Source organism: Physcomitrium patens, chromosome 24 (assembly GCF_059467195.1).
Source record: "Physcomitrium patens ecotype Gransden chromosome 24, ASM5946719v1, whole genome shotgun sequence".
Classification (NCBI taxonomy): Eukaryota; Viridiplantae; Streptophyta; class Bryopsida; order Funariales; family Funariaceae; genus Physcomitrium; species Physcomitrium patens.
The window spans coordinates 3,576,674-3,648,762 of NC_143433.1; the positions used below are offsets into that span (position 1 = coordinate 3,576,674).

At 29.2% G+C, this 72,089-nt stretch overlaps 3 protein-coding genes across 5 annotated transcripts; all 3 read right to left on the reverse strand.

Annotated features, from left to right (window-relative positions):
- Positions 1-15,016: 15,016 nt before the first annotated feature.
- On the reverse strand, positions 15,017-19,404 carry LOC112276318 (uncharacterized). 2 transcript variants are annotated; one of them, XR_016500579.1, is made up of 4 exons: positions 18,865-19,404; positions 17,315-17,422; positions 16,375-17,025; positions 15,017-16,175 (listed from the first exon to the last, which is right to left on the reverse strand). XR_016500579.1 is itself a non-coding variant. In XM_024507504.3 (3 exons), the coding sequence occupies exons 1-3, from the start codon at positions 19,219-19,221 to the stop codon at positions 16,549-16,551; spliced, it is 942 nt and encodes a 313-aa protein (XP_024363272.1). In that variant the 5' UTR covers positions 19,222-19,404; the 3' UTR covers positions 15,017-16,548. The 2 variants fall into 2 exon arrangements, 1 of the variants encoding a protein (XP_024363272.1); XM_024507504.3 differs by having other exon boundaries at positions 15,017-17,025.
- A 7,550-nt stretch (positions 19,405-26,954) lies between these two features.
- Positions 26,955-31,679, reverse strand: LOC112276915 (protein POLLENLESS 3-LIKE 2). Of its 2 annotated transcripts, none has more exons than XM_024508730.3 (6): positions 31,462-31,679; positions 30,362-31,029; positions 29,710-29,922; positions 29,351-29,506; positions 29,079-29,140; positions 26,955-28,852 (listed from the first exon to the last, which is right to left on the reverse strand). In XM_024508730.3, the coding sequence occupies exons 2-6, from the start codon at positions 30,557-30,559 to the stop codon at positions 27,724-27,726; spliced, it is 1,758 nt and encodes a 585-aa protein (XP_024364498.1). In that variant the 5' UTR covers positions 30,560-31,029; positions 31,462-31,679; the 3' UTR covers positions 26,955-27,723. The 2 variants fall into 2 exon arrangements, with proteins under 2 accessions (XP_024364498.1, XP_024364499.1); XM_024508731.3 differs by having other exon boundaries at positions 29,710-29,864; positions 31,462-31,670.
- Positions 31,680-34,292: 2,613 nt separating this feature from the next.
- On the reverse strand, positions 34,293-38,846 carry LOC112277023 (coatomer subunit delta-1). Its single transcript, XM_024508970.3, has 11 exons — positions 38,493-38,846; positions 38,309-38,348; positions 37,536-37,759; positions 37,154-37,396; positions 36,518-36,683; positions 36,096-36,397; positions 35,765-35,948; positions 35,320-35,473; positions 35,074-35,136; positions 34,823-34,919; positions 34,293-34,693 (listed from the first exon to the last, which is right to left on the reverse strand). Exons 1-11 carry the CDS (start codon positions 38,493-38,495, stop codon positions 34,604-34,606), a joined length of 1,566 nt encoding a protein of 521 aa, XP_024364738.1. The 5' UTR covers positions 38,496-38,846; the 3' UTR covers positions 34,293-34,603.
- Between the last annotated feature and the right edge of the window lie 33,243 nt (positions 38,847-72,089).

The following is a 72,089-nucleotide window of genomic DNA, read 5'->3' on the forward strand; positions in this document are numbered from 1 at the left end:
AGGATCCATCATAAGTCCATCATTTGAAATGATGTAACCTAAGAAATCAACTTGAGTAGTGTGGAATACACACTTTTCTATCTTGGCATAGAGTCCTACATCTCTTAATTTTTGTAACACACGACGAACATGAAGTTCATGTTCTTCTGGATTCTTAGAATAGATCAAGATGTCATTTAGATAACATACCACAAAATCGTCCAAAAACTCTCGAAAAACATCATTCATTAGATGTTGAAAAGTTGCTGGTGCATTTGTAAGTCCAAAAGGCATGATGTTGTATTCAAAATGTCCATACCTAGTTCGAAACGCAGTCTTCCATTCATCTCCTTCTTTGATGCGTACTAGATTGTATGTTCCCCGAAGATCTATTTTTGTATAGATCTTAGCTTGATTCAGCTGATCAAGAAGTCCAGATATTAAAGGTAGTGGATATCTATTTTTGATGGTACTCTTTTTGAGTCCTCGATAATGAACACACATTTGCAATGATCCATCTTTTTTCTTCACAAATAGAATTGGAGCTCTTGCTGGGGATTTAGAATGGCGTATGAAATTCTTGGCTAGATTTTCTTCAATATACTCCTTGAGTTCAGCCAACTCATTTTGTGATAAACTATAGATTGGTCCGAATAGCGGTTGTGCTCCTTCTTGAAGGTCAATTGAGCAATCTTAGGGACGATGTTTCGGGAGTGTATCCGCATTCTTTTTTTCAAATACATCTTGAAATTCTTGATATTGGCTTGGAATGCCACTTGAAGTCTTTTCACCAGTAGAAACGAGTGTAGCATAAATAATGTATGGTGATTCTTTCATAGCAGCATGCAAGAAAGCTTTTGCACCTATAAATACGAGTTTAATTGAACTGGATTTATGACTCTCTACTTGCTTAACTACACTGTTAGTTATACTTTTAGAGAAAATAAGAGTTCAGAAAATCCAGTCTATTTGAGGGTTGTATTTTTCTAACCACGATAAACCTAAAATAATTGGATTAGAGGGAGATCTAATGATATTAAATACTACAAAACTATTATGACTATTGATTATTACTTCTATAGGAAGGGTTTCTTGAGTAATATCTCCAGAAGACAATGGACGACCATCTATGACTTCTACATGAACAAGTTTGGTTTTCTTTACTAAAGATATGCTATGTCTTTTAGTAAATTCTTCATCTAAAAAATACGCTGAGGCTCCTGAATCTAACAAGGCAAAGACTTGGTAATGTTTAGGTCCTAAAATAACATTTAATGTAAAACAAGAAGAGGGCTCTGAGGAGAGAATAGGACCTTTACTAGAAGTTGTGCAAGGTTCCAGCTGCACGGTCCCTATTGTAGCTGGACAAATTCGTTTTTTGACTATTTATCTTCTTTCACAGCCATACTCCTCATTTTGTGATTGCGTCGTTTCTTTGGACAATGTTGAGCAGTGTGCTTTGGTTCTCTACAATATAAACATAATCCTTCTTCACGACGACGAGTCTTTTCTTGCTCACTAAGAGGTTTGAAATGTACTGCATCAATTTGCATATCCTCTACTTCCGAATGTATGTGTTGAAGAGGTGTTGTTGTTGCCATTGAATTATAGTAATGATGAGGTCCACTTGTACGGTTCTCAAATCGAAATTCAAAAAGGCGATTATCGCACTTCACAGCAAAGTCAATTGCTTGATTTAATGTTTGAGGATCAGATAAGTTGAGCATTAATTTTTTTACGTCATATTGTAATCCATAGAGAAATTGGCTAATAAGTGCAGCATCATCCCACTTGATATCAGTTGCAAGTTGTCGAAATTGTGAAGCATATAACGTTACTGATTGATTGCCTTGTCGTAAAATATGGATCTTATTGGTTGCAACATGAATTGCATCATGTTCTCCATACACGAATCAAAACTCTATCAGAAAAGCCTCTAGATTATCCAATATTGGATCTCATCGTTTAAGAAAAGATGAAAACCACGATAGTGCTGAATCTGAAAGAAGCGTACCAATGAATCTAACTTACGATCCTGGAATTGGATAGCTTTGGGGTTGAAGTTCAATCACAAGTTGTACTTGATTGATAAATCCTCGAAACTTGGATCTGGTGCCATCAAACTTCTTGGATAGGGTAATTCTTGGTTCTCTAACATTTGAAGGGCGTTCCACCATAGGAGAAAGGACATGGTTTGGTGCAGATGTTGAAGCAGCTCCAACCATTTCTATATCTTCACTTTCTGCCAATCTTGTTGTTCCTTGTGGTGGTAAATTGAGTTGATGCATTGCAAGCATTAATTCCCTCAATTGCTCTTGCATTTGTGCCATTGCACTCTTCATTTCAAGAAGTTGTGCCATGATAACACTTAGAAGAGAGAAGATGTCTAATATCGCTCAAGACAAATAGAAGAGAGGACTTGCGGACAAAGAAAATACTAAGGACAATATCAGTTTAAAAGAGGGTAATCCGCAACTTCTAATACGTTTATATCTTATCAAAAAAAAGGGGTAATCCACTCTTAATCAAGATTAGACAAAGCTCTAATATTGTAGGTGTACTCTTGTCAATCTGTCAAGGTCAAGAACTTGATGAAAAAATAATTCAGACAAGTGAGCCTTCACTCAAAGAGAGGTAACAAAATATATATAAATAAGTATATATATTGAAAGAGAAACTGGAATGGCTATTGCCAAAAGACAAGAAAACTAGAGACCCTTGAAACTAGACTAGAAGCAAGAAAGGAGTTGACAAGAGTGAAGAAGCCTTCACTCTTGTCTCTATATATGCTCTCTAAGTAGGGGCTACATGGCGACGTTCTATAGGACCTCCAATATGTGTTGACTTTGTAGGACACATGCCTTGACTTACAAGGCAAGTTTTTCTACGTGTGGGCCACATAGTTAGATGGATCTTCAAGCTAATAACATGTGTGGCACATGGCCAACTTGTTGACCACGTTTCTAATCCAAAAAGTCAATTAAAGACATCTATGAAGTCAAAGCAGCGTCTAGGAAGTTTTTAGGAAGCTTCCATATTAAATATTATAGAATTAACTTACTTTTACATACTTTTACTTACTTCTACCTATTTCTATAAGTAATTATTATCTTACATGATTATGGCCATGACACTATGATATTATCTCTCTTTACTTTTCTGAAAATGAGTTTCACAAAGAGTAATGATCTTATATAAAAGAAGTCTAAGATATGATAAATTATATTTGTTACACACTTTCATTTATATTCTCTTCAAAGGTCTTTAATAGGTCTTTAATAGGTCTTTTTAGTCATTGGTAGTATTCCACATTCTGATAAAAAGATAGCCTTGATATTTGATCATTGTTGAGACTTGTGATAGATTTTATATATAATACAAAATAAACCATTTTTATGAACCAATCTACTATCTTAAATATAGAGTTTATAAACTTAAGATTAGAAGATTTGTAATAAAATCCATAGGAATAAAAGACCATGGTTCTTTTAATATATGTAATAGTTGGAAAAGTTTGTAAGATTGACAACTATGAGTTTTTGATCTTGAACTAACATGACATGATTGTACAAAGTCTTTAATTTCCTTCTACATTTGAAATTACAAAAAATCTCTCAAGTTTAATTTTAAGGTCTTATTATATTCAAAATGTCTTACAATTGGAAAGTTGTGATAAGCTTGAAGAATTTGATATTATACTTTATACTTTTAAATATATAAGTATTTTTAAAAAATAAATTAGATTATTTTAAATTTTAAATTTAGAAGTATCATAATATTTAAAAGAATTTTTCTTAATACCATAAATAAGAAATTTTGAGAACATACTTGATTCAACTTGGTAAAAAAAAAGTTGAATCAATAATCAACATTAATTTGATTATTTAAAAATAAGATTATTTTGATTTCAAAAAAAATAACTTATTGTTTATTCAAAGTTATATTTTATTCTTTAGGCACAAAATAAGAACGTCTAGAGAGGACATCTAATAAATCTTCTTGTTTTCTTGATCAATAAATAACATTGAATATAAATCTAGATAAGAACATGCTTCAACAATCTTATTAATAATTCAACTATATGTTGCCACAAAATACTTGAGGTTCTTATGATCTATATAAACAATCACTAGATTAGAAGCACCTTCTAAATAATAATATTGTTCTCAAAACAAATCTACAATTGCAAGAACTTCTTTGTTGTAGATTTTATAATTGATCTTGATTTCTAAAAATTTGCTTGAATAAAAAGCTACTGAGTGAATGTCAAAGATATGAACTAAAAAAAGATGTATAAACATGTGAAATTTATGTCAAAAGAAAAGTGACAAAATAAAATAAGGAAGTATATATATTAAAAAGAAAACTAGAATGAATATTGCTAAAAGACAAAGAAACTAGACACTCTTAAATCTAGACTAGAAGCAAGAAAGGAGCTGACAAAAGTGAAGAAGGCTTCACTCTTGCCTCAATATATACTATCTATCTAGGATCTAAATAGCAACGTTCTATAGAACCTCCAAAAATATGTTGACTTTATATGATACGTAACTTGACTTCCGAGGCAAGGTTTCTATATGGATGCCATATAGCTAGCTTGTTCTGCGAGCTATCAATACATATGACATGTGGTTAGCTTATTGATCAAGTTTCTAACCTATCAATCAACTGTAAACACATGTAAAGTCAAAATAGCATCTAGTAAGCTTCTACAAAGCTTTTTTGGAAGGTATTATGAAATTAATCTATTTTTACCTACTTCTACCTATTCATATTATCTAAGTAATAATTACAATAGATATATATCTATAATAGTGAAGTTTGTCATTTTATTTCATTTGATGTAATACCATGCCCAAGGCAAAGTCTAATATGTCTATTTTCATAAAAAATGCTTTAAAAAGGTCAATGCAATCAAAGTTTGGTGAAAGAATAAAAATTATAAATAAATAAATAAATAATATTTTAATTTTTTAATTCTATTTAAGTTTATTTTTACAAGTTATACATGTAAGTTGAGCTCCAATTTAAGAAAATTTCTTAATAAAAATCTAATAGTAATTGATAAATTTCAAAAAGCATTGAATATCTCTCATTGTTTTTAGAATCTTTCAATCTATAATAGTCAATATATTTTTAAGATCCATCATAAGACTATCATTTAAAATAATGTGTATTAAGTAGTCAATTCAAGTTGTATAAAATATAGAATTTTTTATTTTGGTATAAAATCTTATATTTTTAAGTTTTTGAAACACATGACAAAGATGAAGTTCATGTTGTTATGTCTTCTCAGAGTAGATTAAAATGTCATTTATATAAAAAATTATAAAATCATCTAAAATTCTTAAAAAATATCATTTATTAAATATTAAAAAATAACAAATGTATTTGTGATTTTAAAAGGTATGACATTATATTCAAAATGTTCATACTTGCTTTAAAATACAATCTTCTATTCAAATTATTCTTTTATGTATATCAAATTATATACTCCTCGTAGGTCTATTCTAATATAAAAAGCAATTTAGAAACTTTTTATTATTACAAATAATTGTAGTATAAATAACAAAAGATAATTCTTCTTTTGTAACATACATAAAAGCTTTTGTATTTATAAATAAAGATTTTGTCACACTAGACCTATGGCTTTTTACTTAATTAACTAAACTCTTAGTTATTCTCTAAAACTAATCAATACTATAAAAAATCCAATCTAAGAGTTATTTTAAGTTATTTTAATTCAAAAAAATAGCTAATTATATTAAATATCACAAAGCTAATATAATCATTTATTGCTACATTTATATAAAAGATTTTATAAATAACATTTCTACAACATAACAAACAATCATTTCTTACTTTTACATATACAAATTTAGTTTTTTACTAAAAATATTCTATATTTTTTGTAATAAATCTTTATTTAAAAAACAAACTAAGGCTATTGAATTTAGCAAGATACAAACTTTGTAATACTTAGGTCCTAATAAAAAATCTATTGTAAAACAGCAAGAGGATGTTGATGAAAGACTATGATCTTTACTCAATGTTGTATAAGACTTTAGCCACACAATCTCTATTGTAGGTAGACAAACTTATTTTTTAACATATTGTTTTTTTTAACAATGATACTCTTTATTTTGTGGTTGCGTTACTTTTTTGAATAATATTAACCATTGTGCTTAGATTCTTTATAATATAAATACAAACCTTCTTGATGACAATAAGTTTTACTTTGCATGGTAAGAAGTTTAAAATGTACCATGTCTATTTGCATATCTTCTATCAAGAGGATAAAATTCACTACTTATCTCAAATTATAAAATGACATCAAGTAAGAGTTGCTTTGATTAGTCATGTAAAATAAAATAAAATAAAAATAAAAATAAAAGAAGAAATTATATATAATAAGTAAAAAAAAATATATTCAATATACACTCTAAAATTTAACTATAATTTTTTTAGTAGATTATTATTTAATAAAAATAAAAAATAAAAATAAAATTTAAATTTAAAAGCTATATTTTTTAATAGATTATTTTATTATCTTTCTAATAAAAATTATATTAAATATTATATTAGAAAGATATTAAAATAAAATATTATTTTATTATAATATTTATTATAAATAAGTTGAGAAGGTTTAAAGATGGAAAATATATAATTAAAAAATTAAGTAAAAATATTTTATGTCAAAGATAACTTGCTTATAGATTAACGATTTGAACCTCACTAATGTTCAAATTTAATTTATAAAGGTATTTTAAAGAAGAAAGAAGGCCTTTGTCTTATCTTCTTAACTGCATACAAGGTGCTACAATCCATATAGGACTTGTATATATCTCTTTTGATAAAGACTAGCATAGCTGCTAGTTCTCCTATTTTTCACTAGTAAATTCAATAATTTTGTATTTTTGACTTCACCATGGTGTTTAAAAATACCCAATTAGTTCTAGAAACATGTATGGCCTGTAAATCTTGCTCAATTTCTTCATAATAGCTTCCAAGGTAAAAAAACTGATTTTTACCAAAATCTTGAAAATTACTCTAAAAATTCCTTAAATATTCTAATAAATTCTATATACATTTTGAGTTTTTTTTTTTTTTTTTTTTTTTTTTTTTTTGTAATTTGAATAACAATTTAAGGCTATATTTTCTTATTTTGGCGATTTTTAACATTAATAAATCTAATTTAAATTAATTATTTTTTTATAATTTTATATAAATAATTAAAAAAAATATGAAGTTATTTTTTATATTTTTTTAACCACTAAATAAAATTAATAGATTATTATTAATAATAAATTTAGATAGAAAGCAAATATAAATATTGATTTTAATTTTCTATCTATTAATACTAAATAATAAGTAATAATATCAAACTAATTCAAATAATTACCTCTAAGACTTATTAATATTTTGTTTTAATAACTATCTTTTTAATAAGACTCTTGTAATTTACAACCAATATTAAATTCAAATAAATAATTTAATAATCTAATAAAATTTATAATCTTAATATTTTTATATCTAAATGACTTAAAATTATGCTTTTTATCAATCCACTAATTAAGGTTCAATGGTAAGATTCACATTTATTTTTAAATGTATGTATTAAAAATATGTTAGTATTACTATTGAAATATAAAAATATTGAAGCCCAATTTTGCAACTCTCAAATCAAAATTTAAAAAGAAAATTGTCATACACTCACAACAAAGTTTATTGTTTGACTCAATGTTTGAGAGTCAAATAAGTTGAGCATCATTTTTTTACCTCATATTATAATTCATATAAAAATTGATTAATAAATGGAGCATCATTCTACTTGATATCAATTGCAAGTTATTGAAATTATAAAGCAAATATTATTAATCAATTGTCTTTTAATAAAATATGAATCTTATTGGTTGCAATAAAAATTAAATTATTTTTTTTATATATGGATCAAAACTTTGTCAAAAAGGCCTCTAAATTATATAATATTAAATAATATTATTTAAAAAAAGATAAAAATCATAATAAAACTGAACTTAAAAGTAATGTTTTAATAAACTTAACTTGTGATCCTTAAATTAAATAGCATTAAGGTTGAAGTCTATTCACTATTTATATTTGATTGATGAATCTTTAAAACTTTGATCTTGTACCATCAAACTTCTCTAGTAAGATAACTCTTAATTTTTTAATGCTTGAATAATGTTCTATGATAAGAGAAATAATATGATTTGATATAAATGTTAAAAAAACTCCAATTATCTCCATATCTTCACTTCATGCCAATCTTGTTGTTCATTATGGTGGTAAATTGAGTTGATACATTGGAAGCATTAATTTTGCCATTTGTACTAGCATATGTACCATTGCATTTTTAATTTTAACAAACTCTACCATGATAAAATGAATAAATAAATAAATAAATCAATCAAATCTAATATCACTTAAGATAAGTAGAAGAAAGAACTTAAGAATAAAGAAAATTTTAAGAATAATATCAATTTAGAAGTGAATAATTTATAACTTCTAATATGCTTATATCTTATCAAAAAAATATTAGAGACATACATATTTATTCCAATAATTACCTATATGATTAAGTAGAAGTAAATAAAAATAAATTAATTTCATAATAACTTCAAAAGAAGTTTTTTAGAAGCTTCATAGAGATTGCTTTGACTTTACACATGTTTATAATTAATTGATAGGCTAGAAACTTAGTTAATAAGTTAGCCACGTATCATATGCATTAGTAACTTGTAGAACAAGCTAACTATGTGGTATATATATAGATAACTTGTCTTGTAAGTTAAGATATGTATGTAGCAAAGTCAACACATGTTGGAAGTCCTATAGAATATTGCCTTGTAGCTCTTAGTTAGATAGTATATATCGAGGTAAGAGTGAAGCTTTTTTTACTCTTATCAATATCTTTTTAGTCTTTAGTCTTACTTCAAGACTTTTTAATTTTTTTGTCTTTGGCAATAGTCATTCTAATTTAATATTATATCATCTTTGAGTGATTATCTAATCTTTTTGAGTGACATAAGAGTGTCTTGATCTTTCAATTCTTTAAGATTCATGTCCTTGATATGAAAAAATGTTATGCACTTTTAATCAAGGAAAGATAAAGGTTTTATATTGTGAGTGTACTCTTGTTAATTTGTCAAAAATAAGAACATGAAGAATGTAATTAATTAAAAGAAATATTTTCTAGAGAGAAATTAAATACATATATATATATATATATATATATATATATTTACGTAGAAATGGATATTGCCAAAGTTTAAAAAACTAAAAATTCTTTAAATTAGACTAAATTAAGAATATCCTTGTAAATAAAAGAAGAAATTTGGCCAAATCAAGTTTTATTAAAATACAGCAAGGACATCGAAGAACAAAAGTATAACAATACTAAAATATTTGTATTAATAAAAAATGGGCATTGTATAAAAAAATTATTTAATTAAGAACAAAAGAACACAATTTAGAAAGAGTCTAAAAGCAACTTTAAAGAAGTTGTATATTATCATAGATTTTACAGTTTATAAGAAAGTTTTGAAAGTTTCTAAATTGGTACTTGAGCTTATTACATAAAATAAATCTTAAAATAGAAGGTAGATAAATATAATACAAGAAGGATTTGCATAAAAAAGAATCTTGTCAATTTCTATAGAAAGTAGAATAAAATATATAAGAATCTTCCAAAAATCTAAGATATTGTCTTTCAATTCTTCTACAATTTAATCCTGATTTTTAAATTAATCCTAAATCAATCTTCTTAATTATTTTTTAAAATCTCTCAATTAAGTAGAAAGACTTTTAATTTGCTCCTACATTGGCAACAATTATTTTGGATTGTCATAATTTGATGTCTCTCTAAATTATTTTATAGTAATCATTTTTCATCTAGATACATATTTGGCAATAAAATTTAATAATAATATTCTTAAAGATTATGATTTTTATTATTTTTAGATATTAAAAAAGTTCTAATATATAATTGGTATATTTTTATTCTTAAAAGATAATTTTTACTGAAATCATACTCAATTATAAATTAATTTTCATTTTTTTCATTTAAATAATGAATTTAAAAAAAATCCTTAAATTAAAAAATACAAGAATTTTAACAATATTTACTAAAAAATATGTATTTTATTTCTTTTTTTGGTAAAATTATAATATTAATATAATAGAAAGAGCTTAAAAATTAATAAAAAATTAAGTATATATTTTAATTTAAAAAAAATTAATTACAAAAAACACTATAATTTTCTTATATTGCCTAAAGTTATAATTATTTTTTTGGATTTAGAATAGAATTTGAAAATAGAAAAACTACAAAATCAAATAGTATTATAAAATTATTGTAATTTTCTTGTAAATAAATATAATTTTTTTACTTTTTTATTGTATTTTTATTCTTTTAAACAAAGAATTAGAAGAATACAATTGATTAATGCCTATATAATTATATAATTAAAATAATTATCAATGTAGAGTAAAAAGGATTTTTTCATTAACTAATTTTTTAAATATAGAATATTTGTTTTTTTTCGAGGTTTACAAAAGTACATCAGATTAAATTATTTATAGATTTGTATTATAGAATAAGAGATACAACTTTAAAAAAAAATCAAAAATTTAAATTACACCTTAAAATACAAATTTTTTATTTTTAAAAGAAACAAAAAAAAATTTAGAAGGATGTAAATTTTTTTTAATATTATTTAGGATTTAATCAAACTTACTTAATTTTTTTCTATATTTATATATTCTAAAAATTAATAGTAAATTCCAAATGATCAATAAAATTATGATTGTGATTTATAGCTATTTTTTGCAAGAATATTTAAATCAAAGTATTGTATATTAATTGATGGTATATTAAAGTATGATTTCTTAAAATATACTCTTACACAAGTCTATACTATTAGAATTAAAAATATAAAATTCCACAAAGGTATTTTAAAAAGAATATTTAAAAAGATAGAAAATCAAATAAACATTGGAATATGATAATATGGTATATAGATATTTTTAATTAAACATTGATTGAATTAAATGAAGAAATTTAATATTTTCTATAGTCAATAAATCATATATAAAATGAATTTTAAAAAAAAAACATACATAGCATATAGACGTTATTAAAAAAATTCAAAATATTACTTAAGAGTAATTTTAATTGATTAAGATGGTTAATTTAATTTATTGCATGAAATAATAATTAATAAAACATTTAATTGTATTAATAAAATAACAGATAATTAGATTATTTTTTATTATCTAAATTTAGTATTAAATTTTTATTTAGACATTTATATTAAGATTTTTCCTTTTTTATTTATGTATATATTTATTAATATGAAATATTGAATATAATTTAATATAAAAAAGGAAAAAATAGCTATAAATTTAATAAATATATACATGAATATAATTTAATATGAAATTTTCAAAATAGATTCAAGTTTAATAGGATTTCTAATTGTATTTAGAGAGGCCTTTAATAGGATAAATCCTTCTAAATAAAATACCTTCATATTATATAAATTGCCAATAGATGTCGAAAGTTCTTCTATTTTTAATGCATTTATTCATCACAATTTCTTGTTGTGATTTCAATTCACTAATTGATGATAGAAGTCTCTCCAATGATTTAGAGTTGCTTAAATATAATAATTAAATATATTTGAGGTTTTCAATTATATCTGTTAAGATCTATAAATTTATATGAAAGTGCAAGCATATCAAGCTTCTTCAAATTATGTAAATTTCTTAGAGCTTTTGAATTTTTTTTTATTTTGATGCACTCATTCATCTTAATTTTCTATAGTAATTTTAAGTAACTAATTGATAATAATTTTTATAATTAAATTAAATTACTTTATATTAAAATTTGAAGACATGAAATTTTTAATTATATTTGGTAAGAACTTTAAATTATTACAAGAATCCAATTAAAGCTTCTTCAAATTACATAAATTTTTTATAGATATTAAAAGTTCTTCTATTTTAATACACCCATCTATTACTATTTCTTGTAGTGATTTCAACTCACCAATTGATGGTAGAAGACTTTCCAATAAATCACATCTGCTCAAATCTAATAATTCAAGATATTTGAAGTTTTCAATTGTATCTAATAAGATCTTAAAGATTTTACAAGAATAAAAATAAAGCTTTATTTGAATTACATAAATTATCCATAGATGTTGGAAGTCTTTATATTTTAATTCATCCCTCCATCACAATTTCTTGTAGTGATTTCAATTCATCAATTACTGGTGGAAGTCTCTTCAACAAAATATAATGGCTCAAATTTAAAAATTGAAGACATTTGAGGTTTCTAATAGTATTTGGTAAGGTCTTTAAGTTAATGCAAGTTTGCAAATGAAGCTCCTTCAATTTTAATAAATTTTTCTATAAAGAATGGTAGTTTTTCTAAATCTTTGCAAGAGTCCAATTCTAATTCTTGTAATTTTGTAGGTAATCTCCACCATTTTATATTTAAATTTTTAATATTTATATGAGCTACATAAAACCAATTCAACTTAAGAAAACTTAATTGTATATATTGGTCTAAAACTTCATCATTATTTGTACTCAAATAAATCATCTTCAACTTATTAAAATAATTTACTTCGTTTTAAATACATTTTTTTTTCTTTGATCATTTTTATTTTTTATTTTTATCAAATTAAGTTTTTTTAATTGCAAACAACACCAAACTTTCTACTTTTTATGATTCTATAAAAATCAAAGGTTTTGGTTTAAAAAATTATATTCTTTACATTTACAACTATACTAATATTTAAATAGTTTAATAAAAAAAATTGATTTGGTAATTTTGACTTAATTAGATCTATGATTTTCTTAGGTATTATACACATCTTACATTTTTAATAAGTATGCTCAAGTTATTTTGTGACAAAAATTTAATATTTTTTCATAGTCAACGTTTGTCTTTTCTTATAATTACCCAATCCATGTCTTATAGTTGATCATGTATTATACAACCTTCAATTTTATTATTTTTTTTTATTAGAAACATGTTTATAAGGTTTTCAATCTTTATAGTTGAATTCTAAATTCGTGCAAGCCAATCCTTGCGTATAGATTTAATGACCAAATTATAAGTTTAAAGTTATATGAAGTACTTCATATATATATATATATATATAATGACCAAACAAACAATAGAATTTATTTCCAAATTCTTCCAAATTTCTTGTATGTTTTTTTCCTCACATCAAAGAACTTAGAAGATTCAAAAAACATATATTGTTTTTTTTAAAATCTTTTAAAGCTTCCTCAATAAAGTTACATAACCCATGGTAACTAACACAAGTCTTTTCTCTTGGCTTGCATACTTCAAAGTGATTAATACAAGCAATCATAAACTTGTATATAGGTTGAGTAGAAGTGTCTTCAACAATATTTTTTTTCTAAATTTATGTAAAATATCAAAAGAAGTAATTAAATAAATAAACAACAAGTAAGAAAACTTAATCCAATGCACTTCAAAATTTCCTAAATCAATATTTACACAACAACAAATGTTATGAACTTATATACACCATTGCTTGATTTAGGGCATTTACTTTAAAATTTGAATGTACAATCATAAGAAAACATGTCAATAGAAAAACCTACTTATCTCTACTAGAGCTAGCTCTAGAAGGTGCTCAAAGAGCTTGCTCAATATTAAACACTAAGAAACTACTAATCTTTGCTACTATACTGGGACCAAATTGGAGTTGACCACCTATTTATTCCTCAATGGGTCACATAGTATATCAAATGAATGCCACATTATTCACCTTTTATGGTGTTGTCCAAGTTATCAAACAACAATCCATAATCAAAATAATAAGGAAATCTATAATAAGAAATGTGAGGGTGGTTGGAGTTGGAATCCACAGAGAGACATTTGAGGTCTTCAATTGTATCCGATAAGGTCTTTAGTTTAGTACACCCTAGTAAATCAAGTTCTATTAAAATTATTTCAATTGCCCATAGATATTGGAAGTTCTTCTATTTCCGGACATCTACCTAGTCTTAATTTTTGTAGTTGATGCAACCCACCAATTGGTAATGGAAGTTCTTTAAATGAATGAAAATTGCCCAAATCTAATAATTTAAGCATTTCATGTCTAAAATTATATCCGATAAGGTCTTTAAGTTAAATCACAAACGTAAATCAAGTTCCTCTAAACTATTTGAATTACCAATAGATGTTGGAAGTTCTTTTATTTTCCAACATCCATGTAGTCATAATTTTTGTAGTAAATGCAACCCACCAATTAATAGTGGAAGTCCTTTCAATGAATGTCAATTGCCCAAATCTAATAATTTAAGACATTTAAGACATTTAAGATCTCCAATATTAGTTGGCAAGGTATTTAATGTATTGCAAAATAACACATGCAATTCCACCAATTTTTGGATACTTTTGTATACATAATGGAAGTTTTTCTAAATCAATGCATTCATACAACTCTAATACTCGTAGTTTTATCAATAATTTCCACCTCTATATTTAAACTTTTAATATTTTTATTAGCTACACAAAGCCAATTTAATAAAAGAAAGTTTAATTGTGTATATTCTTCCATAACTTTATCATCATGGGTAATCAAATAAAGCAATCTCAATTTTTTAAACTCAAACAATCCTTTTGAAATTTGTTTTTGTTTTCTTTGATCCTTTCTCTCATCCATTTTAGATTTTTTGATTATAGACATCACCAAATCTTCCACATTTGCAAAGTCTTGTAAAAACCAAAGATTTTGGATAAAAAATTATAATCTTTATATTTCCAACTACAATATCATTTAAACAATCTAATTCAAAAAAAATGGATTGCAATTTTTAACTTAATCACATCTATAATTTTTGTTAAGAATTCACTAATCTTAAATTTCTAAAAAACTTTACTTACCTTATTTTGAGGTGAAAATTGTAGTCTATTAACCTTGTCCCATAGTCGACTTCCATCTTTTTTTACAATATTTCAATCCATATCTCGTAGTTGATCATGCATTACACAACCTTCAATTTCATTATTCCATTTGATTAGAGACATGTTTATAAGATTCTCAACTCCTATACTTGAATTCCAGATTCGTGCAAGCATATCCTTGTGCATAGATTCATGAGTCACACTCTTATATTCACATATGATTGTAGCAAAATCCAAGAACATCCTTTGTTCATCTTCATCCAAAACATCATAGCTAATTTTTAACCTTGACCATAACTTCTCATCATCATTACGCCCATCAAAAGGCTTTGCTTCTTTTAATCTCCTCAATGCTTCATTCCATGCATCCCTAACTATATCAATATCTTTTCTCTATATTTCCTTAAATATTTTCCAATTACTTCAAGGCTTAAAGGCAATCCACCACATGCCTTTGTTATAACTTTTGTTTTATGATCAAAGCACTCCTTGTTATTAAGTCCACGATAAGCATAAAATGAAAATAACTTTGAAGCTTGGTCATCATTTAAATACTTCATATAATAAATACCTTCACTGTAGTCATATAATATATCTTATCGTCATGTAGTCACAATCACTGCTTCCATTTTGAGTGTCTTTGAAAGCATGTACTTGCAACTCTTTCAAATGTGTTTCATCACCTACATCATCAAGAACCAATAAAACTCTTTTCATAATAATGCAATCTTTTAGATTTTTAAGTTGCTTATCTTTATTTTCTTCTCCATTCCAAACTTTGTCACATAATGCACAATATAGTTCTTTTTGTGATTTTTCAACACCATGAGATGTCACATCTTCCAAGAAACAAAACTTTTCAAATTGATGTCTCACATGATTATTCTTTATTTCATCATTATACAAGTATTTGCTCAATGTTGTCTTTCCTATATCCCCCATGCCTACCAAACCAACAATAGAATGTGCTTCCAATTTCTTCCAAATTTCTTGAATATTTTCTTCCACTTGTACCAAAGAACTTGGAAGCTGTTTTAGACATGGATAATTTTCCTTGAAATCTTTCAAAACTTCCTCAATAAATTTGGTTATCACATGATAACTAACACAAGTCTTTTTGCTTGGCTTGCATACTTCAAAGTGATTAGTGGGAGCAGTCATAAAAGTCGTCACCCATGTGTCGTGCTGAACCCTCTTCAACAAACTGAATACATAAATTTAACTATAACAACAAAATAATTCAACGAGTGAATAAATTTTACATAAATTTTTTTTATTCTAATACAGTTTAAAGTTTTTACTAGATTAATATTTACACAAAACCAAATGTTATGAATATCACAACACCTTTGCATGAATATGGCCATCAACTTAAAAATGTAGATGTACAAGCATGTAATGATGTATCAATGTATACTTACACGTGAAGTGGTATTGTAGTCTTGTAAGCCTCTTAAATAGCATAGTGTTTCCATTTGTTGTTATAACTTTCTCTTCCAATATGTTGAAAAGTTGAGTTTAGACGACAAATACCTTAATTGATGACCTTCAATTCACAAACCATCTTTCCATCCATAGAATGTTTTTTACCATCACTAGCTAGATTGTAACCCATGATGAGGTGTAGAATAATAGAAAAACCCTCTTATCCTTTGCAAAAAATTCTCATACTTTGGTCTCTTTTCAAATGCAAGTTTTACTATCTCCTTTGCCATCAAGCCTCCAAGACAATGGCAAACAAACACAATAGGACATTCATGTTCACCTATGTGAGCATGCTCAACTATCCCTTGTAGAAGAGTCTCTGCTGCTGCATACAAATCAACATTTCCTTTGTCACTTCCTTTCCAAGCAGTGGAGTCATAAGAAAGCGACCATATCCGATATCCAAGAAAGTCTCGTGTCAACCATTCCATTGGCCAACAAAACTCTTTGCAATCTTTTCCGCCCATCCAAGTTGTCCAATATGCATCACTACGCTCATATAATTGTAATCCATGAATGAACACAATCTCCACTTCAACTTGACTCGGAGGCTTAGGCTCACTTAGATTATACACTCCAGTAACGATCTGCATCAACAAAAGTTATGCAAAAGCTTAGAGGTAACAATCTTTGCTCTAATTATTCTACTTGAAAATGCAGCAATAATGCAATTCAGTCAAGGCAAGAACTCTGCGGTGTCAGACTGTGAACCTCGAATAGAACTGAGAATAGATGGGGCATGTTCAGGAGTAATTTAAATGGCATCGAAAGTTATTTATACAATCCCCAAACTGTTACTTACAATATCCCTCAAATCAAATTGTTATTCCTAATTTCTCCACACATGGAGGATTTGTAAATATGATAGCACTGTACCTCTTTGATGCCATCTGGCTTCGTTGCACCATCCGAAGGAGAAGGGTTGGTTGCTTTCCCAAACCACCACGACCTAAACAACGACGTTGACGCCATCCTTTCGTACACCTAGCGAAGAGAACCAAATTTACACTCAAGATCCTTCAGATACATGAAAAGGGCACATTAGCAGCAGATTATCTCAAACTCGATAAACACTCTTTGCGTTTGTCCAAAACCACATAAGACCATCAATCCCAACCCCAGCAGTGTGAACCTCATCACAAGAACATCAAGAATTGCGAGAGGACCTCCGCGACCTTCAGTTCACTAAATCTGAACCCTGATCTGCACCCCTTCAGTAAATACCCTTCAGTTCAATTTCGGTGTGCTTGGTATTTCCTGTTTGCCGAACCCTGAGTCTTGGCGATGGGCACCTCACACACACTTGTAACGCGTGCACAAATGTGCCAGTATAGGAGCAGCTTTAGAAAAGGCACACATGTGGGCTGATACTCTTTTTGACATGAAGCTAGCTTAATCAAGGTGTCCCCAGCTGGTTTACTGATACAGACTATTCGATTGAGTGCCTGGAAAATCATGAGTATCTGAGAGAAGACATTCCTAAAGCCAGTTTAATCGAAGGGGCGTGGGCCTGTCTACGGATGGGATTAGCTGATTCAATCGTCACTTTACATATCCAGCGATTGCAGAGAAGTTGGACCCTCTGCTAGCAGGAGTGCATATTCCCTTGGTGGGTTGGTGTGTTTATACAGATTGCATCAAGCTAGTTTGTGTGAAATACAAATTTGTACTACGATAGAACGATTTGCACACTTCTGAAAACCGAGAAAACTTAACTATGTATAACCTGAGTATCTTACATCTTTGGAGGTTGAGAGGAGACGCTGGGAGTGGTGCACATGGACTGGCATTTAGGTAGCTACTTATGCATGCTCTCTCAGCAAACAGGAAATGCCAGCCATGGGCAGCCACACCGAAAATCGGCCACACCGACCAATGCACACTCTCGAGAGCTACTTTGCAAGACATGAAAACCTAGGCGTCAGCTCTGGCGACCGTCAGATATATTACACGAGTTTTGGTAGCCTTCGTAAGTACCCTGAGTGACTAAAGGGTTCAGAGCTTTCATCTAATAAATTGGTTCCGACCATTTGGGGAATATCCTCAGAACACGTCAAACAAGATGGAGAAATTTTGATAGATCCAAAGACAGGCTCATCGTCACTCACAACGCTAACGATCATACCAAAAAGAGTGCATGAAACGTCTACCAGTCACAAAACAACACAGCTCCAGACTCCACGACAAGCTCGTGCCTGATCAGGCTCTAACAAATATCCTACCCAACATCCACGACCCCACGAGTGGAAACCAAGTTAACACCTCACCTCACGGCCAAACAGATCTCGCTTGAAAGCAAAGTCACGGACTCTGGGCACACAACACGCACCCTTCCAGAGCCGCTACTAATCCGACCATATGCACTCGAAATCCTGCCCACGAAATGAGCAAAGAACAGACGTAGGACGCTGGTAGCGAATACAAACCTGAATCAGAAGAACTAGGTCGCTGCTTACACGTTCGGGGACGATGGGTTGCAGGGGCACACAAGAGGGGTGAAAATCAACGAAAGTCCTCAAACCCAGCGCACAGAGGCTACATACACGAGAGTGGGAGGGCCCATGCAGCAATAATGCAATTCGGTCTAGGCGAGAACTCCGCGGTGTCAAACTGTAAACCTCGAATAGCACTGAGAATAGATGGAGCATTTTCAAGAGTAATTTTAATGGTGTTTTGCATCGAATGAGAAATTGTCGGCTACTCTTGCCGCATTTCAAACAGTATTCGGCGCATATCATTGACTGCTCTTGCCGCGTTTCAACCAGTATTCGGCGGATGTACATACCAACAGGGGGAGGCGGAGGGAACCAGAGCCACGGCGTTGGAGCGGAGTCAGGATAAGAAGAAGCCCAGGTGCGGGGGAGTTGGGAAAACTCGTGATTCAGTTGAGCGTGAAGAGGGCCAGAATGTGTAGTGGTAGAATGGGCCCTGGAATAACCCTAATTATAAGCCCATCGCTAATTATAAGCAAGATGTTAAATGCACAGGCAGCCGGTTGAAGCGGCTTGTAATAGTCTCCAACTCGTTTCTTAGCCCAATAGTGTCCACAGTTACCAGGGCTGGCTCTACAAAGTGCTCAAAGAGCCTGCTCAGTATCAAACAGTAAGGAACTGCTACTCTTTGCTGCCATACTGGAAGCAGATTGGAGTTAACCACCTCATGACCCACCAAGGAATTAAGAGGTAGATGCATGCAAAGCAACATAATTTACCATGATGAATGCCTTAGTTTTCATCTTTTCTGGTGTTGTTCCAGATTTCAGAGAGCAATCCATAATCAAAACAAAAAGGAAACCTGTGATGAGAAATGTGGGGGTTGTTAGGGTTGGTGCCATGCATGTTCTGCATGGAGTCCACAGAGAGTTGAATCCTGTGATGGATGGTATGTTTGTAGAGAATTACATAACTCAAATAAAATTACACACTTAGTGTGATAATCTTGTGTAGTAGAGCGTCTGATAATCTCCTATTTGATATTCAGGGGTCCCTTCCCTGCCTTCCCTCCCCTTCCAGGGCACCCTCCATGTCCATCTAGTAATCTCCTATTTATTATAAATATTTAAAAAATGATATGTCTTGAAATTTGTAAAAATGAATATATCATGCAATGTAAGTAGATTAATCAACCAACAAGTTTTACTTGGAAAAATCTCTTAAAATCTTCTGTGGTAATTTGGGAATTTAAAAAGGAAGAAGAAAAAGAAAAAGAAAAAGATGGTTTTGTAGAAACTTTTTATTTTCCATTACTATTAACTGTTTTATTTTTTTAATTTAGAACTATTACTTCTTTAAAATCTTGTATTGTTCTTAAAACTTCTTATAAAAACTTCTTTAAGATCTAGTTGATAAAATATAAATGAACAAAAAAAACAATATTTTGGAACTATCCAATTGTTGTTTTGTTTCTTGTATATGGTCATGTTTCGAATCTTCTCAACCTTTCAATTCATTATCTTTGCATTCTTGACAGTACATTAAATATAAATAATGATATTCAATTGACACATAAAGTTGAATTTGTATTACATTAATTAAGAATATGTTATATATTTTTAAGTAATGCATTAATGATTTTATAAATAAATCTTTACAAATCACAATTTCAAAAGATCTGAGCAATTTATTTCAACAAGTAGAAAAAGTTTTGATTTATTGATTTCTTCTTTCATACATTTTCAATCATGAAGAAGTTAAAAAAATAACATGATTTGCCAAAAAGAAGACTAAAATTTTAAGTTGAGGCTTATTATTTACACCTTCCATGTGTAGATTGTGAAAAAACAATAGAGTTAGAAAAAAAACTATTACAAGTGTAAATCAGAGATATGGTTTTCAAAAGAAAAGATCAAAGAAAATGATAAATAACATTATTGTTGTAATTTACTTCAATTAAGATCTAAGAGATATTAGTTATTGCATGGTTATACATTTTCAGACTATACTCTAATCAGAGCACAATCTGTAAATACCAACATATAATCATTTTAACATACAATCTTTTTAACAGATGTTATATGTTGGTATTTAGAAAAACCATATCTTATGCCAAGAATTTAATATATATATAATTTTACGTATACAAAGAAAGAGCAAGAAGGAGTAAAAAACATATTTATGATTTGTTTTGTGCCTCTTAAGTGTCTTTGGACATTGATTTCAAGGTTCTTCTAGACATCAGGACAATTTTTATTTTAAAGAAAAATACATAACAATAATTAATATATCTAATTATAAATTGATTCCAATTTTAGATTTATTACTAAATTTTCTCAATAAGTAAGTTTTCATATTTTTTGTATACTACTACGTGATTGTATCATAAAATACATGAATAAATTGTTTAGAATTTTACAAAAAATTTAATGTGAAAAATCAAATGATTAATTTTTTTTGTAGTCATGTGTGTATATATATATATATACATTGAATGAGAGTAAAGATAGTTGTCTAGTTTCTTTACTTATCTTTCTAAATTTAATAGTCATTATAAAACTCTAAGTATAAGATGTGATGATATTGAATATATATTAAAATTGACAAATTTTAAGGATTCTTACATGCATAATATTCTATAAAATAAGACAAGTACTTAAAAAAAAGTAGTTATTAAGTAAAAAATATAGAGCAATAAAATAACTCATACTATAGACGTGATTACATTGGTTTTGTATAAAAAAAATAAAAATTAAAAATTAAATATTAAGATGCTAATTTTTTGTCAAGACACATGTAGAAATCTATTTTGGCGCACTAAAAAATTTTATATTATAATACAAATTCATAATTATATTATATTTATTTATTGATAATATTTTGATCTTAATGAAATCCATAATAATATGATATATTATGTACAATTCTAAATCAATCTAACCTAATCATTAGTCCTATGAATTGTAATCCAAGAATTGATAGTTGAAGTCTTTCAAATAATTTATATTTTTTCAAATATAATAATTTAAGATATGTGAGATCTCCAATTATATCCAATAAGGTCTTTAATTCAACACATCTTTCTAAACTATAAGGTCCTCTAATCCTCTAAGCTATATAAATTATCTATAGATGTTGGGAAGTCCTTCTATTTTAATACATGCATATAGCCATATTTTTTTGTAGTGAATGTAAGTCACTAATTGATAGTAGAAGTCCTTCCAATGATTTACATCTAATTAAATTTAATAATAAAAGACATTTGAGGTTTATAATTATATCCAATAAGGTCTTTAATTCAACACACTCTTCCAAATGAAGTCCTTCTAAACTATGTAATTTGTCCATAGATGTTAGAAGTTTTCTTATTTTAATGCAACCTCATAGATTTATTTTTTGTAGTGAATGCAACATATTAATTTATAGTGGAAGTTTGTCCAATGAATCACATCTGCTCAAATCTAATAGTTAAAGATATTTGAAGTCTTCAATTGTATCTAGTAAGGTCTTTAGTTTAATACACCCTTACAAACCAAGTTTCTCTAAATTATTTAAACTCTCCATAAATGTTGGCAGTTCTTCTATTTCCTAACACTTAGTCTTATTTTTTGTGGTGAATACACTTCACCAATTAATGGTGAAAGTCCTTCCAATGAATAACATTTGTTCAAATCTAATAATTTAAGACATTTGAGGTCTCCAATTGTATGCAGAACCTTTAAGTTATAACACAAGTGCAAATTGAGTTCTTCTAAATTATATAATTTCTCCATAGATGTTGGAAGTTCTATTTTCTAATACCTAAATAGTCATATTTTTTTTAATCAATGCAACTCACCAATTAATGGTGGAAGTCCTTTCAATGATTCACATTCAATTAAATCTAATAATAAAAGATATTTGAGATTTTTAATTCTAATTGATAAGAACTTTTATATTTTAAATCCTTTCAAATCAAGTTTTTCTAAACTATATAAATTTTCCATAGATATTAGAAGTTCTTCTATTATAATGCATCAACATACTTAGTAAGTGTCATGAATGCAACTCACCAATTCATGGAGGAAGTCCTTTCAATAATATACAATAATTCAAATCTAATCATTAAAGACATTTGAGGTTTATAATTAAATCCGGCAAGGTCTTTAATTCAATATATCCTTCCAAATCAAGTTCCTCTAACCTATTTAAACTATCCATAGATATTAAAAGTTCTTCTATTTTTCCACAAAAAAATAGCCATATTTTTTGTAGTGAATGCAATCTACCAATTGATAGTGGAAGTTCTTCCAATAAATGACAATTGTTCAAATCTAATAATTTAAGATATTTGAGGTCTCCAATTGTATCTAGAAAAGACTTTGAGTTAAAACATAGTGACAAATCAAGTTCTTCTAAATTATTTAAATTATCCATAGATGTTAGAAGTTCTTCTATTTCAAAACATCTCTCTAGTCTTAATTATTGTAGTCAATGCAATCCACCAAGTGATATTGGAAGTCCTTTCAATAAATAAAAATTTCCAAATCTAATAATTTAAGATATTTTAGGTCTCTAATTATATTTGATAAGGCCTTTAATTTATAACACTCTTATAGATCAAATACCTCTAAGTTATTTTAATTGCCCTTAGATGTTGGAAGTTCTTCAATTTTAGAATATTTCCTTAGTCTTAATTTTTGTAGTGAATGCAATCCACCAATTAATAGTGGAAGTCCTTTCAATGAACAATAATTGCCTAAATCTAATAATTTAAGACATTTGAGGTCTCCATTTGTATCCGGTAAGGTCTTTAAGTTACAATAGAAGTATAAATCAAATTCTTCTAAACTATTTAAATTGCCTATAGATATTGGAAGTTCTTCTATTTTTCCATTGCCATGATATAATATGGCTAACGGATGAAAGAGTATAGAAATTATTGTATTATAGAAGATCTTAATTCAAAATATTATACAAATTATCTTAGAAATATAGATAATAGTCAAAAGGGTAGTAATATTAAAAAGTATTAATATTGCCTTTTATAAAATGGGTTTCTATTTATTTTGTAGGACCATAAATAAGGCAAAATACATTAAATTAGAAAATTAAATAATATAGGCATATGTAGGAAGGAATTAAGAGTAGATTTTAGTAAAATTTACCTCAAGAAGCCAAGAATTGATACCCAGAGAGGACCAGTTGTCAACTTGGGTCGAAATTAGACCCCAAGGCACAAAACTACACACTTACAATAATTCTTGGATTTTTTTTAGAGATCGAAGAAAGGGATCAGAAAGCATACTAGATAGGATTTCTATAAGAATTAGCTTTGTATAATTTGAATTTGTAATGACTTTGTAAGAACTTTATAAAGTCAAGATTGTTTTGGATGACTTAGGTTTTTGTGAAATAAAATAGGATTGATGTTTTAAACAATTTCAAGAGTTTTGTAGTAGATCTATAAATGAAATTTTGTGAATTAATGGTTATAGTTGTGCTTAATATGTATTGTCAATTTTAGCTTGATCTAATAGTTGAATTAAAGATTATTGAGGTTTAAGTAGATCAAAGTCTCAAAAAGTAGAATTTTAAGTCTAGTGAAGATTTCTAAGATTCCTTGCAATCTACTAGTTGGATTTGAGTAAAAGTTATATGTATAAATAATAGACTTGTGTTCTTATATATATGAGAATTTTGAGATCAATTGAATAGTGCAAAAGAGAGATGTTATTACTAGAAGATCAGCATCAAGGTTAGAGAAGAGGCTAGTGTCAATGACAAGAACTCGATGAAAAAGCAATTCAGACAAGTGAGCCTTCACTCAAAGAAAGATAACAAAATATAAATAAACAAGTATATATATTGAAAGAAAAACCGGAATGGCTATTGCCAAAAGACAAGAAAACTAGAGACCCTTGAAACAAGACTGGAAGCAAGAAAGGAGTTGACAAGAGTGAAGAAGCCTTCACTCTTGTCTCTATATATACTATCTAACTAGGGGCTACGTGGCGACGTTCTATAGGACCTCCAATAAGTATTGACTTTGTAGGACACATGCCTTGACTTACAAGGCAAGTTTTTCTACGTGTTGGCCACATTGTTAGCTTGATCTTCAAGCTAACAACGTGTGTGGCACATGGCCAACTTGTTGACAACGTTTCTAATCCAAAAAGTCAATTAAAGACACCTATAAAGTCAAAGCAGCATCTATGAAGCTTCTAAGAGCTTTCATATCAAATACTATAGAATTAACTTACTTTTATCTATTTTTACTTACTTCTACATATTTATATATGTAATTACTGGCTTACATGAGTATGTCCATGACATTATCCCCCCTTCTAGGGATGAGTTCTATGAGGAGCGATCATCATATGTTGAGAAAATCTATGATGCAACGAATTATATTTGCCACATACTCTGATCTTTGTTGTCTTCGAAGATGATTGATAGGGCCTCTCAACCATCGGTAGTGTCCCATACCAGGGCGGGAAGACCACCCAGTTATTTGATCATTGTTGAGGCCTTCATAACTTCCTTTGAATAGAACATTTGGAACACAATCAGGAGTGGAAGTCTTTTCAATGATCAACAATTGCCTAAATCTAATAATTTAAGACATTTGAGGTTTCTAATTGTATCCGGTAAGGTCTTTAAATTATAATACAAGTGCAAATCAAGTTCCTCTAAACTAATTAAATTACATGTTGGAAGTTCTTCTATTTCCCAACATCTACATAGTCTTAATTTTTGTAGTGAATGCAACCCACCAATAGTGGAAGTTCTTTCAATGAATCACAATTGTCCAACTCTAATAATTAATACATTTGAGGTCTCCAATAGTAGTTGGCAAGGTCCTTAATCTCTTGCAAAACAACAAATGCAACTCCATCAATTTTGATAACTCATGTATAAATGATGGTTTAGAGTTATGGTTTAATCATACTCTAACTGTATGGGGTTTTGCATGTTCATATGCAGCTTCTATACTTCATGAATTCCTCCCTGTCCGTATGTGAGAAAGCCGCCGAGTACTCTAGAAACGCGGCAAGAGCAGTCGACAATTTCTCTTTCGATGCAAAGCACCATTAAAATTACTCTTGAAAATGCTCCAACTATTCTCGGTGCTATTCGAGGTTCACAGTCTGACACCGCGGAGTTCTCGCCTTGACTGAATTGCATAATTCCTGCGTTCGACCTCCCGCTCTCGTGTATGAGTTTGCTTTCAAGCGAGATCTGTTTGGCCGTGAGGTGAGGTGTTAACTTGGTTTCCACTCGTGGGGTCGTGGATGCTGGGTAGGATATTTGTTAGAGCCTGATCAGGCACGAGCTTGTCGTGGAGTCTGGAGCTGTGATGTTTTGTGTCTGGTAGACGTTTCATGCACTCTTTTTGGTATGATCGTTAGCGTTGTGAGTGACGATGAGCCTGTCTTTGGATCTATCAAAATTTCTCCATCTTGTTTGACGTGTTCTGAGGATATTCCCCAAATGGTCGGAACCAATTTATTAGATGAAAGCTCTGAACTCTTTAGTCAATGCAATGATTTAGAAAAACTCTATACTTAGAATGGTTTAGGGTTAATCATAACTGTATAGAGTTATGGTTAAATCTTTGTATTGTTTTGCACAAACTCAAACTATAACTATCACGTGTTGGATGTGATGCGTCTTGGTTCATGTCACGTTTTTCTCGGAGCTTTGAGAATGTGGCGGAGTTTTTTATTTACATAGGGCCACATCGTTAATCATGAACGCAAGGGAGGACGAGGGTTGAGGTGAAGAAGCAGGGGGGGGGGGGGGGGGGGGTGATGCCTCTGCCACACACACAGCACAACAGAATAGGAAGGAAGATGACGAAGTAAGGGTTTGATTTCACTATTTGTATTCTAGATACTCTCTGTTCAAAACTATTCTTTATTTCACCTAAAGATGTGTATAATATTATTTACCACACAATGCAAAGCTTCGCAAACATTTCCATGTCACAACAGCCCATCACGTACATTTTCATTAGTAAGAAACACACTTATATAACGCGCTGATGCCGGGAACATCATCAGAGATGAGTTGATCCCTGACCACAAGAGTTGTACAAGACCTAGGAGAATTCAAAACAGTTTTATTCACACGTTAAGCTTGGACAAACCCACGAGAAAAATGTTCGAATTTAACAACTACAATACAATACTGCTGCCAAGGGAAATGTTTAGCCATAGTCTGAAACCTAGATTGCCTTCTCCCATGGAGGTCATTCACCTTCACACTACGCAGTGATAAGTTTCAAGTAACAATATAAAGACTATACTAAGCCAGTAACATGGCGAGTATCTCTTCAAATCATCTCCAACTCAATTATACACATGGCGTTTGTGCAGAACAATGAGTCACGTGAAACTAATGGACCTGTTTGCGATGCGTAGAGATGATTTGGTGCTTTGCACTCGAGGTGATAAGCTGCTCTGCCTCTCCACGTAACTGAGTTTACACCTACTGTGTTTCTCAAGATCGCGAACAATCGCTTGCGCATCGTTTCAACTGTGCTCTAGCTCTCCCACATTGTTCTCCAAGATTACATCCAGTGTTACTGAAAATAAAATCTACAATGAGGTATACCAGTCTATTTACCTCATGAGTGTGGCGTGAGCAGCCTGTCTTCAATTTATCAAACATGTACACTTGCTCCACCGCTCCTGCAGTAGCGTTCTTAAGTGCTGATGTAAAAGTGTGGCTGTGATTTACGGTTGCTGGTCTTTCACAGCTGAGACTAGTCCCACACCTGAAAGGTCTTAGGTAGAGTGATCACTAGAAAAGCGTACGACCCGGAATCTTCGTTGCCGCCTCATATTTATCTCTATGGCAAAAAGGTCGTCAAATGAAAGTAATTCTTTCTGCAAATTCACGATTAAAAGAAGAGTCCTGAATTTCATCATTGGTCTCAAACCTGTTACTGGCTCGACCGAAGTCGAGGTCACCAGGGTTGAAAGTGAAGTCCAGTAAATCCCAAGTACTCTTTTCCTCCTCAACTTTGATTGTCCTCTGTTTCTCAACGTCAGCGTGACGTGAGGGAACGTCCCTTGAGTTTGAGTGCTGGTAAGGAAGAGGTTTAGCAATATCTAAGAACTTTTTAATTGGCGTCCTAGAAAGCTTCGAAGAGAGGGATTGTGTTGGCTTTGCAACTGGGATACAAGATTGAGCTACAGTAGTTGATGCCATGTCACGTGCTGGCGGGGTCGCCGTTGCGACAGGAAAAGACTTGTAAGCTTCACGTTCACCTTCCATCCCAAGCTGTCTCTCATACAGACCATTCTTCAAAGCGATTGCCTTCTCCAACCACTCCCGCAAGCTGGTCTCAACATGCCATTGCATCTCCTCGTTCTCAGAAGCAATGGGGTTGGAACTGATTGACTCCTGCGGATACCCTTGAAAATCTGATCCATCAGAGAATTCATCAAGAGATGCGTCATCGAAATCATCTTCATCCCAACCACTGGAACTTCCAGAGCAGCTACCATCTTGTAGCCAAGACTGTGTTCTGTAGCTCCCGGTCATGTCATGTCTGGTATGATGCGCAGGGCCAAATCCTGAAGTGGCTACGAAGGCACCAGACATAGACGGGTCAATATTAGACCGAGAAACTTGTTCCAGACCAGACCGAGAGGCACGACGAGGTTGACGTGGCATGGCTGGCTGAGGTTGCCACAAGGTTGAGTCGTGAGCACTCACATCTGAGTTACAACCTGGAATGGTAAATGAGCTCAACTGTTGTAGAATATCATCATGAGATCCCTTCAACCCTATGGAGGACCCTAACTCTTTTAACAAATCCTGGGCGCGCTCATAGGATTTAAGTTGAGAATCTGATGCCCACCGAATGCCACTATACGCTACGGTCACTCTCTGAAGAGCGGCTTTAGCTTCTTCCAGACGCCCTTGCTTCATCAAGCAAATGCCCAAATTGCAAACTTTGTTGATGTCGGTTTCAATTGACAATGCTTTCCTGTCGCACACAAAAACACTCCAAGTAAGCGACAGATGATATGGATCTGCTAAGCACACCAGGTCAAGCGACACAGCAGACAGAATCACGCTTTTCGCATTGAACAATAAAGGGAATCATCTTTTTTCTCCTGCGACTTGCGAATTAACGTTCATTTCCATGGACATGTAAACCCATCATCTATGAATAAACATGGGTTTAGTTACAAAGAATTTTTTTTCTTTACCTGTACACGGCTTCAGCAGCTACAAAATTTAACTGCTGCATGTATGCCCATCCAAGATTGCCCTGCGAAATGAATAAAAAAGTACAATCAGTAAGTGGCTTCAGTCCCGCAACATAGCTAACCACTCCGTTACAAACCCAGTATTATTTCCCAATTTCGTCCTCAACTTCGCATGGCCATGCTGTCAAAAGACACATCCCCTAATGAACGAAATCGTATCAAGTGGAGAAAATTAACAGAGACTTCGGTAACTGTAACAACTGCACACTTACAAGAAGGCGAGTTGCTTCTTGTTTCACAGATACTTGAAATTTTTTGCCTTGAGAACGGGCCGTCTTCGTGCGCTTCCCATTGAAGGCCAACCCTTGATGGATCAAATGAAGCTTGTGTCTCAGCAGATCAATTTGATCGTCAAGCCTTCCACATCTCTGCATGACTCAAAATATATCAAATAAGAGTGAGGTATTTTCATAGGAAGCATAATTGTTGGCACTACAACACTTGATCATGGATATCAAATGGTACGCTTCAAATTCCAAACGTCAAGATATTCAGTGCAAGATTGCTCTAAATCTGATACTTAGCTTCAATCAGCATCGGTTGAGCATTCATAGTTCAGTATCTTGTGCACCTTGTAAAGATCAAGTAAAACATTGTCCAGGGATTCTTGAGCCTGGTCAGAGCAGCGGCTACGTAGCGACTTGATGGCCTCGATAGCTTCTTGTGGTCGATTTTGCTGTCTCATCACGATAGCCATGTCCTTAAGAGCACTGTCAACTCGATCTCCTGAATTAATGGCAGCCCAGAATAGTGCTATCGCTCGATCAGGGTCTTTATCAACCAACTGGATACAATTTCCATTCGTCAATCAACCGCACATTGTACAGAGCCCAATTGCGTACATCTTTTTGAAACCCTCAGAATTCTCATGTAATTTTTGTGAAGTGCAGGGAAGTTGCGAAAAATCACATCAAGAGTGGAATGATCTAGACGTCTTTACCAATGTTTTTTCAAGCAGCATCATAGTATGAAGTAAATAAGTTACGCGCACAAGTCAAAGAGCGAAATTTGAGAAAATATGCCACAATCGCAGTAGGCATAAATAGAAATAAAATTCAACTCTCATGGAAAATTATACAGTACTAATCGCATCGATCTTGAGCGATTGAAAACCCAACCTGACGGATGCGAATGGAGTGAAAAACACGTACGCAAGCCTGAACGCAAAAGAGTACTTGGAACAAATCAAAGATGTAAGAGGATACTAGAACTGAAAATCGCACCTGAACATGCTTGGCCTTCACATACGGAGAGTCTCCCACAGGTACTTTGTGAACGACATGAAAAGGATCACCCCTTGATATTGGCAGGACCTTTGAGGTCGGTTTCATAGGAGAACATGGAGCTGGTTTCGAAAAATAAGTGTTGTAGGACATCAAGTATCCTGAAGCTGGTCTCGCAAATTGCTCACCCCGAGTCATGATACCACTGATTACTTAATCATGAAGCGCTCTTTGCCACTGTAGTAAGCTCAAGTGCTAATTCAACCAGACTGGCGAAAGATAGGGGTGCCGCGAAACATCAAAGCTTTGAAATGGACAGAAACTAAGAGGCGTGCGCAACACTGAGACACACAAGAGCGTAGTGTATGCATGAAAATCTAGAAAGTCTACTATAGCAACCCCTGAGAGCTGCAAGGTATTGCGGGGAAAAGACTCAGCCACGATAGTATTGCTGCAGACCATAGTACGTCAGCATTCTGAAATTAACTGCAGAGCACTCTACTGAACATGAGTTCCGCTAAGCACAACCGCATGCGCTTAAATGACACATCAAAACAAAATCGCAGCTAATTCCTTGTGCTGTAAATAATGATCCATACAAATACAGGTGCCTTATTCAGTTGCAAGTGTAATTCCCCTCAGTCCCTCGATCTTCGACTTAACATGCACTGCAGGGCATGTCACATTATCAGACAAGCAAAAACAGGTGCCATGTGAACGCAGCAAGAGAGAAACACAACGCATGGAATTCACGAGGGTTCAAAAACAAGGGCTGCACACCCCGCAGCGTTAAGTACTCATCGAACGAGCTACGTACAACCAAAACGACAATTCCCGCGCAGACTTGCCAGCATTACCGCAATGAGAATGGCCTTCACATGCAAACGCGCGCGCGCGCACACTCACGCACACCGAACCAATGCACACCGTATGACGCTGACCGCAACAATTGAAGACATTCCGTGTGACTGACAGCGACAACAGAAACAGATCATGACCTCCTACTCACTCACACGAAAGAAACAAACCATTTAAACTCCTCGCCACTCAACAGACACCCTAACCGCACTCAATTGTACGCGCACGAGTCCAGAATCTACCGATTGACGCTGCGAGAGAGGCGATGTATATGCAGCCCCATCGACTCCCACTCTTCCCCGAGCCAGAAATAGATAGTTCGATCCATGACTTGCTCCCACGAGTGCAGGAAAAAGTTCATTAAACTCACGGAATCCGTCGATTGAGCCAACAAGATGCTTGCTCCTCATCACGAGACTCTACTCTTCCGAACAGGCAGCAACGGAGGAGGAGGCGAAGGGGTAGAAGAGCCCGAGCCTGAGGCCTTCACGCACGAAGGCGTTCGCGGAGCGCGGCCGTTGAAGCGCAACGACTCAGCCGACAACTCCCCACCCGGGCACCCGTGCACAGCTCCGCCCCTGCTCCCCCAATCCACAGGAGTCGGAGATTCACGGAACCCCCGCGATTGCCGAGTGGGCCAGCGCCAGGTGCTCGTCGGCCCCGACCCGGTGCGCTTGCCGCACGGGTTCGAAGGTTCCGCGACTTGACCAGATGCATCCCCCCTTCCTATTCTTCTAGTATCATCCAAGTCTTCAGACTAGCGATGTCAACCCTACCGTCGATTCTGCCACTCTGGATAGATTGGAAAGAATCGCGCCGGGAACGTGACTCCTGCGAGCATTCCATTCATCCAGTAATGTGCTTTTGGATGACATCCAAATGAGTCTTCTAGATGATTTTTAGCAACCATGGTAAAATCCTCATGCTCTCGAATTAGAGCTTTTTCTGTACAGTAATTAGGGTTTGATGCATCTGGATTATGGTTTGGAGTCTTACTACCCAATTGTTGGTGTCAAATTACTTTGGTGGGTGTCTTTTTACAAAATGCCTTGCAGCCTTCATAGAGAGTAAATATTGAATTATTGGGAAAGTCTGTGTGGTGCATGTGGATCAGGTATGGGCCTCTTTTTAAAACAGGGACCAGATACAGAGGACCCAGGGTGGGGGCCATGGTCCAGGTTCAGTGTATGATGTTGCTTCTTGTAGGGGTACACATTGCACAACCCATCTCTGTAGTGTTCCCCCCAGTTTTTCATAGCAAATTTGTGAAAAATGGCATCATGTGGGGGATCCAATTAAACAATTGTTCTCTGGTGATATTCGGCTCATTTAAAAGTAGAATATACACACATACATATATATATATATATATATATACAACTTTTGTTCTGCAATAGGAACTCTTAATGCAGTGTGATACTTAAATTAATTGATGTTAATCAAAACTGAAGATTCCAAAGAGTTTTCAGATTCTATTGATGTTGAATAAAGTATGGAAAATATTGATATTTGATTGCAAAATGCATCAAGATCATGACTTTGGAAAATTGAAAACTTAAATAACGGATTTTAAAAGTATTCATTTAATACCCATAATTGAAACATGCATTTTTAATATATTATTATTAAAAAAATCATGTGTTTTTCTTTTAATTTCATGAAAAATAAATTAAAATGTAGAAAAACAGCAATTTCTTGCAATAGTGATTAAAATTTTCTGCATAATGGTACTTTTCGAAAACAACTAATGTTGAACAAACTTCTTCAATGATATGCAAAAATATATTTAAATTGAAGAGTATTATATTTTCACATCAATAGTAGAAAATAATTTGGTTATGTGAGACTCTTACTTTCGGATGTGACTGATTAAAGTGTACATCATAGACAAACATGTTTGTCAGCTATATTATAATAAAATTTCCAATAAAAATAAATAAATAGGTAACACAATATTAGAAGTAATACAGGATTAGCACGCATGTGCTCTATCAACAAAAGTATACACGTAAACTCTCATACTTTAGGTCTTTTGATTCCTAAGGTTCTTATAAAGATAGAGAGCACTGAACTTTTCTGTAAATAAAGTGAAACACTCCATTTGTTATGTTACATCCCAAGTACGCCCTCATCATATATTTAATGCATGTGCCAAATTTGTAAATTTTTATTTCATTTTACTTGTGAAGCATATTTCATAGTTTTATTTCCTTGACAAAAGTTTTTAATTTGTCAAAGTGTAAGAATAGATATACAACAACACTAATAATGATTGCATATAAAAATAACCTAACAAATATTTTAAATTGTTGATTTATAGAACAAAATATAGGATTAGTATACAATTTGTCTCCAATTCTACTGAAAGAGATGAGAAAAAGCAACTCATACCTTACCCTTAAATGCTTAAGAAACATAACTAAGTACGTAAAAAATGTTCTTAAAAGTTACGTTTGTAATTTAATGAAAGTGAAATACTTGAGTAAATAAAAAGTACACAAGACAGTATATTGTGCTTTCTAAAATAGCAATAAAACATCTTTAGATTACAGAAAGCTTCTGTATGTTTCATTCAAATTTACGTCCTCATTTAAAAAAGTTATTACAGCCTCTCAGACCATACTGGGATAAACATTCAATTATCACAATGTCTGATGTAACATGTTTATCTATTTTTTAACAACACAGTTTTGGGTTTAATCACAAATAGTTATTGATTTGGAATTATTTCAGTATCTTCAGATTATTCTCTCTTCCAACTGCAGCATATAAATAACTTTTATGTGAAAAGAAAATGCCGCATTTTTCGGAAGATATTGGATAGCAAAGACGATGCAATTCAACCTCGACCTCCGTCGGACCATAGTAAGAAAAGAGTCCTGCTGGGTTCTTATTTCCTAGTAAGAGAATCTAGCTTTTCTAAGAGACAAATTCAATTTATAAATTAATGACAGTAGTTCGATCTTCCAAAGGTGGACGTCACAAAAAAAAAGTTCCTTGGCATCCAGACTGAACTGCAGCAACATGGAGATAAATACTCGACGACTTTACCAGCCATGATTCACCTACCCGATTCAATCATACAAATGCTCTCTATCTTCCGAACTTTTACATCATAACCAAAAAAATCAGTTATACAATCTATCATCTCTGTAGCTCGAGCAAATGCAAGGTAACCTCCAGAGCTAAGTAGTTGATGGCGCCGAGACACACGATCCAATCGCTCTCCACTACAACATCAAGGAAGTAAACCAGTATTCCACCGACGCTCTCCATAATCTACCGCACCTATCTAAATCATTAAGAGAAAACAGAAAAATCGCCTACCTTTCTTCGAGAGTTCACTGCAGATAAGTCAGTACCCATTCTATGTATTCGTGAACTTTATACAACTTGATAACTATCCACCAACAATTGCGTCCGTCTTCCGAATTTGACCGCATTGCCATTCTGAGTTTGGACTACAGATCCAACCTGCCAGAGACATCGAGGCAGATATTGCTTCGGCATAAAAATTTGAACGGAAAGACATACATACACAATTGAAGGATACATCAAACCTTTTTACTGCATATTAAACTGGAGAAGTTTGTAAATAGTTACCTTTAAATCGCAGAAAGTTTTGTTTGATGAAAACTTGACGTCTATTGGAAAGAACGAATTTGGATCTGCTGCAGGCACCACAAACTCCATAGATCCACTGCAATAAAAGAATAACCAGTCGAATATTAGATTTTAGAATACGTGTAACTAGAAGTATCGGTCTTTTCCGAATGAAAACCCTTAAATACAACGTAAAATTTATCATATCCATTAATGTAAAAAATAAAGCAGGAGAAGTAGAACGGTAATACCTTCTGTTGGTGTTGTCAATCAACGTGATGGTCCACTCTAATAATGAATTCCTGGAATCGTATCTGGAGGCACAGCATACACTATGGATCAGGGTTCAAACATTAAAAAGCAAAAAAGGAGACAATTTCAGTCTTAAAAAAGTAAGGGAGGAATCAAGATGGAAGAAAGAGAAAGAAAGATCAGCAGAGAAGTTGAAAAAAGAGAAGAAAAGAGTGTAACAGAGCACAAGAGTAAGCTAAACTCACCGCCATTCACCATCCGCTTGATTCACAGTTGGAACATCACGAATTGCAGGCAATGGGATATGAATGACAACATTCTGGAGATCAAATGATCTAGAGGCCTCGTATTCAATGTTAACGTAAGATTCCCCACCAGACACCGATGGCCAACAATTGACTGAAACAACACATGGCACAGAAGATTACATTGATAGTCCAAGAAACAGACCAAAAGGCATATTCACAAGCAAACAATAATAAAAGATAAAGCACACAGCACTAAAAGTAAATGAAGTGCCAAAGGCGACATTGAAACCACTGTTATTGACATGAAATCTCCGAACAAATAATTAATCAGAAAAAACAATGCAAATTGTGCAGTATAAACCAAAAATAGCTCATTTTCGTGTGTTGCTATTGCACAGAAGTTAAATGTACCACTAGGTCTTAAAGATCAAGAAAGACTCACTGCTTAGAGGAACAAGTGACTCTTGCTTGCTTTGCATGCGCCACCTCAAGATACCAAGTGGATTGCCAGTTGGAAACGGCCTACTTGGGTCCTTCAGACCCAGAATGTTACTGTCTGAATACAGGTTTTTATCGATATTTGGATGTGTCTTGAAGTTGAACAACTTGTTCGCGCTTGATTCAACCTGAAAGAATGTAATGCATCAGCCATGAACCCGAGGAATACTTTACGTGACAATTCCAAGACAAATAGGAACAACATTGCTAACATTATAATAATTCTCTACATGAATCGAGATTCGTACATCGAAAACCATGAAAGAATTAAGTACCTGAACCCGAATGTAAGCATCTTCTTCTTTCTGAACGACCAGAGACATGTTACCCTGTACTTCCAAATTCTCGAGACCGCCGTCCTTCTTCAGAACGACCACAAGCTTCTCCTCCACACCCACCATAATGGGATCAGAATAGATGGGTGCGATAGCCGCTGCTGATCTAACGGGTCCAGGGGCAACATCTTCAACAATGACCTCACCCTCGGCCTTCAAAGATTCCAGGAACTGATTTGTCTTGGTGGACTTGCCTAACTGCATGCCTCCCTTGGAAGGAGCTGAGGTGGAGGTGACACGGGCTGCAACAGCAGACCAGAAGAAGTTCCACGAATCAAATACTCTAGTAGAAGATGTCTTAAACACAACAACCAGCTAAAACCGCACTGGCAAAAAGGCGAAAAAAATTACAGCAAACACACCTTTAGATTTGAAGACATCAGCATCAACACCTGGTCCAAATCCAGAAGAGTTGGTTCTCATGCCACCATCAATTGAAGGGTCGCCGAAGCCGTTATCAATCCTGCTGGATCCCATTGAAGGCATGGAAGGAACAAAGTTTCCTTTGTCCCCTCTTCCTTTCTCAATCTGCATAGCACATGCACAAAATTTTAGTAAGCACCAAGAATAGTGTGATGGTTACGCACAATGCAAATGCTACTCAACCAATAGGATTAACTTAGAATGAAATTTGAACCAGTGAAAGAGGATTTCACATCCTCGTGATACAAAATTACTAAAAAAAGAAAGATTATCTACGTATATAAAATTCAAGCTATCAAACCCTAACATGCCGGCAGTAAAGAAGTTAATCCAATCAAGCAAAGCTTAAGAAGGTGACTAAACAATCTTTAACAAATCTTTAACTTTTGATCGAGTTAACGTTTGATCCGAATATTAATGCTTGGTTTCGTACGACTAGATGCCATGCCTCAAACGGCACAAATTTGTGGAATTCATACTGGCACTGCACAGAATCGATCTTGTTCAGAGGCTGAATATAATGACGTGTGAATGTAAAATTATGAATTAATGAACAAGTTCAAACTGATACATACCTTGCTTTTCTCAATCTCATTCGCTTTGCGCTTCATTAAGTCTTTTGTCTCGTTAATTTTGCTCTCCATGATGCGCTTGTGCAGTCTTTCTTCATGACTCTCCATCTCCACATACTGCTTGACTTGTGCAATAGTGACATTCTCTTTATGACCTAGAGAAATAACTTCATCAAAAGCAAATATTATCTCGAAAGCCATCTTGCAGATGCCCTCCTCGTCGAGAGATGGTACATACTCAGGCACCTAGTAGAGGTCAAGGAGCATACCCAATCCCATTCATAACATCCAAATTAAACTCTGACCAGGTATTCTCTCCATGTGGAAAAGTACACGTTGAAAAATCGAAGACTAGTAATGACAAAGCTGGACTCAAGTAGGATACGAGCTTGGAGAGCAGTTGTAAGGTATCTCGATCTTCTAAAATGTTGCTCTGCTTGTTGGTCACCAGAAGGAGGTACAAGGACTCCATTGGTTGATAGACATAACGGACATTGTCTGTCTCGACATATGTGTGTTGCTTCCCGATACCAACAAGCTTCGGGAATGTCGCAAGTAATCCCTCAATTCGTATCCTGGACATGTCCACATACTGCCGAGAAACCAGAGCTGCAAACAACACGAAATGTTTTCAGGCTCCTAAGGATGAACTCGTAGATGAAACGGTCAATTGAAACTCAATAAGAAAATACGATGATGCTCATTCCGACACAACCTGTAAGGAACTTGAACAAATTTCCAAACCCTGAAACCAGATCTTTCCAAGAACTAATTTGTGAAGCCTTACAAACCAGTTACATTTCCATCTCGATGACTTTCACAATTGACAGAGTCAGACTTCAAATCTACGTAGTAACGTCCTCATTTTCGAAGACATGACAATCTCTTCTCACGGAGAATAGTATCAAATATCTTGTGACAATCCAGTAACTCGCCCAAAAAATACCCACTCTTTACAATTCAGAAAACCATAAGATACTCCTGCAATGCTGCCCATACTCGTAAGCGTCTTCAACGCCGCCACATACCGCAAGCAAAACACTCGCACAGCAACTAAGACTTGACAATTACTCGGCCTGAGATACTGCAATTAGTGTCCGACACCCCAAAACTGTAACCCCGTGAATAAAGAAAATTTTAATAGTGCACAAGCTGTACCTTTCCCGGACTTGCTGATGATAGAAGCTGCCAGCACCACCTGACGCAAACCGCGAAAAGCTCACTTTAGCTCAAAAGCACGAGAAGAAGATCACCCCCGACCTCAAACCCTCATCCAGGCACAATTGATTTAATCACGAACCACGTACCATTTCACACAAAAAAAGCTCCAAAATAAACCTACCATTGTAGCTGGGCTTCACACAACCTCAAAATTCGTGCGGAAGCCTCCGAAACTCTTCCAATTGACGATGGTGTTCCCTGATCCACTTACAATCTACGATCCCGCATATCTCCGCAGCGACCCTTCCCCGAAGGCGCAGTCGCGCAACTGCGCCAAAAGTCCTCACAAACGGCTCAAAAAACACCGCGCGACGGCGATGACAAAGGCAGCAAGAGTCGCTGCTTAGATTCGGGGAGCAAGCAAACGGGATCTGGCAGAAACGCAGCTCCAGGCGTGGCGATGGGCGCGAGAGAGTCCGTGGGGGGCAACAATACTTCGCACTTCACCTCACTTGAAACTGGACACTGCCACATGAGTGCCAGCGCGGGCGGGGGTCTGAATGGAAGCGCCCAAGGATGCCCGGCCCAGCCCTGCCTGGCCCCTGTGACGTCTGGTATGTCATACCGCCTCGATGGTCTGTGGGCGGGCGATGATTCGCATCAATAATGTTTCTCATCCATCCACCTACCCTTACATCCATTCATCACCCACCCCCTCCACCAGTACGTGTCAGTGCGCCATTGGAACTTTAGGGCACACGTGGATGTTAAATTCAACCATGGACAATTAGCGAAATCTAGTTCCTCCATAATAAACATATATATATATATATATATATAAATATATATTTTTATTGCACTTTTTCCATAGAAATATCATGCATGTAGATATATTAATTTTTATTAAAAGTAAATGTTGTAAAAGAAAATATTGGATGTTTGCACAATACACCAAATTGGTGTAGACTGCAAAGGCAATTGTAGATATGTCTTATTAATACCTGAAATTATATTCATGCTCACACACATAGTACGTGTTGTTTTATAGCAATGGTTAGTTGTGTATTGTCCATCAACAATTTATAATTGTGTTACATGCATACAATAAATTAATTTAAATAAATCATTGTATTTACTAAACAAGACAAGGTTTGATATGTTGATTAGATTGTCATGATTAAAGTGGTTGTGAATTGAAGGTGTCAAGTATTGAAGGTAACTTATAGATCAATCATGCTTCTTTCCAATTTCCTTGCTTACTTTAGATGTATCCAACTTGGCCAAAATTTCACAACACTAAAATGCCCTATGATACTTGGTATTGGCAGCATTTCTTATGAATAATAAAAAAAAATATGTTTTTAACACAATTAAGTAGTTAGATAGATATTTATTTTTAAATTTGTAGTTGTTAAAATATAAAAAGTTGCACCTTCAATCAAATTTTAGTTTTGGTGGTTAGTATCGTAAAATTTAAAATATATAGTCATTAAAAGTTTTTGAAGAAAATGTATCAAATCAATGCCCCATTTAGATAAATTTTATAAAATGGTTTAGCTTAAGCATGCCAAAAAAATAATAAACTGATAACAATATTACTTTCATATAAGTATAATGCCTATTTATAATTATTTATTAAAATTTATTAAAATTTATTTTATTAAGATTTTATCTAATTTCTTTTTAAAAATTCGCCACTCTTAAGGTTTTTCAATTTTGATTTTGATTATTACAAAAAAAATGTATTTTTACAAAATCTATTATTTTAATATATTATATCAAAATATATAGTATTAAAGTCACTTTAAATAACAAAGATATATTATGTATAAAATAATTCAAGTATTTATAAATTTCAACTAAATATTCATAATAAAAACATAATAGTAATGTGGACTCATATATATTTGTATTGCAAATAATAATATTATAATTATTTAACTTAAAAGTATTATTTCTTATAAAAAATAATAATATATTTAATTAATTCAATTAAATATATAATAAAATTTAAATTTTCTATACTAGCATATTTTATAATATCATAAACTTTCTTTTTTCTTTTTTCTATTCATAAATTAGCCAAAGAAACTAATAATTTTTTTTTGTCAAAATTTAATACCAATATATTTTCATTTTTTAAATTATTTTTCTACTTCATTTTTAGTTTGTTCTTTTAAAATCTTTAAAATATATTCTTTTTATTTTAGTCATTAATGATTATGTATGATTTATTTTTAATATTTTTTTATATCCCTAAAAAAATAATTAATTATCTTATTATAATTTATCAAATATTTTTAAAAATAATTTATAGAATAAAGTATAATTTTTTAAAATAACCATAAACTTATCTCATATACACACACACACACACAGATATATATATATATATATATATATATATATATATTTATGTAAGTTATTTTTAATACTAAAGAATTTAAATCTAAGCTTCTAAATTTTGCTACTAAAGCTATTAAAAATGAATTGTGCTAACTATTTGTCAAGGATACAAAACACAAATAATTAAAGAATTGATATATTCTTGTATCACCTAAAAAGAATAGATAATCACTTAAAGATAGTGTAATATTAAAACTAACTTAGCAATTTCCAATAAGAAGAAGATTAATGACTCTTGCAAGAAGACTAAGATCAAAATAGGCATTGACAAGAGTGAGAAAGGCATCACTCTTATCTCTATATATACTATCAAATTAGGAGCTATATGGTAAATTTTTTTGAGGCCTCTAACACATCTCCAACTTGCTCAATAGGTATCTAATTTATAAGGCAAGTTTTTAGTATGTGCTCTATATAGCCAACTTGTACCAAAAGTGGCAAACATGTGCAATATGGGGCCAACTTATTTGCTAAAATTTCAATATACTAATCACCTACAAACATGTATAAAGTCAAATCCACATCAATAAAGCTTCTTAAAGCTTCTTCACAAGTCATTATATTTTATTTTGATTTTTACTTACCTCTGTTTTAATCTTTTTACTTAGATAATCATTGGTATTGACTATGTCTATGATATTATCTTTCTTTCTAGATACAAATTCCACAAGAAGCAATGATTATATACTAATAAAGTTCAAGATGCAACAAATTGTATTATCCATAAGTTCTAATTTTTTCTCTTTAAAGGTAGTTCATAGATTCTTTTAATTATCAATAGAATTATATATTAAGAGTATCTTTTTATTTGATCATTGTTAAGGTCTTTATATATTTAATCATCTAAAAAATTTGAAATTCCATAAAGAGTGGTTCCTATAATATCACTTAACATTAGAATTTTTTTCTAAATTTATAATACTAAATACATTGTATCTTGCCATCTATTTAAAGAAGAACATATTCTTCTTGAAGATCTTTATTTTTGTTAGGTTGTCTTAAAGATTTTAACAATCTTAATGTCTTGTCCAATAACTCCAATAAACAATAGCTCTTGAATTGAATCTACTTGTTATTGATTTTCTATTTCTTTGGTGCTATGTGAGTTCTACCAATAGATCAAAATTAATGGAATTTTTAAAAATATAGTTTTAAATTATTTAAATATAAAAATATTAAGATTAGAAATTTTTTTTTGATTATTTTAATATTTGATAGAATTTTAAAAAATTTATAAGATATAAGAGTCTTATTAGAAAAAAAATTATAAAAAATAGTATCTTAATAAATCTTGGAGGTAATTATTTTATTTGATTTAGTATTCTTATTCATTTTTATATATTAATAATTAGTTATTAAGACCAATTTCTACATTGGTCTTTTATTTACATGTACTATTTATAAAAAAAAACTTATAAATTTTAATTAAAAGTTTAAAATAACATAAAAATAAAACCTCATATCTTTTTAATAATTTATATTAAATTTAAAGTTTTTATTTGATTTAAATAGATTTTATTATTATAAAAAAATTATAAAAGATATAAAATATATTATTAAATTACTATTAGTATTAAAAAATTAAAATAATATTTATAATTTAGAATTTAGAATTTTTAAGGAATTTTTAGAAAAAATCTCAAGACTTTGGTAAAATTAAGTTGTACTACCTTGCGAGTATTATGAAGAAATAGAGCAAGATTTAGAGGCCATATATAATTCTTAAGCTAATTGAATATTTTTAAATATCACAATGACGTTAAAATATAAAAAAATATTTTTACTAATAAAAAATAGAAAAACTAATAGCTAATATAGTCCTTGTAGGAAGAAAAGTGTACAAGTTCCATATGAGTTGTAACACCTTAGATATAAGTAGAAAGATACAGCTAAAGTCTTATGGTTTCTTTAGGATATCTATATATACTACATGTAAGCCTTAATGAGGTTCAAATCCTTGATATATAACCAAATTATCCTTAAGATAAAATATTTTCATTTAATTTTTCAATTATTCACTTCCTATCTATAAACCTTCATAACTTATTTATATTAAGGTTGATTTACATGTTTTTTACGTCATTAGAAAGATAATAAAATTATTAATTTAAAAATATATATATATATATATATATTTATTTATTTTTAATATTATTTTTTATTGGATTAAAATCGTATGAATAAATTACAACTAAGCTTTGAAGTATGTAATTGCTTGATTTCATTTATTTTACTTATTTTATGTTTGTTCTTCTTTTATTCTTGCTATTTGCTTGTTTCACTTTATACCACCAATTATAAGAAATTTTTAATTGAGGCCATCTTGTAATTTGAAATAAAGGGTGAAATTTATCCTTCTATACTATAAATACAAAAAAACTATAAACAAAGATAAAAAATAGAACAAAATATTTATTGAGATTTTTTATTTTATAGAAATAAATTGCTTAATTCTTCATCTTAATTTTGATGGATATTATTAATGAAAAAAATGAATGTTATTTTCTATATTTACAAGATTCTTAGATAGCTTCTAAGTGCATTCACTAATATCATATCTCTAACAATGTATAAGATTTTCTAACCTATTTTGGTGCCTTCTTGAATCTCAAATTTCTTCTACTTTAAATTTATAATTTTTATCTATATCTATAAGAATTATTAATATTTTTTTTATCTTTATAATATATCTACTATCTTATATAAGTCAAAAAATAATACATAAAACATAAAATGGATCTTTATAGACTTTAGTAGGTTTAATTAATATGCAATGAAATTAATTTATTCACAAATAAAAATTAGTTTAAATCTATCATAATCTAATTTTCCACAAGGCCAAATATTATTCATATTATAATAGAATAATCTATTAAGTTCATAAATCTTAAAAAATCAAAAGATTAATATATACTTATGTCACTAGAAATGATTACATAGTCAGTAAAAAAACAATATAATATTGAACTAGAATGGCTATTGCTAAAGATAAGAAAATTAGAGTCTCTACAAAAAAAATTAAAAATAAAAAAGGTAGTGACAAGTTTAAAGAAGATTTTATTTTTGCTTCCATGTATACTATTAAATTAGAAGCAATGTGGCAATGTTCTAAACAACCTTTGACGCATGTCTAACTTATAGTATAATTTTTTTTACATATGTGCCACATAGTTAGTTTGTACCACAAACTACTAATACATGCAATATGTAGTTAATTTTTTGGTCAAATTTTTAATCTACCAATTAACTAAAAATATGTATAAAGTCAAATATGTATTTATAAAGCTTCTAAGAAGCTTTGCCATAAGATAATATTAAATCTATCTATATTTATCTTTTACCTAATACTTCTTATTTGGATAAATATACATGTTTATGACATTATTCCTTCTTTTTAGAACAAGTTCTACATAGAGCAACAATCATATGTTTAAAAAGTCTAAAATATGAAAAATTATCTTTGTAATATATTTTGATCTTTGTTCCCTTCAAAAGTAGTTGATAAGTCTTCTCACCCATTGATAGCATCACATACCAAGGTAGAAATACCACCTTCATATTTGATCACTATTGATGCCTTTCTAACTCACTTCAAATAAAAAATTTAGAACATTGTCAAAGATAGTTTTTATTTCCAATAATATCACCAAATATCTAAAGTTGTGATATCAAATATATTATATTTTACCATCTATTTGTAAAAGAATATGTTGTTTATAAGAATCTTCATTTCTATTATGACATCTTAAAGGTTGTGAAAACTATAATATCTTATCTAATAATTCAACAAACAATAGGTATTGAGTTGAATTTGCTAGTTATTACTTTGCAATCTCCTTAGGCTATAAATACATAAAAATTACAAACAAAAATAGATCATAAGATGCAATCTTTCTTAAGCTTTGTTTCTTTTATAGCAAAGATTTTTTTATCTTTTATCTTAGTTTTGATAAATATTGCTAATAAAAATCATCAATTTTATTTATTACATTTATAAGATTCTTAGCTAGCTTCTATCTATATTTATTAATATCATATCTGCACTAATAAATAAAATATTTCAATCTATTTTGACATCGCCTTGAGTCTAAAACTTCTTCAACTTCAAACTCTTTATTATTATCCATTTCTATAAGAAGATGTGGCATTTTTTGTCTTCTTGATATATCTATTATTTTATATGGCTTAAAAAAAGATATATAGAATATGAAAAAAATCTTTAAAAACTTATCATGGATATATATTTTTATTTTAATAATTACTCATATAATTAAGTAGAAGTAGATAAGAGTAGATTAATTTCATAATATCTTCTAGAAATGCTTCGTAGAAGCTTCACAGATGTTATTTTGGCTTTATACCTGTTTGTAGTTAATTAATAGGCTAGAAACTTGATCAAAAAGTTAGCCATGTGTCACATATATAAATAGCTTGTGGAATAAGTTAACTATATGGCACATATATAGATAACTTGCCTTGCAACTTAAGACATGTATCTTACAAAGTTAACATGTTTTGGAGGTTTTATAGAATATCACCACATAGCTCGTAGTTAGAGAGTATATATGAAAATAAGAGTGAAGCCTTTTTTATTCTTGTTAACGTGTTTCTAATCCTTATTCTTGTTTGAAGATTTTATAGTCTTCTTGTCTTTTGCAATAGCCATTCTAATTCAATATATTATTATCTTTAAGTGATTTCATAGTCTTTTTGAATAATACAATAATGTATTTAGTTTTTTTTTTGAGATTCATATTCTTAATTATTTGAAAAAAGTCTTAATTCATTATTCTAATATTCTTTTAGAAGTGAGTAGATTATCTCACTTTTATTATTATATTTTGAAGGTTGCCAATAATCCACCTTTAAACAAATAAGATAGTTTTTTTAACTCTAATTTTTTTCTTAAAGAGAGTAGATTATCCTTCTTTATAGAAATTTTCATTTGATATTAGAGATTGTAGATTATCCTCTTTTAATTTAACTTCTTGAATTTTTTTGAGTTGACTATAGAAGAAAAGATTATAGATGATATTTTCAACAAAATTAATAATAGATTCGTAACTATTAAAAATCTTTACAAGCTTGTCAATATTCTAAAAATAAAATCTCACATATTTCTGATGTAAATCATAGAGGTACTATTCTTACAAAGATAAAAAAAATTTAGAGTCTATGCTAAGAAGTTGTTAAATTAATAAAATCAAGTAGATCAATCGTATGACCAAATTCAAGAAGTGACACTCATACAAGAACAAAAGAAGCAAAGATTAATATGCTCGAGAAGTTTGATGGAATAAGATCAAAATTTTGTTGATTTTTGCAATAAGTCAAGCTTTATTTGGAGTTGCACTCTTTTCAATACTTTGATGGATTTACTTAAGTTAAATTTGTAGGCATACTTCTATTAAAAAATGCCCTTTTTTTGTTTGCATTTTTGATTGACGACTACTCTATGATTTGAATTCATTCTTGGAAGTATTTACAGTTACATTTAGAAAAAGTACTCAAAAAAGGATAGCAAAGATCAAGTTCATATTGCTACAACAAGAATCATATTTAGCTATTATATATGTTACTGGATTCCAAAATCTTACTTAAGACATAGATTAAAATGATAAAGTCTTTATCAATCAGTTTTGATATGGATTAAAAAATAATGTCAAAGATTTATTATTGATAATGCTAAGAGCAAATTCACTAGAGTAATTTATTGCTCAAGCCATTGCATGAAATAATTGATTCTTTGAAAGATATTAGAAATATATATTTGATTTATAAAGTATAAGTCAAGCCATAGAAATATCTTCTAAGTTTTTAGAAGCTTATTGTCTAGGTTAGAATCTATTCAAATTGACACAATACATTTTAAATCTCTTACTAAGCAAGAAAAGACTTAATATTATTAAGAAGGTTTGTACCTATATTGTGGAGAATCCAAGGATGCTACTTAATATTATTTGAAGAAGCAATATAATCACAAAATAAAAAACATGGTTGCCAAAGAAGACAATGTGTCAAAAAATAAGTTTTTTTAGCAACAATAAGGACCATGCACCTAAAATCTTGTATAACTCTTAGTAAAGGTCTTATTTTTTCTTCATATCCCTCACCTTATTTTATAATAGAAGTTTTTTTAGGACCAAAAAATCACAAAGTTTTAGCCTTGTTAAATTTAGGAGCTTGAGCCTATTTTATTGACTAAGACTTTATTAAAAAATATAATATAACTTTTATTAAAAAAATCAAACATATGCATGTAAAAATAATAGATGATTTTTTTGTTGTCTTTTGGAGATGTTACATATATAATTATTTTTTTAGATATAGTAACTAATTATTAAAATAATTTGATAATATTAAATATAATTAAATTTCTTTTTAATTCAATTATTTTAAGATTATTATCATTAAAAAGATAGTATCATTAGATAGACTGGATTTCTTACAACCTTGATTTTTTCCATAGTTTAATCTAAGATTTGACTAAGCAAATAAGAATCCATAAGACCTATACATCCAAACCATTATTAATATGTGTAAGAACTTTCATGCTTGTTGCAAAAGAAAGATCAACTTTTGTTATATATCTCACATCTATTATTGATAGAAAAAAGATTTTAAGTAGGATTCTAAGATCTATACAAAAATATTGTATAGATTATGAAAATATTTTTGAAATATATATATATATATATCTTCTTTTAGAGTATTATCTTCATGATTATTTTAGCAATCTTCAAGTAGGAGCTCAACTACCATTTGGACCAATCTATAATCTATCACAAAATAAGTTGGCTATATTTAAAGAATACATTGATGAATATTTGGCTAAGAACTTCATACACCATTTTAAATCTTTAGTTCAAGCTTCTATCTTATTTGTGAAGAATAAAGAGAGATTTTTATAGATGTATGTGGGCTATCAAAGATTCAACAAGATCATCATAAAAAATTTGTATACTCTATTGTTAATTTTAAGATTTATTGAATAATTGAATCAAATGAGATCTATAAGGAACATACAATTTGATATCTACTAAATAATAAAAGATGAACAAAAAATTATGTTTTAAAATTAGCATGGATATTTTAAATATAATGTCATGCTTTTTGGACTCATGAATGCATCAACTACTTTTTAACATCTAATAAATGATGATTTTATAAGTTTCTTAGAAATTTTATTGTTTGTTATTTAGATGATATCTTAATTTATTCTAAGAATACAAAAGAACATGAACTTCATGTTCATCATGTATTATAAAAATCAAGAGATGTAGAATTATATGCCAAGATAAAAAAAAGTGTGTATTTTATACTACTCAAATTAACTTCTTAGGATATATCATTTCAAACAATGGTCTTATGATGGAATCTAAACTATCATATATAGGAAGATCTCAAAAAAAAACCAAAGATTTATAATATATTTTAGGATTTACAAATTACTATAAAATCTTCATCAAAAATCTTTTTAAATTGAAGCTCTTCTTAGAGGTTTGAGATGTAAAGAAAAATTTGACTAAAGCAAAGAAATTGAAGCATCTTTTGAATCCTTGAAGATAGCATTTAATACTACGCCAATTTTGTATTGCATCAACTTTTTGAAGGCATTCATTATAGAAAAAAATATATCAGACTTTGCTATGGATGTTATTTTGTCACAAATCAAAGCAGATGACAAGCTCCACCTAATAGCTTTTTATTCTAAGAAATTTTTAGGAGATGAGATTAACTACAAGATCTACAACAAAGATTTACTTGCAATCATGGATTTATTTGAAGAATAGCATCATTATCTAAAAGACTCTTATAGTCTAGTCACTACATATACAAATTACAAGAACCTTAAATACTTCGTATTGGTACATATTTTGAATTATTGCTAAGCTCATTAGAGCATGTCTTTATTATAATTTGATTTCAAAATTACTTATGAATTTAAAAAATAATAAGATTTACTAGACATCTTTTCTGGCATTCTTATTTTACACCAAAAGAAGAAGATATAATTTTTAATCAATAAAGAATAATTTTCTTGAAGCCAAAGTATTTATATTTTAGAGCAATAAAATCAACATTAATTATTGATTCAACCTTTATCAAGAAAATTTAATCAAGTATGTCATGTGATCCTCTTGTTCATAATATCAAGAATACTTCTTTCAAGTCTCATGATACTTTTAAGTTTGAGTTCAAAAATAACCTATTTTATTTCAAATATCATTTATATCTTCTAGATAAAGAAGTGCATTTATGTATTTTTCAAGCATGTCAAGACTTTTTAATAATAAAATATTTTAAATACAAAAAAACTTTTGAACTTATATTTAGAGATTTTTGATTGACTCAAATATAGAAGGTTGTAAATTTTTTTTATAAAATCATATAATATTTTTTCAAGATAAAAATAAAAAAATTAAAAAAAATCTTTGTCATCAATGCTATGCACTTCTTCAACCATTTTTTATTCTAAAACAACTATGGTATTTTATTTCTATAGATTTTATTATAGATCTTTTAGTTTTAAGTTTTTATGATTCTATATTTATGACAATAGATTATTTTACTAAGATGACATATTTTGTATTATGTATAAAATCTATCATAGGTGATAAAATGACTATGTTTTTTTTTCATAATATCTAATGCTATTATGGATTGTCTAAAGATATTATATTAGATAGGAAGATTCAATTTGTATTAAGATTTTGAAGAACCTTTTTTAAGATTTTAAAGATGAACATAAAGCTCTCTTTGGATTTTCATTCTTAAATTCATGGATAAATAAAATAGATAAATCAAGTTTTAAAGTAGTATTTGAGATATACCATCAACTATTATCAAGATGATTGAACAACTCTTTTGCCATTAGTAAAGTTTGTATACAATAATTTGGTACATTTTTCTAGTCAATAAATACCTTCTTTACTAATTATGTTTATCATCTATAATTTGATACTTTTGACTTTTCAAAAGTTGATAATCTTACTACTAAAGATTTGATAAATCATTTGTCAAAGCCACATATAAGAATAAATATATAATTAAAAGAAGCTCAAGAACGACAAAAAATCAATGTGGATGCCTATTGTAAGACACAATGACAATTCAACATAGATAATAAGGTATGATTATTTCATTGCAATATCAAGATTACTTGTTCTTTTGACAAATTAGACTATTGTAGGCTTGGATCTTTTTTTATTTGTGAACAAGTCAATCATATTGCTTATCAATTATATCTATCAAAGTCTATAAAGATCCATCTCATATTCTATGTGTCTCTTCTCGAATCACATAAGATAATGAATATCTCAAGAAGAAGATAAATGACATCTTTTCTTATAGAAGTGGATAATAATCAAGAATTTGAAGTAGAAAAAATCTTAGATTTTATGTGGTACCAAAATAGATTGAAATATCTTATTTATTAGCACAAATATGATATTAGTGAATGTACATGAAAGCCAACAAAGAATCTTACAAATGCAATAAAGAAGGTTGAGGCTTTTCATTGATGACATCCATCAAAACTAAGATGATAAATATAAAATCTTTGCTATAGAAGAAATAAGATTTAAAAAAGATAACATTCTACTTTCAATCCTTATTTATAGCTTTTGTATATTTGTGGTCTTAAGAAGATGAAAAATCAACAACCAATAGATTCAACTCAATAGCTATCATTTGTTGACTTATCAAATAAGATATTTTAATTTTTACAACCTTCAAAATGACATAATCGAGATGAAGATCCTTAAGAACAACATATCCTTCCTTGAATAGATGGTGAGATATAATACGTTTGATATCACAACTTTGGAAGAGACTTCCAATGTTTGATGATTTCATTAGAAGCAGAAACAACTTCTAATAGTGTTTAAGATCTTTGATTTAAAGGAAGTTATAAAGGCCTTAACAAAAATAAAATAATAGGGTGATTTTCTTGCCTTGATATAAGATATCATTCATGGATGAGAGGACCTATTAACCATTTTCAAAGAAAATAAAGATTAGAGTATGTGACAAATATAATTTGCTACATTTTAATTTTTTTCAATATATGATAATTAATTTTTATGAAATTTATGTCTAAAAATAAAAATAATATTATAGACATATATATTTATTTCAATAATTATATATATGATTAGATAGAAGTTGATAAATATAGATTAATTTCATAATATCTCTTAAAAAAGCTTGTCAAAAACTTCATAGATATTTCTTTATCTTCATACATATTTCTAATTAATTGATAGGCTAAAAACTTCGTCAACAAGTTAGCCACATGTTACATATATTAGTCGCTTATGGAACAAGTTAATTATATGTCATATATATAGATAATTTAGCTTACAAGTTAAAACATATATCTAAAAAATTCAACATATGTTGGAAGTTTTATAGACTATTGCCACGTGATTCCAAATTAAAGAGTATATATAGAAATAAGAATGAAGTCTTCTTTACTCTTGTCAATGTTTTTTAATCCTTAATCTTGTTTCAAAACTTTTTAGCCTTTTTATCTTTAAAAATAGCCATTTCAATTTAATATATTATCATCTTTGAATGCTCTTTTTAAATGACATAAGAGTGTATTGAGGTTTTTTTTCTATAAGATTCATATCCTTGACAAGACTTTTATAGGCACAATTGGTAGATCATTAGTTAATATATTTACAAATAAAAAATAGTCTAAATTTATAATAATCCAACTTTTCACAAGGTAAAATAATTTAGATATTATGAAAAAATAATCATATTTTATTTCAAACATAAAATTAAGGTTATTCCTTATGATAGGCATCTATGTTGATTTTTTTTTTATTTTAAACTATTTTTTTAGTTGAGCCTTCATTATTGTATTTAGCTTGGATTTTCACAAACATACACATTTATTTCAATAATTATCTAGATAATATAAATAAATAGAAGTAAATAAAAATAAATAAAAATAGATTAATTTCATAATATCTTTTAGAAAAGCTTCTTAGAAGCTTTATTGATACAATTTCACCTTTATATATGTCTATAAGTGATTGATAGATGAAAAACTTAGCAAGCAAGTTAGCCATGTGTTACATATATTGATAGTATGTGGTATAGGCTAACAATGTGGTACAAACATAGGAAACTTATCTTGCAATTTAAGTTATATGTGATACAAATTGAACAGGTCTTAGAGGTTGTATATAATATTACTACATAGTTCTCAGAAATATAATATATATGGAGGTAAGAATAAAGCTTTTTTCACTCTTATCAATTCATTTAGTACTTCAAGTTTGATTTCAAGGATTTTTAGTTTTCTTGTCTTTTGACAATAGCCATTTTAATTTATATATATATTTATATATTCTTATTTTTATTTTATTATCTTTTTTTGAAAAAAAAATTATTTATTTATTTGCCTTCATTGAATATTTATTATTGGCAAATTGATAAAAATATATTTATAATATCAAAGTTTTTTCTCTTCTTTATTAAGAAAGAATTAATCTTTTTTCTTGATAGGATATAAGCATATTAAAAGTTCTAGATTATTCACTTTTAAATTGATATTATTTAAAATTTCTTTTATTTCTTAGTCTTTTTTTGTACTTTTCTTAAGAAATATGAAATATCTTCTGTACTATCATGTAATCATAGTAAAGCTTGTTGAAATGAAAAGTGCAATGGTACAAATGTAAGACTAATTCAAGGAGTTAATATTTACTATGCATCAACTCAATTTATTACTACAAAGAGCAACAACATTGATAAGTAATAAAGATATAGAGATGATTAGAGTTGCTTCAACATCTATACCTAATCATGTTGCTATTTCTATGATAGAATATTATTTAAGCATTAAAAAATCAAAAATTGCCTTTTTAAAAAAGTTTGATGGCACAAGATTAAAATTTTGAGGATTCATCAATCAAGTATAATTTGCATTTGAACTTCAACTCCAAAGCTATAAAATTCGAAGATTACAAGTTAAGTTTATTAATTTACTTTTTTGTAGTTTTTCATCATCATGGCTTTTATTAATTCTTAAATGACATGATTCAATATTAGATAATTTAGAGGTTTTTTTAGTGAATTTTTAATTTATCAATAGAAAATAAGATCCAATTCATATTTCAATAAGCAAGATTCATATCTTGCAATAAGACAATTGATTTATAACATTGTATGCTTTATAATTTTGACAACTTTTAATTGATATTAAGTAGTATGATATTATACTCATTAGATAATTTTTTTTATAGATTATAAAAAGAGATGAAAAAATTGATGCTCAATTTATCTAACCCTCTAATAATTAGTTAAGTAATTAACTTTGCTATAAAATATGATAATTGATTTATTGAATTTTTATCTAAAAGTGACATAAATAAGCCTTAATATTATTTCAATTAAATGGCAATATCAATGCCTTTTCAATACAAACATTCAAAGTAAAAGATATGCAAATTGATATAATACATTTCAAACCTTTCATTTAATAAAAGAAGACTTTAAGAAGGATTAATCTTATATTGTAGAAAATCTAAGTACACTGCTCAACATTGTTCAAAGAAGTGATGCAATGAGAAAATAAGGAATATAGCTGTCAAAGAAAATTGTGCATTGTAAAACAAGTTTGTTCAATTATAATAGAAAGCAAGTATTTGAAATCTTGTACAACACATAGTGAAGGTCCTATTCTCTTCTTTAAATCTTTTCCTTATTTTACACTAGATGTTAGTTAAAAAGATAAAAATTACAAATCCTTTGTCTTGTTACATTCAAGATTCTCAGCTTGTTTCTTAGATGAAAAGTTTGTTAAAACATATAGTATATTTTTAATAAATTAAATTAAATATTTTCATAGAAAAGTCATGGATGATTGTCCATTATCTTGTAGAAATATTATTCATGAAATCCTTCCTATAAAAGTAGCAATTAAGGATATAGTAGCTTTATAATATTTAGTATTATTAGATTTCTATCTAATCCAATAAATTTAGACTTATTATAGTTAAAAAAATATAATCCTCAAATAGATTAAATTTCTTGTAGTCTTAAATATTTTTAAGATAGAATTAAGATTATTATTAAATAAATAGAAAATTATAAGTCTAATATAACCAAATCCATATTTGTAGGTACAAAAGCTTTCTTGTATGTTAAAAAAAAGATCACCTTGTAATATTTATATCATATCTATTTCTAATAATAGAAAAATTTTAAGTAGTATTTCAAGTCAATATCAAGATTTTAAAGATGCTTTCAAGAAAAAAAATAAAAATGTTCTTTTAAAACATTGTGCCTATGACTATTCAATTAATCTTCAAGAAAGAATTCAATTACTGTTTGGATCAACCTATAATTTATCACAAAATTAATTGGCTAAACTTAAGGAGTATATTGAAGAGAGTTTGGTAAATAATTTCATATACCATTCTAAATCTCTAATAAGAGCTCCAATCTTATTTATGAAAAAAAAAGATGGATCATTACAAATGAATGTCAATTATTGAAGATTAAATAATATTACCATCAATAATAAGTATCCTCTACTTTTATTATCAAGATTTCTTGATTAATTGAATCAAGCTAAAATCTATATAAAAATAGATCCATAAAGAGCATACAATTTAATATGTATCAAGAAAAGAGATGAATTGAAGATTAAATTTTGAACCAAGTATAGATATTTTGAATATAATGTCATGCTTTTTGGACTTATAAATAGATCAATAATTTTTCAACATCTAATAAATGATGTCTTTTAAGAATTTTTGGACAATTTTATTATTTTTTATCTAGATCATATCTTAATCTATTCTAAGTATATATAAGAATATGAACTTCATATTCATTGTATGTTATAAAAACTAAGAGATATAGGATTCTATGTCAAGATAAAAAAAAAGTATATATTTTATACTATTCAAGTCTATTTTTTAGGATATATAATTTTAAATGATGGACTCATGATGGATCTTAAGAAAGTTCAAAATATTAGAAATTAAAAGATGTCAAAAAGAATAAGAAATATCTAATATTTTTTGAGATTTTTCAATTACTATCAAATCTTTATCAAGATTTTTTTCAAGTTGCAACTCTACTTATACATTAGATTTATAAAAAAAAAATTGGTAGAATCAAGAAGCACAAGAAATATTTGAAGTTTTAAAGACATCTTCTATTTCTGTACCAATTTTATATTGTGTCAATTTTTTTGAGTCATTTTTATTAAAAATAAATATATTAAACTTTGCTTTAGATGTTATATAGTCACAAATAGGATCAAATAATAAACCTCATTTAATAGCTTTTTATTCATAAAAAATTTCAACAACTAAGAATAATTAAAATATCCATAACAAAGATTTTATTTTTAATTATGGATTTGCTTCAAAAATGGTGCTATTATCTAGAAGATACTTTTAGTTTAGTCATTATATATATATAGATTATAAGAACCTTGAGTATTTTATATTATCACATATTTGCCAAGCCCAAAAGAACATTTTTTTTATCAAGATTTGAATTTAAGATCACTTGTTGGCTAAAAAAAACAAAAATATTTTTTAGATGCTTGTTTTGGATGATCTTATCTTATACCAAAAGAAAGAAATGTGATTTTTGATCAACAACCTATAATTCTTTTAAAGCTAGAATAATTTCATCTTTAAGTAATGAAATCAATATTAATTGTTGAATCAAGTTTTCTTAAAGAAGTTCAGTGAAGTATATCCTTTGATTTTCTTTTTTATGATATTAAGGAAAATTCTTCAAAATCTCATGATACTTCTAAGTTTCAATTCAAGAACAATCTATTCTATTTTGAAGGTTGCTTATATATTCCAAAAAGTAAAGCATAATTATGTATTTTTTAAGCTCATCTTGACTTTCTAATAGCAAGACATTTTAGTTCCCATAAAACTTTAGAACTACTATCTTGAGATTTTTGATAGCTTCAAATATAGAAGACAGTAAAAGATTTTTTACAATTATGTGACATTTTTTTAAGATCAAAAATATCTTATCATCAACGTTATAAATTTCTTCAGCCATTACTTATTCTAAAACCACCATAATCTTTTGTTTCTATGGATTTTATTATGGATTTTTCAATCTTAGATTCCTATGATTTTATATTTTTGATATTATATTGTTTTTCTAAGATGGTATATTTTATACTATATATATAATCTATCATTTGTAAAAAAAAATAGCTAAGCTTTTTTTTGATAGTATCTATTGCTACCATAAATTGTCTAAGAATATTATATCAAATAGGAAGACTTAATTTGTATTAAGATTCTAAAGATTTTTTTTAAGATTCTAAAGGTAGACATAAAACTATCTTTCGCTTTCAATCTTTAAATTAATCGCCAAAAAAATAAGTAAATCAAGTTTTGATCAATATTTAAGGTATACCATCAATTAACAATAAGATGATTAGATAATTCTTTTGCCATTAGCAAAGTTTTTTTATAATAACATAATACATTCTTTTATTTAATAAATATATTTTTTTTATTAATTATGATTATCATCCATAATTTGATGCTTTTTACTTTTCAAAAGTTAATAATCTTATGATAAAAGATTTGGCAAATCATTTATTTGAACTACATACAACAATAAAGGTATATCAAATAGAAGCTCAAGAACAACAAAAAATCAATGCGAATGACTATTGCAAAGAATAATTTCAATTCCATGTTGGAAATTAAGTATAATTACTTTGATATAATATCAAGACTATTTGCTCTTGTGACAAGTTGGATTATCATAAACTTGAATTATTTTTTGTATATAAATAAGTCAATTCAGTTGCTTATTGATTATATCTATTGGAGTCTATAAAGATCCAACTTGTATTTCACATGTCTCTTTTTAAGCCATATAAGATAGTGAATATCCCAATAAAAAGACAAATATCAATACTTCTTATAGAAATAGATAATAATCAAGGATTCAAAGTAGAAGAAGTTTAAGACTTTAAATAGCTTCAAAATAGCTTAAAGTATCTTATTTATTGACATAAATATAATATTAGCAAATAGATATAGGAGCAAAAAAAAAAATCTTACAAATACAATAAGAAAGGTTAAAACTTTTTATCAACAACATCCATCAAAACCAAGATAAAAAATCAAGCAATTTCTAGCCATAAAACAAAGGATGTTAAATAAAGATTGCATTCTATATTATATCTTTTATTTTGAATTCTTTGTATTTTATGATTCTAATAAGATAGAGAATCTACAACCAATATATTCAACTCAAGAACTATTATTTGCCCACTCATTGTCTAAAATATTGTGATTTTTACAGTTTTTAAGATAATATAATCAAAATGAAGATCCTCAAAAATGACACATTCTTTGTTGAATAGATTGCAAGATATAATGTATTTGATATTATAACCTTTGAAGAGAATTCCAATGTTTGGAGATTGCTATATAACTCCTAAAAATATAATATATATAGAGGCAAAAAATAAGCTTTCTTCACTCTTATCAACTCCTTTATTGCTTCTAGTCTAGTTTCAAGGACCTCTAATTTTTTTGTCTTTTGGCATTAACCATTTTTATTTCTTTTTTATATATGTATATTTTTTTATATTTTATCATCTTTTTTAAAAAAAAACTCACTTATTTATTTATTTATTTTTATCAAATTTTTCAAGAAAATCAAAGGACATACTTAATTGAACTTGCTCAAGAGAGGTTATATTAACAATCAATGTTGATTTCATTGATCAAAGATAAAAATGCTCCAGTTTCAAAATGATCATTCTTTATTGATTAAATAATACACATCTTTTTGGTGAAAAAAATAAGAACATCTAAAAAATTATATTAAATATTTTTTCATATTTTAATTAATAAATAAACTTGAAATTAAATCTCAATAAAACATACTCCAATAGGCTTGGTGGTGATTCAAAATATGTGTTGACAAGAAATATTTGATGTTCTTATAATTAGTACAGATAGTGACTAGACTAAAAGTGCTTTTTAAATAATAAACCTATTTTTGAAATATATCTACAAATGAAAGAAGCTCTTTGTCATAGATCTTGTAGTCAAATTTGCAGCCGAAAATTTCTTAAAATAAAAAACTATTAGATGGAATTTATCATCAGCTTCTATTTGTGTTAATATTACACCTAAGGCAAAGTTGAATGTATTTTTTTCCATAAAAAATTTCTTGAAAAAATCGACAAGACACAAGGTTGGTGCAAAAATAAATATTGTCTTTAAAGCTTCAAATAATACTTTAGCTTATTTACTAAATTTAAGTTTATTTTTACAAGTCAAAGATATAAGTAGAGGTGTAATTAAAGATTTTTTTAAAAAAAATCAAGTAATAATTGATAAATTTTAAATAAATATTAAATATTTATTATTATTTTTAATACCTTTTAATTCTAAATTAATTAAGTTGAAGAGAGATCTCATCAAATTAGATATTATTAAATAATTATAATCTTTATATTTTATATTTTAAAAAATAGTTTTTTAAATAACATCTTCAAAAAAAAACAAACTATCATCTATGATTTCTATATGCACATTTTTGTTTTTTATAATTAAAGATATTTCTTCTTATTTAACAAAGTTTTTATCCAAAAATAATTTTGAGGCTCTTGAATCTAACAAAGAAAAAACTTTGTGATTTTTTGGTCTTAAAAAAATCTTTATTGTAAAAGAAGGTGAAGGATTTGAAGAGAAAATATGACTTTTTTTAGGAGTTATATAAGATTATGGCCACATAATTCCTATTGTAGCTAAAATTTTTTTTTTTTTTATACATCTTCTTTTTTGATAACCATGCTTTTTATTTTGTGATTATATTGCTTCTTTAAATAATGTTGAGCAGTATACTTAGATTTTCTATAATATAAGCACAAACCTTCTTGACAAGGTCAATTCTTCTCTACCTTAATAAGAAATTTGAAATCTATCTTGTCAATTTGTATAGGTTTTGGCCTTAATGAATAAATATCTGAAATCTTAGAAGTTATTTCTATGACTTTACTTGTACCTTTAGAATTAGACCTTTGTTCTTAGAAACTTTAAAAGAATTGATTTTTGCATGCAATGACTTCAACAATAAATCACTCCAATGAATGTGTTATTGACATCATCAATAATAAATCCTTGACATTATTTTTGAATCTATATTAAAATTGATTGTTAAAGGCTTTATAATTCCAATCTATGTTACTAACAAAATTTTGGAATTTTGTAGTATATATAGTGGTAGAACATGATCTTTGTCGTAAAGATATGAATTTGGTCTTTGCTATCCTTTCTTGATTTTTTTTTTAATTTTGGCCATAAAGACTTCTAAGAATGAATCAAATTATAAATAGATCTTAAATCCTTTTCCATCAAAGATGCAAATTAAGAAAAAATACTTCTAAATAGAAGTGCATCTATAAATCCATCTTAAGGAAATCTATTAGAGTATTGATAAGAATGCAACCTTAGAGAGAGCTTTATTAATTATAATTTTTTTCTAAACTTTAGTCTTGTTCCATCAAACTTCTTTAACATATTTATCTTTGCTTCTTTTATACTTATAGTAATAAGACTTCTTAGATTCAATTATAAACTTCATCTTCTTACTTCTTTTAATTACATAATTTCTTAATATAGACTTTAAATTTCATTTTAACTTCTTTTATATGCGTTGAAATAATACTTCCATGGTTGACATTAGATATATATAAAATTTCTATCCTAAGAATATTGACAAGCTTGTGAAGATCTCTACTATTTACAAATTTATTCTCATTTGTATCAAGAGTGGCATCCATAATTCTTCTTTCTATAGACAATTCAAATAACTTGATAAGTCAAATTAGAGGAAGGTATTTTACAACCTTTATTATATTTAAAGACATGAACTGAAAAAAGATGCATAAACTTGCAAAATCCGTATCAAAAGAAAAGTGACAAAATAGAAATAAAGAAGTGTGTATATTAAAAAAAATTAAAATGGCTATTGCCAAAAGACAAGAAAACTAGAGACTCATGAATCTAGATTAGAAATAAGAAAGGAATTGGCAAGAATGAAGAAGGCTTCATTCTTGCCTCTATATATACTATCTACTTAGGATTTATGTGGTGACGTTCTATGGGACCTCCAAAAATATGTTGACTTTGTATGACATGTATCTTGACTTCGAAAGCAAGTTTTTTATATAGGTACCACATAATTAGCTTATTCTTTAAGCTATCAATATATGTGGCATATGGTTAACTTGTTGACCAAGTTTTTAACCTATTAATCAACTAAAAATACATATAAAGTCAAAATAGCATCTAAGAAGCTTGTAGGAAGTTTTTTAAAAGATATTATGAAATTAATCTATTTTTATTTACTTCTATATATTACCTAGATAATAATTATAGTAGATATATATCCATGATATTACCTCTCTCTTTTAAGCACTAGTTCCACAAGAAGTAGTGATCATATATTGATGAAGTTTAAGATGGAATAAATTATATTTACCATGTACTCTGATCTTTGTTCCTTTTAAAGATAGTTGATAGGTCCTCTCAATTATCAAAATATCCCATTCTAGAGTGGAAAGACTACTTTGTGATTTAATTATTGTTGAAACCTTCATAACTTCTTTCAAACAAAATATTTGTAATACTATTAAGAGTCGTGATAACTTCTAATAAAATTATCAAATATTGAGAGTCTTTTTTTAGGTTGTGATATCAAACGTATCATATTTCATCATCGTTTTGAGGAAAAATATGTCATTCTTGAAGGTCTTCATTTCTATTATGTTGTCTTGAAGGTTGACATAATTACAATGTCTCATTTGATAAGTTAGCAAATGATGGTTTTTCAGTTGAATCCATCGATTATTGATTCTCCATCTCTTTAATGCCACAACTATATAGATACTAAAAACAAAGATAAAAGGTAGAATACAATCTTTTTTGAATTGTATTTCTTTTATAGCAATGATTTGCTATTTTTCATCTTCGTTTTGATAGATGTCGTTGATAAAAAGCTTTGACCTTCTCTTTTGTATTTGTAAGATTTTTTATTGGCTCCTATGTGCATTCACTAATACCATATTCATGCCAATGGATAAGATATTCTAACTTATTTTGGCATTTCCTTGAGTTTACAACTTCTTCTACTTCAAACTCTTCATTATTATCCACTTCTATAGGAAGAGGTGGGACTTATCTTCTTCTTGGTATGTTTACAGTCTTGTGTGGTTCAAGAGAGATATGTGGAATATAAGATGGATCTTTATTGATTTTAGTAGATATAATTGATAAGTAATTAGATTGATTTGTACACAAATAGGAAACAATCGAAGCCTCTGTTAGTCCAACTTATGACAACAACATGTAGTCTTGATATTACAATGAAGTAATCATATCTTATCACCTACATTGAATTGTAGTTGTTTCTTTTAATAGGCATCCATGTTGATATTTTTTTATTCTTGAGCTTTCTTTAATCGTGCTTTTATTGTTGCATATAACTTTGATAAATAATTTGTCAAATATTTTGTTGCAAAATTATCAACATTTAAAAAGTCAAAAATATCAAGTCATAGAAAATAACCATAATTGGCAAAGAAAGATATTTATTGCATAAAAAAATGTATTATATTATTATAAGTAAACTTTGCCAATAACAAGAGGATTCTCCAATCATCTTGTTGATAGTTGATGGTACACTTTAAGAATTGCTCTAAAACTTGGTTTATACACTTTCTCTATCAATTAATTTGACGATGAAAGATCAAAGAAAGTTTTATGTCCACCTTTAGAATCTTAAAAAATATTCTTTTAAATCTTGATATAAATTAAGTCCTCCTATTTTATATAATATCTTTCGATAATCTATGATATTCATAGATATTATCAACAAAAAGCTTGGTAGTTTCTTCACCTAAGATAGATTTTTTGCATGGTACAAAATGTACCATTTTTATAAAATGATCTACTATTATAAATATAGAATCATACGAACTTAAGATTAGAAGATCCATAATGAAATCCATAGAAAAAAAGATTAAAATTATTCTGGAATAGGTAATAGCTGAAGAAGTCTATGAAGTCGATGATGAGGAATTTTTGACCTCAAAAAAATGTCACATGATTAAACAAAGTCTTTTATAGCCTTCCATATTTGTGGCAACCAAAAATCTTTAGATATTAACTCTAAAGTCTTGTTGTATCCATAATGTCCTATTATTGAAAAGACATGACGTGCTTGAAGAACATGTAAACGTGCTTTTCTTTTTGGAACATAAAGGCATCTTTTGAAATAAAGCAGATTGTACTTGAACTTAAACTTAAAAGTATCATAAGACTTAAAAGAAGTATTCTTGATATCATAAAAAAAATATTAGAGGACAAATTTGATCGAATTTGCTTGAAAAAAGTTGAATTAATAATCAATGTTGATTTCATTACTCAAAGATGAAATTATTTTGGTTTTAATAAAAAAATTCTTTGTTGATCAAAAGTTGCATCTCCTTCTTTTGGTATAAGATAAGAACGTCTAGAAAGGATATTCGACAAACCTTGTAGTTTTTGTAGCTAGTGAATAATCTTAAACTTGAATCTTCACAAAGACATGCTCTAACAAGTCTCGCAATAATTCAAAATATGTACTGACATGAAATACTTAAGATTCTTGTGATCCATATATACAATGATTGAACTAGAAGCATCTTCTAGATAATGATGCCATTCTTGAAAAGAATCCAAGATTACAAGAAGTTCTTTGTCCTGGATTTCATGATTAATTTCAACTATTAAAAATTTCTTAGAATAAAAAGTAATTGGATAGACCTTGTCATCTTTTCTTATTTATAAAAAAAACAATATCTATAGCAAAATTTGATGCGTTTGTTTCTATAATTAATGTCTTAGAAAAGTCAAAGTAATATAAGATTGATACAGAATTAAATGTTAACTTTAAGGCTTCAAAAGATGCTTCAGCTTCTTTTCTCCAATCAAGTTTGTTTTTGTATGTAAGACATATAAGAGGAGCCACAACTTGAAAAAAATTCTTAATGAAGATTTGATAGTAATTAGCATAGTCCAAAAAGTATTATATATTTCTTATTATTTTTGAAATCTTCCAATCTATAATAAATTGAATCTTTTTTGGATCTATAATAAGTCTTTTGTTGGAAATGATATATCCTACAAAATCAACTCGAGTAATGTGGAATACATACTTTTTCAACTTTGCATACAATCTTACATCTCTAAGTTTTTGTAAGACATGAAAAACATAAATTTCATATTCTTCTATGTTCTTAAAATGAATTAAAATATTTTCTTAGTAACAAATAATAAAATCATCTAAAAAATCACAAAAAACATCATTCATAAGATGTTGAAAAGGAGATGGTGCATTCGTGAGTCCAAAAGACACGACATTACATTCAAATTGTCCATACGTTATTCGAAATGTAGTCTTCTATTCAAGTCCTTCTTTAATGGAGACCAAGTTGTATGCTTTGTAGTGATCCATCTATTTTCTTTACAAATAAGATTAGAGCTTCTGCAAGAGATTTTGAATAGCGGATGAAATTTTTTGCCAAGTTCTCATTAAGGTACTTCTTGAATTCAGCCAATTCATTTTGTGATAAACTATAGATTAGACCAAATCGTGGCTGATTTCTCTCTTTAAGGTTGATTGACCAATCATATAGATAATGCTTTAGAGAATATCTGCTTTTTTTTTTTCAAAAATAACTTGAAAATCTTAATATTAACTTGGAATGCTACTTGAGGTCTTTCTATGATTAAAAAAAGATATGGCATAAATAACAAAAGGCAATTATTTTTTTTGCAACTTGCAAGAAAGCTTTTGTGCCTACAAGTATGGATTTGACTATACTAGATTCATGGCTTTTCACAAATCTATTCATAATGCTCTGAGAAAAATCAAGTTTATAAGAAATTCAATCTATCAAAGGATTATATTTTTTTATCTTCAATAAACTAAAATAATCAGATTAAAGAGAGATCTAATTATATTAAAAATTACATAACTATTATGACTATTTATCACTATATTTATAGAAAGTATTTTATGAGTAATATCTCTAGAAGATAATAGATGGCCATCTATGATTTCTACATGTATAGGTTTAGTTTTTTGTATCAATGGTATTCTATGGCTTTTAACAAACTATTTATATAAAAAGTAAGTTGAGGCTCTTAAATCTATCAAGATAAAGGCTTTGTGATTATTAGGTCTTAATTACACATCTATTATAAAATAGGAAGAGGATTTTGAAGAAAAGATAGGACCTTTATTTGTACAAAATTTCAATTGCACAATCATTATTGTAGCTAGAGAAATTTATTTTTTTACATTTTTTCATCTTTGACAGTCGTACACTTCATTTTGCAGTTGCATCATTTCTTTAGACAACATTGAATAATGTGTTTAGCTTCTCTATAATATAAATACAATCCTTCTTGATGATAATATATCTTTTCTTGTTTAATAAGATGATTAAAACATACCACATCAATTTACATGTCTTCTAAATGTTTAGATTGAGAGGTTGTTCATGTTGTCATTGAATTGTAATAATGTAGAGGTTCTCTTATGTAATTTTTAGATTAAAATTCAAAAAGTTGATTGTCACACTTTTTAGAAAAGTCAATTACTTAATTCAATATTTGAGGGTCAAGTAAATTGAACATCAATTTTTTTACCTCATTTTATAATCCGTAGAGAAATTGGATGATAAAGAGAATATTATTTCACTTGACATCAATTCCTAGTTGTTGAAATTGTGAAGCGTATGATGTTACAGATCAATTTTTGTTGGAAGATATGAATTTTATTGGTTGCAAGATAAATTACATCATATTTTCTATACATAAATCAAAACTTTGTCAATAAAGCTTTTGGATTATTTAATATTAGATTTTATTGTTCAAGAAAAGAAAAAAATCATAATAATACCAAACTTGAAAAAAAATATACAAATGAATCTAATTTATGATTTCAGAGTTAGATAACTTTGGGATTGAAGTTCAATCACAAGTTGTACTTGATTAATAAATCCTTGAAACTTGGATCTTGTGCCATCTAACTTCTTGGATAAGGTAAGCTTTAGATGATTTAGGAAGTTGCCAAAGAAGGATCTCAGGCTTAATTTATTTCCAAGCTTCAAATAAACTTTTCAAGAAGCTTTCTAGGACCTAATACATATAAGATTCAAATTTGAGGGAATCCTCAATCTTGACAACTCACTTCTTGTAGTCTAGCTAGGATCTTTTTGCCTTGTATCCATTTATTATTCTAATGTCGAGCTAAGTCCATTTCTTAATCTTGAATCTTTGTCTTGTGTAGGGTCCCTAACAATTTATCAAGACTACTATAAAATAATATTAGAAGCTTAGTCTTTTTTGACAGAGAGTAGATTATCCCTCTTTTTGGAAGTACTATAGCATTCTAATGATTGTAGATTATCCTCTCTTAGACTATTTTTTTTTTTAATATTATTTTGATTTTTTACTTTATACCATAATTAGGTTTTTTTCTTTTTTTTGAATGTATATATTTTATTGATTTTTTATGGTGGAAGGTGAAAAAGTCAATATAATAGATTCTAAAGATATCAAGTTAAATTCTAATATTAATGCTCTTGAAGCATTAAAGATCAAGATACAGACTTTGTTAAAACAGAATGAAGAACTATATATGACCAAACATAATGGTGAAGAAGCGAGAGTGCTTCAACGACTACATCAAATAACAATAGATGTTCTAAATTCTCAAACAACTATATCTACTTCAACAAATATAGGAGTTGTATCTGCTCAAGGTAATGATGTGATAACAATAACAACAAAAGAAATAAGGATCAGCCATCCAAAAAAGTTCAATGGTATCTGCTTAAAATTTTATTGCTTTGAAAATCACATACGATTAATCACCTTGCTTCAACTTCAACGATATTCTACTAAAGCATCTCATATTGGTTTGGTTGGAACCTTGCTCTTAGATCAAACTTTATCTTAGTTGGCTCCATTATTTGAGAAGAATTCTTTTATATTGCACAATTTTGAAGCATTTTTGGTACCATCTGTAGAAGCATTTGGTGAACATTATAAGGTTCATTCTTCAACAACTTAAATTCAAAGCCTTCGACAAAGAACATGTTTGGCATTAATGTATGCCTCACATTTTTTACAATTAGCATGTGATATAAATTGGAGAAAAGATGAGTTGATGAGCCAATTTCATTGGAGATTAAGAGACAATGTTAAGGACTTATTGTTATTTATGCCAAATCCTCAAACACTCAATGAAGCCATTAGTCAAGTTTTGAAGTGTGATAATCATTTATTTCAAAGACAACAAGATAAATATTCTTCAATTATGCCACATGTATATACTTATTACTGTGAAGCTTCTTCACTGTCCAATTCTAATAAGCATTTAGAAGTAAAAAAATATGTAGATTGATGCAGTTTGCTTCAAACCTCTTTTTTAGTAAGAAAAAAAGCATCAAAAGAAATTTGGCCTATCCTTATATTTTAGAAAATCTAGCCAAAAGGTTGATAATTACTCAAAGAAATACTAGCATACATATTGAATGAGAATTCAGTCACATCATCAAAAGCTTTGCAAGAAAATGAAGGCATCTAGCCATAGTAGAGATCATGTGGCTAAATTCTTTACTATCACAAATCAAAAAAGATCATGTTCTCTTTGCTAGCCCTTCCCATTGTTTTACTATACATATACAATTAAAGTCACAAAACTAGAGTATCATGCATTACTTGACTTGAAAGCCTCTATATGTTTTATTGACAAAGAATTTTTTAGATTACAAAAAATCTATATGGTCAAAAAATCCAAAGCCGTACATGTAGAAGTAATAGATGGTCAATCTTTATCTTCTAGAGACATCACTCATGAGATGATTCTATTAGAAATAACCTTCAACAACCATAGCAACTAAGTAGTATTCAATGTCATTAGATCACAATCAAGTCTAATCATTTTAGGACTCTCATGGCTTAAAAAATAAAATCTATAAATAGATTAGATATTCCAAAAGTTAAAATTTTTTCTAGAAGATCATAGAATCTTCAAATCTATGAAAAAACTTTTAATATCAAATGAGTCAAAATTTAAAAATATTTATTTATTGAAGCTAGAGCATTTATAAAGACAACTAAACAAGGCACTACATTTGTTACCTATGTAAATCCATGATTAGAACTTGTGGCTACTATAACAATAATTCTAGAAGCGTATAAGGATTTTATAGATATATTTGAAAAAAAAATGTGGATATCTTACCAAAGCATCGCCCTTATGATTACGCAATTGATCTTCAAGAAGTTACTCAACCACTATTTGGACCCATCTACAATTTATCCTAAAATGAACTTGCAACTTTAAAGGAGTACATTGATGAAAATGTGGCTAAGAATTTTATTTGACATTCCAAATCACCAATTAGTGCTCCAATATTATTTATGAAAAAGAAAGATGGATCTTTATGGATATCTATTGATTATTGTGATTTTAATAAAATCATGATAAAGAATTGATATCCATTGCCATTGATATCTAGACTACTTGATTAAGTTAGTTAAACAAAGATCTTTACAAAGATTAATTTATGAGGCATGTATAACTTGGTATGCATTAAAGAGGGAGATGAATTGAAGATAGTATTTTGTACTATGTATGGACATTTTGAATACAATATCATGCCTTTTCGACTTACCAATGCATTAGCCATATTCTAATACTTAATAAATGACATATTTTGTCAACATCTCAACAATTTTGTTGTGATCTATTTGAATGATATTCTAATCTTTTCTATGAATCTGAAAGACCACAAAAGATATGTCCGCCTTGTATTGAAATAGTTATGAAGTATTGAGCTATATGTAAAATTAAAAAAGTGTGTATTTCAAGTACGTCAAGTCAAATTTGTTGGATATATTATTTCCAACAAAGGCCTTTTTATGGATCCAAAGAAGGTATGAGCAATCATTGATTAAACAAAGCCAAAAACTGTATATGATATCTAATGCTTTTTTAAATTTGCAAACTTCTACAAGATTTTTGTTAAAAATTATTCCAAGATTGCTACTCTATTTATGTAATTGACATGCAAGGACAAGCTGGAATGGGATCCCAAAGCAAAGAAAGCTTTTCAAAGTTTAAAAGATGTTTTCATAACAATTTCAATTTTGATACAAGCACATTTTAACAAGTCCTATTTTATAAAGACTGATGCCTTGGACTTTGCATTGAGAGCAATCTTGTCACAATATAGAAAAGATGACAAATTTCACCAAATTACATTCCATTCTAAAATATTCTTAGTGGCAAAAATCAACTACAAAATCTATGATAAAGAACTACTTGCCATTATGGATTCTTTTCAAGAATGGCACCACTTTCTTGAAGGCACCTGTCATGAGGTGATTGTATATACAAATCACAAGAATCTTAAATACTTCATGTCAACTCAAGTCTTGAACCATTGTCAAGTGCATTAGAATATATCTCTATCACAATTTGACTTTTACATCACATATCAACTCGAGAGCCAACAAAAGTTATCAGATGCATTATCAACATATTCCTACCTTGAACCAAAAGAAGGCGATGTAGCATATAATCAATTATAGGCAACCTTCTTAAAACTTGAGCAATTTCATCTTTCAGCAATCAATGTATCAATGCCTATGGATTTATCATTTTTTGATCAAGTTCATAAAGCCTCAACTGTGGACTCTCTTCTTCTTAATTTCAAGCATCTTATTAATAATCTTCCTGAAGAGTATTCTAAATTTAAAATTGAAGACAACTACATGTTCTTTGAAGAACGTTTGTTCATTCTTAAAAGACCAACTCACCTACGCATTCTTCAAATATGCCATAATTTCCTTGCAATAAGATATTTTGGATTCAACAAGACCTTGGAATAAAAAGCTTTAGACTTTTAGTGGCCTAAAATGTGGAAAGACATAAAGAAATTTTTACTATCATGTGATACTTATTCAAGGTCAAAGAGCCCTCGATACTAGCCATATGGACTTTTTCAACTCCTTCCTATTCTAAGACAACAATGGTCATCTATCTCTATGGATTTTATTACAGATCTTCTACCATCAAGCTCATTTAATACTATCTTCATAGTTCTTAATTGATTGACTAAGATGGCTTATTTTATACATTATAAGAAGTCATTTACTAGTAAAGAGATGGCAAGAATCTTTATTGAAAATGTCTATTGTTATCATAGATTGCTAGATGACATTGAATTGGATTGTAGGCCATAATTTGTATCAAGGTTTTGGAATGCATTCTTCAAGTTTCTTAAGGTTGATATCAACCTTTCTTCTACCTTTCACCCTCAAATTGATGGTCAAATTGAGTAGGTCAACCAAATTTTTCAACAATATTTGAGGTACACCATCAACTATCAACAAGACGACTGGACTTCCTACTTGTCATTGGTAGAATTTGTATATGACAACACAATCCATGCATCTACGCAACAAATGCCATTCTATTCAAACTACGATCACCATCCAAAGTTGGATATGATAGAGCCTTCAAAGTCAACAAATCCACTAGGAAAAGAGTTTGTTACGAAGATGGCCATACTTCAAGCAACCATGAAGATTCATCTACAAAGGGATTAACAATTTTATAAGATAGTAGCAGATGAATTGAGGAAAGAACATCTTTCATTTCAAGTTGGTGACAAAGTGTGGCTTCTTTGGAGCAATATAAAAACCAACATGCCATGTGATAAATTGGACTATCAAAGGTTGGGACCATTTGTAATTCAAAAATAAATCAATAAGATAACTTATCACTTAGAGTTACCTTCACCTATGAAGATTTATCTAGTCTTTCATATTCACTTTTAGAAAGGTATAAAGAATCAAACATACCAAGTCAAAGACAACCACCACCTGCTATGCTTGAAACCAATGATTATATTGAATTTGATATAGAAGAATTGTTAGATTCAAAGATAAGATATAGAACGCTTGAATATCTGATCCACTTGCATGGATATGATATCAACCTTATAAATGCACAAATAAAGGTTCAAAAGTTCCATCAACAATATCTATCTAGACCAAAAGCGGCAAAATAAAGGACAATAGTTTAGTAAGATGGCTTCATCATAAAGATTCTTAGTTCTTGGCCTTATAAAGAAGGAGAAGAGACAACCTTAAAGAGACAATTTTTTCAAATGTTTAGAACAACATAAATCAGTAATTCAAGCTCACGACCATACCCTATTAATCTTATCTATTTTATGTAATATGAATAGTCAAGAGATAGACACCTTGTCAATCATACCATCTCAACCAAGTAGCTTACGAAGACTACTCCAAGATGAAGAGTGGCCTGAACCATAAAGATGTCGAAGGATATCTAGTAATAAATCACTAGTAATTGTATTTAAGATAGAACCTACCTATGAAGGATGTCCAAAAAGAGTGTTTGTAGGATAATTCGATAATAAAGACATCAAAATTTATGCTTGATGACAAGTACAAGGCTTGGAGCACTATCGATGGTAACAAGGACCTATGAACTATTTACCTTGCAAAAAATAACTAAAATATATAGCAAAAACCATGTGACAGATCTTCAACTTCTTGCGCATATACTGACTTGCAGCAATATTACTTCTTAGAGACCTCAAAGCTAGAGGAGGAGGTGATGTTACAAACATACAACTAAAGAAGATTCTAAAAAGATTCTTATAAATCTTAGAAGATTTTAAAAGGTTCTAATAGATTCTAAAAAATTTCTAGAAGATTATAGGAGATCTAGGAAGATTCTAGGAGGCTTTGGATGATTTGAGAAGTTACAGAAGAAGGATCTTAGACTTGCTTTGTTTCCAAGCTTCATGAAAACTTCTTAAGAAGTTTCTTAGGACCTAATATGTATAGGAGTCGAGGTTGAGAGAATCCTCAATCTTGACTACTTCTTGTAGTCTAACTAAGACCTTCTTGCTTTGTATCCAGTTATTATTCTAATGTCGAGCTAACTCTATTTCTTAGTCTTGAATCCTTGTCTTGTATATAGTCCCTAATACTAGGTTCTTTAACACCAGAAGGATGTTCTACTATAGAAAAAGGGATGTGATTTGGTGTAGATATTGAAGCGGCTTTAATCATGTTGTATCTTCACTTTTTACCATTTTTATTGCTCCTAGTAGTAACAAAGTAAGTTAATGCATTGCAAGCAATAACTCTTTCAATTGTTCTTATTTTTATACAATTGCACTTTTTATTTTAAGAAGCTCTACCATGATAATACTTTAAAAATATATATACACATATATATCTATTATTACTTAAGATAAGTAGACGAAAAGATTTGAGAATAAAAAAAATACTAAGAACAATATTAGTTTAAAAGAGGATAATCCACAACTTCTAATATACTTATATCTTATGAAGGAAAAGAAATAATCGACTTTTATTCAAAAGAAGAAAAAGCTTTAATATTATAAGTATATTCTTGTCAATTTTTAAAGGACATGAACTAAAAAAAGATGTGTAAACCTATAAAATTTGTGTCAAAAGAAAAGTGACAAAATTGAAATAAAGAAGTATGTATATCAAAAAGAAACTGGAATAGCTATTATCAAAAGATAAGAAAATTAAATAATCATGAATCTATATTAGAAATAAGAAAAGAGTTAACAAGATTGAAGAAGGCTTCACTCAAGCCTCTATATATACTATCTACTTAGGGTCTATGTAGCAACATTCTGTAGGACCTCCAAAAACGTGTTGACTTTATATGACATGTATCTTCACTTGCAAGACAAGTTTTCTATACAGATGTTATATAATTAGTTTTATTTATAAGCCACCAATACATGTGGCATGTGGTTAGCTTCTTGACTAAGTTTCTAACATATCAATGAACTACAAACACATGTAAAGTCAAAACACTATTTACAAAGCTTCTAGGAAGTTTTTCTAAAAGATATTATAAAATTAATCTATTTTTATCTACTTCTACATATTACCTAGGTAAAAATTATAATGTATATATATCCATGATAATTATCAAATAAAAATTTCTACAAAGAAAGATAGTCCATTTTAAAACAAAATAAGAATAATAAATTTATCAAGATTAATTTTTTAAAATTTTATGATACTTTTAGATTTTAGTTTAAGAATAATTTATTTTATCTTAAGAGATATTTATATATTTTAGAAAGTGAAGTATAATTAAAAAAAAATTAAGCTTATTAAAATTTTCTAATTATAAAATATTTTAATTATAATCAAAATTAATCATAAAAAAATTAACAACT

Coding starts and splice junctions, on each gene's coding strand:
- LOC112277023 (XM_024508970.3), bottom strand. Junction 37,397..37,535: donor TACAACTGCTCTCCAAGCTC/GTATCCTACTTG, acceptor GACCTCTACTAG/GTGCCTGAGTATGTACCATC. Junction 35,949..36,095: donor ATGCTTACATTCGGGTTCAG/GTACTTAATTCT, acceptor ACATTCTTTCAG/GTTGAATCAAGCGCGAACAA.
- LOC112276915 (XM_024508730.3), bottom strand. CDS start 30,559: ATGACTCGGGGTGAGCAATTTGCGAGACCAGCTTCAGGATACTTGATG. Junction 29,507..29,709: donor TTTTACTTGATCTTTACAAG/GTGCACAAGATA, acceptor TGAGTCATGCAG/AGATGTGGAAGGCTTGACGA. Junction 28,853..29,078: donor GCTGCTGAAGCCGTGTACAG/GTAAAGAAAAAA, acceptor TGTGTGCGACAG/GAAAGCATTGTCAATTGAAA.
- LOC112276318 (XM_024507504.3), bottom strand. CDS start 19,221: ATGTACATCCGCCGAATACTGGTTGAAACGCGGCAAGAGCAGTCAATG. Junction 17,423..18,864: donor ACCTAGTTCTTCTGATTCAG/GTTTGTATTCGC, acceptor TCTCTTCGCTAG/GTGTACGAAAGGATGGCGTC. Junction 17,026..17,314: donor AGCCAGATGGCATCAAAGAG/GTACAGTGCTAT, acceptor TTGTTGATGCAG/ATCGTTACTGGAGTGTATAA.